This window comes from Anas acuta, chromosome 3 (assembly GCF_963932015.1).
Source record: "Anas acuta chromosome 3, bAnaAcu1.1, whole genome shotgun sequence".
NCBI classification, from domain to species: Eukaryota; Metazoa; Chordata; class Aves; order Anseriformes; family Anatidae; genus Anas; species Anas acuta.
Window position 1 is genome coordinate 42864713 of NC_088981.1, and position 62484 is coordinate 42927196.

The window sequence follows — 62484 nt, forward strand, 5'->3', positions numbered from 1 at the left end:
TGGAGGAATGGAGTCAAGTAAAGGTTAAGTGCATTGCTTCTGATCAGAAAGGAACTTAATGTCAGAGCCAAGATTAAAGTTTCAGCTCTCCAAGGTCTAAAATAAGGATGCAGTCCTACAAAGGCACTGATAGCACAGCTTGCAAGCATCTGTCCTTCACCCAAGTACTGACAGAAGAGAGCCATGGATATGCTGTCTATGAGCGATCGGTCCCTGAGAACTGCAGATGTCTCTCCTATATTCAGCTCCCACTTGCTGATGTTGTCTCATTGCTCAGCATGCCTTTTTGTTCATATTAAGAAAGTAAATTTTTGTTCTATTGGTATAATCCACATGAGTTATACCAAGGTGATTAGCACACTGAGCCTCATTACAGTCTGACTGTTTGTTTGTTTTTTATATACCACACCATAAAACTCACACCTAGCATATAATTGTGTGACTATCACCCTCATTTGTGCTCAGGCTTTAATGAGCAATCATCAAAATGACTACAACTTTTAAACAGTGATGAAACTTTAAACTGGAAGTGGAGGAAAATGACAGTGGAAAATTACTAGAAAGCAAAGCAAAAAAAAATAGTAGTGTTCAAAATAGGGATAGCAAAAGAAGAAAGAATGAATTGATAGTTTGGTCAAATATGTGTATGTGTACAAAGGCAACTTGCCTTGATGTGTGGGCCACTCCCCAGACTGCAATGATTTTACTGTATTTATAATATAACTTCACTTCTGCTCTATGCTGCTTGTTTATAGATTCATTTCGGGCTTAGTATGCCCTCTTTTCCTTCCTGCAGTTTTTGTCCTGGAAAAAAACGCAGAACCTGATTATTTTTCTGGGATTTCTAGAAATCAGGCAGCCCCTGGCAGATGGCTGGTGGTACACAAGCAGACTGACTGGGTATCTCAGGAAATTCATGGCATTCCCAGCAAGGGGAAGCCATCTGAGGCCACTGGATCTGACCAAAACAGCTGCCTGGATACCAAGAGATACCCATCCCTTGCTCTACACTTGATCTCTACATTCACAGCAAATCTGAAGCAGCTGGGGTGCGTCTGATATCTGGCATATGTGCTGCATAAATAGAAATCTCTCTCTAGGATTTCTAGAACAGAAGTCTGAAAGTGCTAGATACATCTGCAGCAGGTATTCTAGTGGTTGCTAATTTAAAGAAAAAAAATCATGATTTGTCGTCTTCTTGAGACTTGCAGTAAAAAACCTTCTGAAAAGGTTTGCAGACATGGCACCTACGTGGTGATGTTGGCCAGAAGATGTTTCGCCATTTTAAGGTACAGTTATTAAAATCCTCAGATGTGTATTTTTCCTCTTAACTGGTTTACAAAACTGTGGCACGTCTGAGCCTTTTTCATTATTTCCTCTTGTGGTGATAACAGGTGAACAGTGTGTGTGTGTGTATACACTCACACGCAGTGTACTTTATATATATACCACAACTCATTTTCCAGTGTGGAGTTTCTCTTCCAGCTTGGCTATGCTCTTGCTTCTTAACTGATCTGTGCAAGAAACTCTTGAAGGCTTTGTTTTACAGAGCTTCACAACAGAGCATCCATTTGCTAGCAACAACGTTATGAAGTTCAACACAACTTGGTGATCACAACCAGATCTATGTTTATTGAACACTGATATAATTTGCTCCCAATTCCACAAAGAAATACTTCTCAAGACCTTCTGCTCCTTAAGTCTTTTTTTTTTTTTTTTTTTACAGCCTGAAAAATGTGCATGGATTTCTGTGTTTGTCTGAAGCATTAGTGACATCCAGTGGTTACCAATGCAAATGCTAAAAATGCTTAACCCCAATTGTTGAGGGACACCTAAACTTCTTCCATCTCCTTCTCTAACAGATAGCAATTAGAAAAGGAGAAAAGCAGAAAAATTGTGTTTCCTGGCTCTTCTCAGTACATTTGTACTGTGGACTTGATTAAACCTCACAGAACTTGCAACACAAAATTGTATTGTTTCATTTGTGGTATCTGTAAGAAATGACGCTGCTCCTTTAAGAAACCAGGTGGCTGAAATCATGCCATATACCACCAAAACACGGTTACAGACCACAGTACAAAACAACCAAACAATCAAATGTGAGACCACAGAGAAATATAAGCTGCATACGCACAAGGGTTTCACTAGGTAGTCTTCCATGGATGTATGTGCATGACAGGTGAGAGAAGCTGAAATAAGAACACAAAACAAAAGGAGCAACAGTGATCTTCTGGACAGTCATGAATAATGTCATCCTGATGAAAAGCCTCAAAGGCACTTTGGGGCAGAGCTCTGGCTAAAGGAGGTTTGGATCTATAAACAAATACATTACACTGTTGTTTGAATTCTCTCCTTTGAAGTAGATAGGCTTTTGGACTTTGTTGTAAATTAGGATGTTCTCAAAGAAATAAGTACCTCTACCATCTGTTTCCCCTCCCAATGGAAATAGGTTGATAGTCTCTGAGTTTGGGGTAAGAGTCTGCTGAATCAGCCATAGGCAGTTATCTCAGCTCCAGTGTTGCCACTTCTGTGCTGCCTGGTATATCATTAAGCTCCAAGTAGCCAGCTGAGATGTCAGCAGCCCAGAATAAATTTTCAGATGATCTCCAAATAATTATGTCCCATTTTGAAAGCTTCGCTCACTGTCATGGTGAAGCTTGTCAGAAGGAGAAGGTAGAAACCCACTGCCTTTTTCAGGTATTATTTGGGTCACCGAGGCAGGATGTCTTAAGTTAAGCAGCCCCTCTCTGTTATGATTTCTGTTTGGGTAAGGCAACTCAAGCATGAGAGGGCTGAAGCCTCCTTCTTCACTGTCTTTCCTACTGCCTCTCTCCCTCCTCATCTGTCTGTACTGGACATGTCTTTGATGTAAAGTACTAGCCTATACTTAACACATCAGGGAACAGGGGCTATTCTGCAATGTTTTAACAAGATACATGTTCAAAACATGGTTTTGGCTGGTCCATTTTCATACACCAGTTCTACATATTACACACGTTCACTATCAATCTTACAGCACGTATCATACTTATAAAAATCATATTTTAATATACTCTCAAAACAATGGTGTTACTGCAATTTTACACCTGGCTTCCAAGACCCATCCCTTGAGAAATTAGCAAACTTCTTTACCTTGTCCATTTAGGCCCAAGTTTTTTTTTTTGTTTGGTTTTGTTCTTAAGTTGCATATTAATACTAAGCATTATTACAGCCTCACTGACCAGGCTAGAATTATTTATGTCTTTGGGGTGAGGCATTGACGTGTTGTAATGGCTGAGAGTTATCACAGAAATCCATAGCTTTCACTCATTAACTTCAGTGCTCAGGACTGGAACCAGGGACATAAACTCTTCTCCCTGTATTAGTGTAATCAGTTTCATTCCCACGTCTTGTGCCCCAAAAGAAAACAAATAAAAGGCAGTTAGTGAAACATCAATATTAGAAAAATACCATTTTTCTGCTGTGAACTTCCATTTCTTAATTGGAGTTCATTGTTTTTAACATCTACTGAAAGCCGCCAACACAGATTTTTTCTTTCACAGTTCTGCCAGAGCCAAGTGACACATTGATGGAGATGTCATTTTAGACATGCAAGGCACTCAAACCAATACATCAATGCTAGCATGGTAGTTTGTCTAATATTATCTACATTTCCTAAAGGTTCTTGGTACCTGGAGTGTCTACCACAAATTAATTGTAGTATCTCTGTCCCTGCATGATGCATGCTGTCACACTTTTCTCCTTTATCAGAAATTGTATGCAATGCCTTGAGCTTTTTAAAATGATAAGAACAGAGAGAAATCTTAAGAATGTGGTGGGAGGTAAAAGCAGATACTTTCCTTCCCAACTTAACTAATGCATATTGGAGGAATGGAAGTATTTCCAAGATAAGTGGATTAGTCATTGGCAGTCTTCAAAAAATGATGACACAATTATACTAAATATGATTTGTCATATCATTATGCAGCCTTCAAAATGTTCTTTATTTGAGAATGAGAAGGGATGCTGGAATTTTTAAAACTCAGCACCCACACAAAAGCTAAATGTAGTTTTTCTACTCTCTGGCCCCTACATCATCCCTGTTCATATAGTAGCAATAATACTGAGATGGACTTTCAGATGCTTTCTCTTCATTCATCCGATGAGTTCATTAATCATACATCATCCCAAAACTGCAGATTAAATAGTGATAACAGCTTTCACAAGATATTTTAAGTGTTGTATCTTTGTCTCTGGGAAAGGAAGATGGGAAAAAAACTTAAAAACCATGCTTTGCTAGTCCTGGAAATTTTGGAATGACAGTGATGCGAGTCAGGAAAGGAAAAGGTTGAGGGGTTTAATAGTAGAAATGAAATAAATAATACTAGCACAGAAATAATGGAAGTAAAGATAGCTTCATACAACTTTGAAATGGCTCATTCCCTCACTTATCTTCTGTCATGGGGATACTCTGCTCTGTGCATAGCTGTACCAGATGAAGATGACTGCTTATTTCTGATTTTACTGTCAACTTACTGAATGTGTTATCTTGCAGTTTCCATTGGCAAATTATTACATTACCCAGAAATCATGGTTATTTTACAATTACATAAATAAATTCATTGGGTGTAAAGAGGTCATCAATAAATAAGTGGAAACATACTCTTTTTTCTTCAAAGAACTTTGTAAGAAGAACTTTCTCAACAAAAATATAAATGGTACATGTAGGTCTTCTTATTGCAAGGTTTGTCTTAGCGAACAAAAGTGATGTTAAAAAAGTACATGTAACTCATTTTTAAAGCATACACATTTAATATTGCTTAGAATTTTAGTTTCCAACATTCAGCTCATTAAATTAAAAGGATAGCAGAGCATTAACATGGTTTTATTACTATACCACTATGAAGACATTTTAATATCACAACATAAGAAACAACTTTTTGATCAGATATAGTCATAACTACTGGGAGGAAAAAAAAGCGGGGGGGGGGGGGGGTTTGGGGGGGAGTGTGGATTTATGTGATGGGTATATCTTTCATGCTTTTCAGCTTACAACACATTTGAGCTAGAAGCCATGTCTGCCAACGTCTGAGATCTCCAAGAGGGCTGGGCTGTGAAATAACAGGCTCAAAGAACTTTTCAAAGAGACAGGATGAGAGTGACCATTTCACTGGAGATGGAGAGCCTGTCTCACAGGCAAGGACAGTCAGCATGCAATGAGCCAGCCAGAGGGTGTACACGACCAGTCATTACTGGACTGCTCAGGTCTTCATCCTTCTGATAACTTATGAAATCCTAACTCACACACCAGCTCACGGGAGCAAATCACTCAACAAGTTAGACTCTGGTGTATGGTTTTGACCTGCTAAAACCTATGAAGTGCAGCAGGTCTACAGGGCTTCAGCCCACCCTACCAAAATCTATGCCTGTAGCATCAGGAGAGTTGCTTCCACCTACCTGTGCAGGTGCAGGGAGCACTATAGCAGGTACACTGCTAAAATTGCTCAATACAGCTTTGAACTGAGCTCACTAAGGCAAGGTTAAACCCATAAAACACATGTGTGAGGAAGGAGGTCATTTTTGTCTTCCATACTGAGGTGGCATACAGAAGCACAAATGACAGCAGGGTGACTTTTTAGAGCCAACGTTGCCTTTACTAATGTGCAAGAAACCTCAAATCAAAGATTTTGAAAGACAGATGTTAACAGAGGGTTTGCTGGCGAGCAGAAGGATGGAGGAGGTGAATTATGCTCTGATTCTTGATACTCCGCAATACATGGGCACAAAGTGAAACACACTGACACATTATGGAAAAGCTGTTTATGCTGTTAGAGCAGTCAGGCAATGGCACAAATTGCCCAGAGGGGAGCTGGGTCCTTGTCCCTGGAGATACTTAAAACCCCAAAGAGACATAGCACAGGACAGCTGCCTCTGGGTAACCCTGCAGAAGGCAGGGACCTGGCTCAAAACGCTCCCAGGAGCTGTTTTCCAGCTGTGTTTCCACAGTTTGTGCATGGCTTTAGGTGCATGAGTCCCTTGTGTGTACTAGGCAACTACTGTAGGTCAGAACCCTTCCACACCACTCTTCCCACACGACAGCCTCCCCCGGCCGCCATTTTATGCTCGCCGGGCCTCCCCGCCCGCAGTGCGGCGCGGAGCGCTCCAGGGGGCGCTGCAGCGCCCGGCCCGGCCCGCTCATGGCGCACGCCCCGGCCCGCCCCGTCCGGGCCGCGGGGGGGGCGGAGGTGTCGCGCTGGCAGCGGCGGCTCCTGGGCCTGGCCGCCCGGCTGCGGCAGGGAGCCGCTGCCCGTCATGGAGGCGAAGAAGATGAACCTGCCGCGGGGCCCCGACAACCTCTGCTTCGACAAGGATGAGTTCATGAAGGTGGCCGGGGGCAGCGAGGGGGGCTCCCGTGGGGTGAGGGGGGTGTGCGGTGGGGTCAGCTCTTCTGTATGGCACGCTGAATTTGGAGCGCTCGGTGTGTGCATAAAGTTTTTGCTTACATCCGTCTCCCTGTCCTGTTTGGTTTCCAGCCGGATTTTGACGTTGATCACTTCGTGTCGGAGTGCAGGAAACGTGTGCAGCTGGAGGAGCTCAGAGAGGATCTGGAGCTCTATTACAAACTCCTGAAAACGGCCATGGTGGAGCTCATAAATAAGGACTATGCAGATTTTGTTAATCTCTCAACAAATCTAGTAAGTGTTACAAACTGGTACTGTCAGGCTCAGGCTTAATACATCTTATTGTGATTTTTATTTTTCATATGAGAAGTATATGGCTTCTCTTTTGGTTTTGTTAGGTTTAAGAAGGCTTAAACTCTGACCCCTTACATTGAGAGAAACTGAAAGACCATTCCTACAGAATTCACCAGCAATACAGAATTGCTGTTGGCCCGTAATAAATGTTTTAGATGTATTAAATACATCTAAAAATCCTAAAAATAATTCATTAGGAAGATAGATTCAAGGCAGACACTTCTTGTTTTTATATGCTAACACTAAGTTAAAGGGAATAAGTTATTAAAATATTAATAGGAAAGATGCAAATAAGGCCATTCGGAGAGATATTTTTAGGACTCTTCAAACTTACTATATAGCTGTGTATTCTTAGAAAATCCAGCCCACTTTGCTGAGAATTTTAATCGCTTTCATATTAAAATTTGTTGTCCACTGTGTCTCCTGCTCTTTTATTCCAATTTATAACATTATACAGGTTCAAAGTTTATCTTTTCTAGAAAGGGGAAAAAAAAAACATAAATTAAGGTTTTCTTTCATTGTTGGCTTTATATGCCAAAAACGGTCTGATACCTTTACGCCTAAGTTGGAAGTAACATATTTATGCATTGCACTTAAAATAGGAGGCCATAACAGGAGATGTCTCATCGCAGTTCTCTTTAAGTATCTTTAAAATGATAGACTTTGTCAGTAATTTACATATGAATTTACCAAAAGAGTTACAATCTTTTTTGTTGTAATTTCTCTAGGTTGGCATGGACAAGGCCCTTAACCAGCTTTCTGTACCTTTGGGACAGTTAAGGGAAGAAGTTATGGTATGCTCAAAACAGTCATTATACACGGCTTGGTAATCTTTAATTCACTTTCATATAATATATAAATGTTTTACTTATGCTAACAATTATAATTGTTTTCTCTCTAAAAATTCTATTCTTAGGTAACATGAGAGGCATTGTTTTCTAGCAGTTGTAGTAGGCTTATGTTTTTTGTAGTGCCTCTCGATCCAGAGGTAAAGATCAAGTTTTAAGTGTGATCAACAAATGGACTCTTGCAAGATAACTCTATGCAGATATTGTAATTATTTTAATATCTGAGTAACTTGGAGATGGGAGTAAATAAGTCAGATTAAAGGCAGTCCCACTGGAGACTTTTACCTTGGCCCTCTGGTTGAACCATGAAAGATCACCCACTTCAAGTCAGTCTAATTCTTGTTCTTAATAAGTCTCACCGTGACTTAGCATTTAGTGAAGGGCAAATTTCCATCATCTTGGCAGCTGATTCAAGTGGATATTTGCTGCATGAATGTTCCATCAAATATCTTAGCCTTGATGTCTAAAACTGAGAATAGGTTCACATATATAACATGAAATAGGTTCACCTAGAGAGCTATTTATTGTATAGAAATTGCTACTTAAATCTGACTTTTAACTTCAGTTTGAAGACATAAAATCATACTGGTTTTATTACTTTGTTCTGGGTGAAAGGTGGGTTGTACTCTATAAGTTATGGAGAAAACACTTTGCTTGAAATAATGATACCTGTCGTGGCAGTACTTTAGGAGCAGGTTATACTAAGATTATACTTAAGTTACTTAGTCTTATTTCTGTCTTTTTCTTTTTGAGAGTAGTTGACATAGTATAACTTTTATTTATCCTATATTCTTATTGATGTCTCCTGTTTCAGGAATTTAGAATTCAGATTTTTGTTTTTTAAAACATGTTCTTCATAGTGGGAATCCAGCTTTTCATACCGACTTTCTCTTTCACAGAGTCTTAAATCATGTGTCAGTGAAGGAATTCGGGCGGTGGATGACCGGCTGTCTAAACAAGAAGATATTAGAAGAAAAAAGGTACAACAAATTATTACCTTGAAAAGATCTTCACTGGGTCAAATTCTGGTTTTGACATTAACCCCAGGGAAATAGAGTTTATAAAGTTCTATGCTGTCCACATGCATATTCCACAGAATTTTGCACTTCTAAAAATAAGAGGGTTTGGTTGACTGACTTCATTTTTACAGTCTTAATGATACAAGTCTTTTTCTTACTTTTTTTTTTTTTACTTTATTTTCCAAAAACATTTATGTTCAGTTGGCTTTTTTTTAGTTACAATTGTTCTTATTTCTGCTTGTAGTATTATATAAACGTGTATATTGCAAATATAAACATATGGCTATTTAAATTTTGTATGCAGGAGAATTAATATTTGTGGTTTTGCTTAGCTTGGAAAAATTCAGGGGTTTCATAGGCTTATGTGAGCAATACTTTAACTGAGACATGATTCAAAAATTAAGGTGGAGGGAGAGAACTTGGAACAGGAAGAAAAAATTACACCCAAAAAAAAAGTCCAAAAGATTTTCAGGGTTGTTATATAATGTAATGGGATTGGGGTCAGACATAAAAAATCTTTCTTTAATTACAGATGTGTGTCCTGAGACTTATTCATGTTATTCAGTCAGTTGAGAAAATTGAGAAAATTCTACATTCCCAAGGCACTAATGAATTGTCCTCTTTAGAGGGAAACAGGTAAAAACAAACAAAACAAAAAAAAAAAACAACCAAGTAAACACTTTCTTTTTAATATCAGTGGGACTAATTTAATTTCATGATATTGGAGATAAACTTGCAAACATTAGGATATATCTTCAGACATTTAACTCTGATAGAATATGTGATTTATTTTAGTATTTTTTCAACTTTAGTCCTCTGTAAATTTGTCATTCTGAATTACTCGTAGTGCTGAAGTGTGCATCAATTTGTATTTTTTTTCCTAGGAAGTCTCTAATCCTGTCATGTCCAAACTGCTCTCTAGTCCTCTAGTCCTGCAAATGCACGTCTTTTTCAATATTGTTTGGAAGTAAAATGTGGAATAGCTTTTCTTGCTTTCACTTCTTATGTATAACTGAAAGGACTGCTGCAAGAATAGTCTAAGGCAGGCAAGCCACACAAGTAATACTTCTGAAAAGTTCTGAAAAGACAGGACTGTGACAAATTCCAGTCAGACTGCTGAGTTTTGATTTTCAACAGCTTAATGGAAAACATCCTCTCCCTCTACCTTTGAGAGAGGGAAAAAGTATCTTGGCTAGTTTTGGTACCAGTGTACCAGCCAGGCACATGGAATAGTTAACTGGGATGCAAGTGCAACTTAAAGGTGGAGGAAAATGACAATTTCGTAAGCTTGTTTAAATGTGAGACATGCTCTGGGGCTCTTCTACTCTGTACACTGGATCACATGGTAGTGAGTGGGGGGAAGTGAACAGACAAATCAGTTCACACCTAGAGTGATGAAGCACATGCAAATATTTTCTGTCACGGTGAGAGACTTTGCAGAATCATGTTTGGAAGTAAGGTTGTATGTACGTGACTCAAAATTTAGGCCAAGTTTTGGGACCATACAGACCTGAGAAGCATAGGACTGCTTCTCTAGAGATAGCTGTGTTTAGTTTTATTTTATGATGGAAAGGGGAAATAAACAAATCTGGATTGTGAAGAGCACTTAATGCAGTTTCTTGAGTTCTGTTAAGACCGACTTTTCTGTGACAATAAGCAGCATTCCATGTAGAAAGCAATGCTTCATAGTGCTGGTGCCGGATGTCTTGTTCCTCAGCTTCTGCTTCACTCATTTCATATCATAGTAGATTCAAAACAACTCTAATTTTGTAGTCTGTTCCAGATTATTATTGTGTGACTGCAGTAGTACCTATCTGAATTCCAAGTATTTGTATTAAACAACAAAAATTGGGGGAAAACGTTATCTATCTATTGCAACTGAAAGTGAGTATATTTGCAAGGATCTAACTGTTCTCATTATCTCTCTTCCAGCCCACTCGTAACTGGACAGGTTTTAGAGAGAATTGCCACAGAATTTAATCAACTACAATTTCATGCAGTACAAAGCAAAGGAATGCCCCTTTTGGACAAAGTGAGACCAGTAGGTATTGTATTATAGCCAGCTTAACACTGGTAGGATCAAGCAAAAATATCTAAATAGAAAGACAAATTTCTTTTTCCACAGAGTTCTACTGAATTGATTTACAGGAGAAATGACTTTCAAGAGGCTGTTTTATCAGTAGAATGGAAGTGTTATTTCTTCTGAGAGTTTATGCTTTGCTTACTAACGTCTTTAGGGTAAATTATTTGAAATGGTAGTAAAAAAAACATAACAAATGCTTTTGTTAGTCTATTATGTCTTGCAGTTTGTCTGCATACTGATAGCGAGGCCTAGTTCCGGAGATTTATGTTGGTTTTGTTAACGGCAGTGTACAGATCAAAATACAAGTGAAATGTCTTAGAAGTGGTTGACTGGAATAAATTGAAGCTTGTCTTTTATTGATATTTAGTGCCTAATTCTTGGTATCTGTGCTAGTAGGCTAGTGTCCCTGATAGCCCGTTTTTAATAGCTGTCAAATGTAAAAGATGACTTGGTGTTTGTTTATTTTTTTGCCTTTTTTCCCTAACCATTCACTGGAGAGAGGGAATGAAAAGTAGTGCTTAAAAAGTATGTCATATGGAAATGGGGTAATGTTTTAAGCAGATGAGCATGAAAGCTGTCATCCTTAATGGCTTTTGAGCTAATGAGATGCTTCATAGTTTTTCACTATGTATAAATGCCTGTTGGTGATACAAACTTGTTTTATCTCAAGGCTTTAAGGATACCGTGTTGATTCATGGACTGTTCACAAGACTATTCTGGCAACCAAATTAATAACAGGGGTAAATGTGAGCAGCAGAGTAGTATTTATGGTGGGAGGACCTTTGTTCCTTTGTTGTGTGGCTGGCTTTACAATACTTACCAGGACTTCTGTTTTGTACCTATTGTTGCTGTACTGGTTTTGGCTGGAGCAGAGTTCATTTTCTTCACAGTAGCCCATATGGTGCTATGCTTTGAATTTGTGATGAAAAATTTGATAACGTGCTGATGTCGTAGCTGTCATGAGATCATGACAGCTGACTAGTCATGCAATTGGGTTTCCATGACTAGTCAGCAATTGGGTTACTGGTTTTGCATGTTCAGAGCAGATTCTGTGGTTATTGAAAAAATTAGTTTATAGATGGATGGCTGCAATATAGCATGCAAAATGCCAGAGAGAAAATTTGACTTGTTAAATGGGTAGTTCAACTATGATTAAATTATCATGCATCATTGAACTCGCTTTAAATACAGAGCTGCAAGGGACCATCCTGGGCCAGGCGTATTATCTGCAGCTAGTGTGACAATGAATTGGATATAGTGGAAGAGATGTTACAGATCAGGAAATATGGTTAGCAGGCAGGAGGATGTGTGTTGACTGAAGCAACTGTTAGGCAGAAGCCAGAAGGAGTCTAATGGCATGTCGTTTGTCACCAGTGTAATTCAGTGTCTTTGGTTTGCAGTTGCTTGTCAAGCTGTGCCAGGAACACACCGCAGTTTTAGTTTCTGACACTTAGGAATAAATGTCACAGTTGTCATCCCTGGTAACACATTGAAAAGGTTTTGTGCATTATCAAACACAGTGGTTCAGTTGAATAAGGAACAATTACTGACCCATTTCTTCAGTATGAAGGAGACCTTGCATAACTTAGCATGTCTCTTTCAATATACAGAGGAAAATAAGTGCCTTTTTACATAACTTTTAACTTTGGTAACCCATTAAGCTGTGTTCATGATCATTTAATGTTGACAGTTATCAAAAATTGTGTACATTTTAAATGAAATTTGAAAGCCAAATGAGGTATTTCTGGAAAAAATGTACTTCAGCATTAATGGCAAGGCTTTGCTTTTAATTTTTTTTTTAAACTACTATATTTTGTTTCTCTTCATAGCGTATAGCTGGAATAACAGCTACATTGCAGCAGTCTCTTGAAGGGCTGCTCTTGGAAGGCCTTCAGACTTCAAATGTTGACATCATACGTCACTGTCTTCGCACTTATGCAACAATTGACAAAACAAGAGATGCAGAGGCGTTAGTTGGTCAAGTACTTGTGAAACCTTATATAGATGAGGTAAGATAAAATCAAGAATCCTGAGAAAATGATCTGACTTGCAAGAATACTTGTTTTTTGTTTTTTGTTTTTTTTTTTTGTTATTTTCCAGCTTTGGATAGGAGCTTCAGAGTGCTTCTGTGGAGAGAGAAAGAGAACTGATCCCTAACAGTGTCAGTTTGTTGTTCCTATTTAAGAAAGAAGGTGGAGGAATTCTTTTCTCCTGTTACCAGTTTTTAGTTATATCCCATTGTCTACATTTTGCTTGGGTCAGGGGGGAAATCCAAATAGCAAACCTTAAGCAAGCACATGGCTGCAATAAAATACAGTTTACTGTGGAGCTGGGTGCATTGGATCAGGTCAGAGGTGTGCCTTTCTCATCTACTGGCTCAATACCAGGCAAAAGCAGTACAAACAGTTCTTAACTGCTGTTCCTTTTTTTCTGTAGAAGCAGTATCTGCTGTTCCCAGCTGTACCAGGACAGTAGCAAGAGCAAGAACAAGGATTTGTTTGGGAAGTGTTTGCTGTTCTGTAGTGGAAAAAAAATGTGTCAGGTGGCCAGTTCTCAATTCATGAGAAACTTATTTGTAGGACATCAGTTTGCAATAGTGAGTTGGACCAATTGCAGAGTACTGATTACATTTTCTGAAATTAGAGGACTTTATGCTAATTTTCTTGACTATGCAGCTTTTGCTGTGCCTGTAAAAAGTTTCATCAGCAGTACCTTCTGGTACTGCTTTGTTCTTACTGCTTCCTCTGGCCTTAGCTGAATAATCTATGCTATTTTTTTTTCTTTCTGTTGTAGTTGATGTTAATGTAATCCTTCTAAAAAAGAAGGAAAGGTTAATGAGTAACCTGCCACAATAATGGGTCAGCAAGTCAGTCAGTTGTGCCCAATTTTTCTTGTCTGTCAGCACACCTGCAGTTGCCACTAAAAACATTTTTAAGCATCTATGATTATATCATGGCAGCTCTAGTTTGAAGCTTCAGTGAAAATACAAAAATGAATTTTAAGATTTGATATTTTGCTGTGTTTAAACAAACCTGATAAAAAGAGTTTGTTATGGTTTTAATAGATATGCTGAAGTGGTGTTTCCATAGCAACAAGCCTACTTTTCCCCATTTTTAAGAGTGGAGGTGGCAATAAATGTTAATAAATTTTTCATCAATGTGTTGGGAATTATGTCTGTGTTAGGTATTGACTGTGTATCATTTCAGAGGATATTTGTTCCGTGCTGTGAATCAGTGCCCTTTTTACAGCATAAGCTCTAACACTGACTGCCCTGTTGCAGGCAGTTTCCCCGCCTTTCACTAGGCTGTCAGTGTTTCACAAAACCATTAAATTCACTGGTCTTACAGAGTAGGTTAAACTGGGCCCACAGCAGGTCTGTGAAGTTGTTGAACAAGAACTAGCATTATGATCCTCTCAGCAGTATTACGACGATGAATGGTCCACGGCTTTCACTGTTGTGTCTATGGGGAGGAAAGGCCATGAAGTATGAGAGCTGCCTTGGTGATTGCAAATAACCACTTGCTTGACCTGGGGTATGTTAATAGAAGGCAGAACAGATCTCCTTTCTCTCATCATTGCCTCTGAAATAGATAGCACTTTTCAGCAGCTTTGAGTCACAAGTTACATTATTGCTGCATACTTCCTTTTGCTGTCCACATTTTATTTTATTGCTGTTACTCTTTAAATGGAGATATTTTTAACTGTTCTCTTTGCTCTATAAACCTCTAAATGAGGTGTGATGTCAGACGATCTTTTATTTTTCCAGTTCCTGAATATTTAAAATGTATTTTCTCTACTCATCTTCCACAAAAAATGCAACCACTCATAGTATAGAGTCAACATTTCTTATTAAGACCCATAAAAGCAATGTGAACATTGTCCTAAAAGTGTTGATTATGTTCCTTTAGGCAATAACAATTGCCTTTTCTTACACTGGTGTGACTTTCTAAATATAAATGGAGAAGTGAACTTAAAAATAATAATAAAAATAATCAAATACCTTATTATTTTTATTTAGAGGCTGTTTTCCACATAGTTTTTCCAACCTAGGCAAGTGAAAAGTTAGTCTGTGTAACCTCTGGTGAAGGAGTTGTTCTTCTGAATCAAGATGGGGAAAAGAAATTACCTTTTTTTTCCACTCAGTAATGCCTTCTGCAGCCAAGAGATGGAACCTTTCCTTTCCCAGTGGAAGAATAGTCTGTCTCATAAAAGCAGGGCTATATGTCATTGTCAGTAGGATGTTCCTTTTCTTCTGTAAGAAAGGAAACATTTAATTTTTTTCTGTTTTTACCTTGTGTGCATACAGATTTATAAAACAAAGACAGCTGCTGGCTTTTGGATGGTAGAAGAAGTAGAATGGTGGATCCAGACCTTTCCACTTAAGAACAAACTTCCCCCTTGGGTGCTTTCTAATACTGTAGCAACAGCAGTGGGGACTGGTCGTGCCCTCTCAATTTTACCACTATCTGTTCTATCCCCACTTCTGCACCATTCTGCTTGTTTATGTAGTGAGAGGCAAAAAATAGAATAACAAGAAATATAAACTATTGTCCTTTTCCCATATTACCCACATAGGCTGCCTTCTCTTTTCTCAGTGGTTATCCCTTTTCCCTGGGCTTGAAGTACTGTCCTGTGAAACCACTTTGACAGCTGCTTTAAAGGCTTAACTTTGTGATGGAAGATTCTTGGCTCTTGGCTTCCCTGCATTTGGGAGTGGACCAACCTAACTCTACATTAAAAAAAAAAAAAAAAAAAAAGGACATTATTCTAAGGCTTGATTAGCTTTTGCCAGTCACACATTCACCATCACAGACTAGTTGACGTGATAGTGATATGTACAGTGGGTGGGGAGCCAGGCACGTTGGCTAACAACTAAAAGCTAGAGGCTCATTTATATTCTTGTGGCTAGTCTTGCTGATTAGAGTTATGCATTAAGGAAAGCAATAATTTAAGCTGGCACGTTCCGCTTGGAAACTAGGAAGGTAATCTACCAAATATTGCAATATTTGAGGTTATGATATGAGAAGTTTTGAGTGAGTAGACTTCTGAATTTTACATTGTGGTATTTCATACTCGCTTTTCTGACATTTAATATTGAACTCTTCCTGGCAGGTGATTGTGGAAGAGTATGTTCAAGCTCATCCTAATGGCCTTCAGGCAATGTACAACAAACTATTGGAGTTTGTTCCTCACCACTGCCGTCTCTTGCGTGAAGTTACAGGGGGAGCTATTTCAAGGTGAATACCTTAGGGTTTCTTACAGTTGCACTAAAGTTACAGTAAATGCAATATATACTTTTGAAATATCTTTCATAGTTACTTACCATACATAAATGACTTACCTGGTCTTTCCTGAAGATTCATATTCAAGTTTGATTTCTGCCTCATGTCTGTGTTTTTCAAAACAGTGAACCCATTTCTTGATGTTGGGGCCCAGACCTTCAGAGAAGGGAAGGAGAGAATCCTGTATTTCAGTAGTAGAATGGAGTACTGTTTACAATACAATGTGCCAGATGCCTTGTTGGTTTTTGTGCTCTTTTTTTTTTTTTTTTTTAAATCAAGGAAACATGATTGGATGCTTCATCCAAGGAAAGGGGCATAACAAAACTATTAGAAAAAAAAAACAAGTTTTAAAGTAACTGGGTTGTTAGCATACATCAAAAAGTGGGGAAGATCCTCAGAGATTTGACTCACTGTATTAATGGAACTACAAGTTTAATTGATTTGTATACTACTTCCACTGTTTTCTTAAAAAAAAAAAAAAGTGCTTAATTCCTTACGCAGTTAATTTGCCTGTTTCAAAATTTAAATAATCTATGTCTACTGAATTGTATCCATTTATCTGCTTATAGACTGGTTAGTGTAATGGACTGCTGTATTTAGCAGAACTATGGATGTATCCCCTGGGGACTGCAGAATTACTCTTCTAATTATTTGTCCATTGCTGAGCTTGTTATTACTCTAAGTTTTACTAACACTTCAGTTCTTTTAATCCCTCACCAAGTTCTAATCTTAAAAGTAGAAAGTTTTGACTTTAGAGTACTGAACTGGAATTAAATGTTTGTGTGTCTTCTGCTCTCAATTTATAAATTTTCATAATCAGAGTAGCCTTTAATCTTTTGCTTCAAAGCACAATATTGTGCATAAGTACAACATGGAACAATTAAGACAGAGTTCTTTCATGCCATCATATTAGTCACGTTACTTCTATTTGTTATCTCCAAAGTTTGGAGCTGTTTACAAGTAGGAGTTCTCAGCAGAAAAGTACTTGCTTTCCAGACACGCTTGCAAAATATGTAGCTGATAAAATTTTAAAACACTTCCAGAATTCTAAAAAATATTTTGTTGAGACCATGGGATCAGATATGAAACCTGAAAGGAGAACAATTAAAGAGAATCAGCATGCCTATATTAAAAAAATAAAAAATAATGTAATTACATTTTGTCTGATGCAGTACATGTCTTTCTAGTTATCTCTACCTCCAAATAGAAGCCTGGTGGTGAAATATAACCATGGAATAATTAAACTTTTATTTCAGTGAGAAAGCAGACATTGTTCCTGGATACGATTTCCTAGTGAATTCAGTGTGGCCAGAAATAGTACGTGGTTTAGAAGAAAAACTGCCATCGCTGTTTAACCCTGGAAATCCAGATGTGTTTCATGAGGTAATTACCTTTTTTCCATTTGCTATTCTTGTGACACACACAAGAATTGAATGAGCCATGTTCTCCAGGCTTTTTCGCTGCTGCTCTTGTATAAATTCATGTTCTTCCATAGCCGGGAAGCTATCTTACAACACTTGATCTTTTCATAGGCATTAATTCTCTCCTTGTCTTTGTCAGTGCCCTCATTCTGGCTGGGGTAGAGTTAATTTTCTTCCAGCTAGCTGGCATTGTGCTGTGTTTTGGATTTAGCATGCAAATAATGCTTGTAGTTGTAGAGCAATGCTTATGCTAAGCCAGAGACTTCTCAGGTTCTCACACTGCCCTGCCAGCGGGGTGCAGCACTTTATTTATTTATTATTGTTTATTATCATGATATTTTTACTTCATTTGCTGTTGTATTGAACTGTCTTTATCTCAACCCATGAGTTTTACCTTTTTTCTGATTTTTACCTTTTTTCTGATTTTTACCTTTTTTCTGATTCCCCCATCCCACTGGGGGGAGCAAGCAAACAGCTGTGTGGTGCTGAGCTGCCTGCCAGCTTAAACCACAGCAGTCAGGAAGGCTCATGCAGAAGTTACTGGAAGCTGTTTAGTCTTGTGAATTTGGCCTTAAATGTTTGCTTTAGGAGTAGATGGCCTATCTCAGCTGTAGAATTGTAACATATATGAAGGTGGGAGAGTATGACAATATTTTGGCAAGACTGGGACTTCTGTATAGGAAGGTTTATCGTTCATTTTAATTAAATGTCTGGGTTCCGACTTGCCCTAATGCTTCTCAGTTTCCCATAAAGCTTCTATCATCCTTCAGGTTTCACCTAATGCCCTGCGTAGTGCAAAGTATGAGCTGTGCTGCGTGGTTTACGCAAGAATGTATTTTCTCTTCAGAAGAGCTGGTTTTAGTGCTTTAAATTAATTCTTAATAGCCTGTTATTTTATGCTAGGCTGATACTGACCAGTGATGCTGCTACATTTATTAAAAAAAAAAAAAAATCCCAATGACTTTCAGTTACTTCATGTAGTCAGTCCAAAGTTCTTTCTAGACAGCTTTTGTCCGCTTAATGATCTCGAGTCTGAGTCAGAATCACAGTATTTTATGTAAAAATCAATAAGAAGTTGAAATGCCAAGTGTAATGCCAAGCTATTACATCCATGGAAAAAAAGAGTAGGAGCAGTTACAAATTAAGAAGAGGAAAAAATTGTAAACGTTTGCTGTCCTGATGCTAATCTAAGTAATGCAATGCAGACTTTAGACAGTGGTCTTCTAGCTCTGTTTTGTAGGTTGATGGAAATGCAGAAGTCTTTTTCTCCATGTTTGTTTGCTTATTTTGCATTTGTATGTAGTTTTAATGCTGAAAAGTAGTACTTGTTACAAGGTCCTTTTATGTAGAGAGGATTGAAAAATATTTTTTCAAATCATCCTGTGAAAATCAGGCTAACAGCCTTAAGCATGTATGTTAAAATAACTATTTACTTCTGCAGTTTTTAAATTGTTTCAGGTTATTGTGTCCTTATTTCTGACTCAGATTTGTAGGTTTACAGGCATTTCAAAATAATACTCCTATCTCTAAACATTGATTTGAGACTGTTAAGTTTAAATGCCTGTATTCAAAAATTGCTGCATTTTGTTTCAGACTCTCACAGTTTCTGTTAAATAACTTCTGTGCAGTCAACAATCCAATCCTGGAAGCTGAAATGGGAAGCAGCCTTGCTGTTAGTTCCCTCTCTTAGATATAATGTTATAAATAACTAGATAAATGCCTGAGTTGCCTTCCATTTTGAAGGTGATAGGTTTTTTCGGAGTGTTTTGTTTCTATCTATGGCTAGAGATAGAAGGCAGCTGAGCATTAATGGCTTGTTTGCCTTTTAGAGTATTGGGCTTATTATCTAAGAAAGCAGGCTGAAAGAGCACTGATGTCTCATTCTCCCTGCATTTGACTCCCACAGCTCTTACGGTTCCGCTGTGTTACAGATAAAACCACGCTGGGATGGGTGTAGTTACCTAAAAGATTTCCTGTGCAATTTCCAGAATACCATCTCCCCACACTGCAACTGCCACATCACGAGAAAAACGTGCTGTAATGGTACACTGAACTGAAAGTCACAAATGTACTGGGATATGCAATACAAAAATGTACTGAGATAAGCAACGCAAAAGCATGCCCGTGTCAGTGCATGGCCTGTGGTCCCAGGGTTGTTTCTGAGAGCAGAACCTGTAAGCAGCGCCTCAGGGACTTCTGAGGATGTTTTAGTGCTTCATCAGAGAATCTGAGTACGTTGCTTGCCTATGGGTTGTGGTAAGAGTCTTGCTGCTGCAGCCCTGCTGCTGCTCTTAGCACCACACCATCAGAAGCACTGAGACAGTGGCTTACTGAACATGCAGAGATTTCAGTGAGACATGTAGGATTTCTTTTATGGCTGCTGTTTTGGGGTTAGGAGTGTCCCTTTTTTTTTTTTGTATGGAAGCCATTTGAACATAGTCGAACTTTTTCATTGCAGAGGCAGATTTTAACTGTAGCTATGTTTTTACTCCTTGATTTACATAATCTTTTTCTATGTACTGTTAATACAGTCTGTTTTGTGTGAAATAACATTTTCATGTACCATTTTGCCTCTCGTTTCTTGCTCAAGGCTTTGGTGGCTTTCTGCATTGAATATGTTAATTTATTATGTTTATTTCAGGCTGTTAATAAGTTACTGAGAGTAAGCCCAAAGTGCATTTCGGGATTGATGCATTTTTTCTTTGTTTGCAACTGGCTTAATACTATTTGTAAATATCTTAATAAACTAACCCTTCCAGTTGTTTGAAGTTTTACTGCAAATATTTGGTATTTGCAATACATATTGTTAGGGAAACAGTTCTAGAAATTCCGGTAGTACAGTTTCTATATAATAGAAGGGAAATACCATACTTCCCTTCTCATGTGTGTTTGGTGATGTCTGTTTCTGGATTTCGTTCCTGATCCTTTCCATTTGTTGTATCCCTTTATCTCTAATTTCCTGGGACTGACTTCAGTGCTGTGCGCCATTGTTGTTCTACTCCGGTGATTCAGCTCAGAAATACCAATACATCTGTCTGATCAGCTCTGTTTTCCAGACAATTTTACGCTTTTTAGAAGTGCTGTGTGCTGTTTTTTCTTATTATAGAGTAACACCTACTAGATCATTGGTTTTAGTTTCACAGCAGTCCAGGATTTTAGCCTTACAAGATTAGTTGATGGCAGCAGTGTCAGCCCATTCTGAGTCTTGAGCTTAACTGTAGTCTAATGCAAGAGATCTATTGAAACCGTTGTGACTTTCATTGCTTAATGGGGCCTTGGAAGTGATCAAAATGCTCATTCTCTTTCTGCAGAAGTACACTACCAGTATGGATTTTGTACGGAAATTTGAACGACAGTGTGGCTCACAGGCCAGCGTGAAACGATTAAGATCTCATCCGTCCTACCACAGCTTTAACAACAAATGGAATTTGCCTGTTTATTTTCAAATAAGGTTGGTATGCATTTTTAGTCATCAATTCTTTCAAAAGTAGAGTTGTCACAGCAAAATGATACAGCTTGTGGTCAGATCTCCTCGTTACGTTACAAAGTTCCCTTTGTCAACAAAATCATAGAAGTCGAACTATGAGAATATAATTACGGAGCCAAGTCATTGCTTTATGCATCTTCCAACACTTTAGCAAAATCATAGAGTACATATTGCAGGGTAGCTGGCTGTCATTACACTGAATTTTTCATATGCTGCTTATGAACAGACCTAGGTAAGTCTTGAGTCTGATTTCAAGTTCTGTTTTTCAAGTGCCGTTTCTCCCTGGAGCTAAACTGTATGTTGAGTGATACTGTTTGTGCAAATCCAGAGGAATAATTACAGTGAGGGAAAAATATATTCTTCTACAAAATAAAAAAATAAAGGGCTGACAGCTTCTAGCTTTTCCACATCAAGCTATGCTTCGGACTTGTTAATTTCTGTCCCAAAGGACAGTTCTGAAGTTCTAGATCTTCCAGGGTTGTCTTCTCAAAGATGGCCCAGCAATTTTCTTTATGTAAGAAGCTATGTCCTAAGCTCTAGCTTACTTTTCCAGCTGGTGTGATGTACCTGCAGCATTATGTTGTAAAGATCTTGTGGGAAGAGAGCAGAGAGAACCAAGAAAGCTCCATTTTAATTCTAGTGAAGATAAAATTTTGCAGAAAGGAACCATATTTGTAGGAGGTCTAGCCTATGCATCTGATTTTAGGGCTGGTTAACAGGTCTCCGGGCAAGAAAGCTGCTTGTTGGTAAAGTCTGTTTGTTGTTAAATGTTCTGTGTGTCTCTCTTGGTCCAAAGTCTTCTGAGAGTCTCTGGACAGCTTCATACACTGTTACATGAGCAGAGTTTATTGCCTTGAGGGTACTGCAGCAGTGTTAGTTGTGAATCCAGTCGAAACAGAAGCAGCTAATAGTTTCCATCCCCAGTTTTGTTTCACATGTCTTTTAGTTCCTGTACGTACAACGAGGATGATTACTTGGTTTTGTGGATTGCTTTTGTTTATAGTCCAGTATACTAAGTAAGTTTTTAATATTCTGCCTTTAGTTTTGAACATGCCAGCCCAAGTACTGTATTAAGTGTCTGCAGTGTGTTGTACTTGGACTGTGTATACCCTCTGGTCTTTGCATTGTACTTCAGTAGGGTTCAATAACATTTTCTGTGCTAGCAAAACCAGTTACAGGATGTTCTTTCCCTTGCTTCTCAGTATCCTGCTCATTTATTTGTTCCACCACAGCTGTTGCTGGGGCTAAACTACATGTTGGATCTCTGAAATGAGGCAGCAAAGGGAAGAATTCTCAAAAAAGAGGGAAGAAATTGAGGTTTATTTTTAATGTGGATCACTTTTGTGACTACGTTTATAGCATGATTCTATAAATGGTAATTACTGTACAGCCGTAGACATATTTATGCAGTTTGTTTAATCCAGGAAAAAAGTACAGTAATGCCAAATCCTGGAATCCTGTGAGGGCTGGAGCTAATACAGATCAGTGGCAGGAGTGTGGGTCTGGAAGCAGGCAGTGTCTTCGTGTTTTGGTGATCCAGTGCTTTTTATAAAATGATGGTTCTGGCTTCCTCTGACATCCTCTTCTGGTTTTTTGCTTGCACAACTGTTCCTGCAGCTATGCAGTGAGCCAATATGAAGTACTGTTACCTTGGGCAAAAAAGGCTGACTTTCAACTCTAATCAATTTCTCCAAACCACTTCACTGTACAAATATTGATGCTGCCCCAAGGGAAAGGGCAGGAGCACTCAATACAGTAGTGGTGCTGACTGTGCAGACTCTAAGGGTCTGTGGAACTGTAGCAATTATAAACCTCTTAACAACAGAAAGACATCATTAATAGGTCCCTGAATCTGCCCTTTTGTTTGAAAGTGCAACTTTTGTAATGCGTAACCACTTGATCAAACGTTGATGCTGCTGCTCATAAGATGGAAGTGAAGCTTCAGCATCTTCTCTCTGTTCAAAAATATTTTTTTTCCCATTGGATACTTTGGTGTCTGGCTAATACAAAGAAAAATAAATATTTTTCTTTTAAGATTATTATAAATCTGAATAGTTTGCTGTTTCAGTAAATGGTTAGATAACAGCAGCTGCTTCATCTTTTACCCTATCATTCCTTTATACCTGAATCATCTGACAACATTTGGAATTGCCCATGAATTCTTCAGTGCACAAATGTGAAAATAATGCTATATATTCATTATGTATAGCAGCAAAGCTTTTTCTTTGAAATGTGTAACTATCCTCAAATCATACAGGATTTTTATTGAAGTGTTATCTTACACTGTGACATTTACAGTTAAGGTTGCTGTTTTTGTTTTTTTTCCAATTGCAGAAATTGCTCAGAGCAAACAGACCTCACTTAAACCTGTACAAATGATTCTTTAAGGAATAGATGGATGTAGATGCATTTCTTTTGTAGCAATGCAGGCACAAGCACCCCCAGTATCTCCGTTCCTTGCCGTCTGTTTCATTTATGTCATTACAGCTGATAGTGGAACTGTAATGAGCCTACATGGTAGATATTTTTTGCCCATCTAATAACTATTCAGCAAAATTTGTATAATTCTTAAAAATCTGATTTGATTCTCTAATACTCTTCACCGTAAGACCTGAAGACACTCCTTTCTCAATGAAGGTGTTGTACAGGCAGGAATGAGGGTTTGAAACCATTTCACAAATATTTCTAAAATATGTGCTATATCTTGGTAGCAATTGAAAAAGATAAGTCACATCACTTGCTTTTTATTCCAACCCCTGGTGTGTCAATCACAGATTGCTACTTAAAATACTGTAAGCACACATCTAGTCCATTAGTAGTTTGAACAAGAAAAGCTAGGTGGGTCCCTGCTCTGATCTGGAAATTACAGTTGAGAGGTTTTAAGATGAGCCTTGCAGGTTCGTAATTGGTAACCTTGGTAGGTGTATGGATTACTCTGCACATAAAAGCAAAAAAGGAAAAATGACAAAAACTTATTATGGAGGACTGTAAAATACAGTTTTATTTCAGCATTAGAGGTAAGAACTTGGTGAAAGGATACATTTCTACAACTCCTGCACAATAAGAGTACTTACCTAATACTTCTTTAAATATGGATAAGTACTGTAATGTACTGTAACATTAATTTTGCTGTTACACCTCAAAAAATCAAGGGCTGGAATTTATTTTTATATTTTTTGTTTTTTTTCATTTCATTGGTTTCATTGGTTTGTTCAGTTTTTTTTAAAGGTGGGATAGGGGGTGTCAGGGCATCCCGTGAGGAACTATTGATTTTTCAGGTGCAGAATTGTTTGCAGAACCTTATGCCACTGTTCATTAACAAACATGTAGAAAGCTAAAGGCTCCCACTGTCACATAGCATGCTTAAAGGTCAGCTAAAGGAAGTATGAAACAATGTGTTCACTTACAGTGTGAAAACAGTACCGATTAGAGGAAATAAAAAGCAGCAACAAAACCATTTCTAATAAAATCTAAGGACTTGACACTGAGCTATGGCTTTGATAATGCTTGTAATCGTGATTTTCATAATTTCCCAACGTATAAGTTTCATATCTGCCTGTAAAATGTCAAACATTGTCTTTGCAGGATTAAAAAAAAAAACGAACAAGATCTTTTAGTGTATGTGCACTGATAGCATAGATACTGAACATTGAAAAGCATTTAGGCATCAATTTAAGCAATCATTGATTTATAACATTCAAAACTTCTGTTTTTCAGATTTAGAGAAATAGCAGGGGCCTTTGAAGCATCGCTTTCAGATTCACTAGAGGAAGCACCAGGTAAACTTTAATTGCAAAAATTAATTATTTCCCTATTAAGAAGGAAGCACTGTTTTAAGTAGCAGTGGTTATTATCTGTTTATTATTATTTACTAATGGGCATCCTGAGGGTTCACATGAGCTTTCTGTTTTCTTATGAACTCATTAAACAGTGGAATACATTTTTGTAGGGAAGGCAATATAAGACTACTGTTCAATGATCACTTACTAAATACCCCTTTTTAGCAGCAACAATTAACATATTTGTGGAACTGTTCCCTCAGTGCAAGAAGGAAGTATTGGCATCCTGTAAGTGACAACAAAAAACAATGCTGTGTTATCTGGGCAAACTTTTCTTTATTTTTATAGACATCTTCCCCACTACATAGCCCTATCTATTGGCAGCATTCAGGGTTGCTATAGTTCATTTGTGTTGGTATCTGCTCAAAAAACGTACGTTGATCTATGAGCAGATGAGGAGGTAAGCATAGGAAGGATTACAGTGGAAGGACAAATCTGGTGTATTTGTTAGAAGTACACTGTAATTAGAAAAGTTGTTACTTCAGTTACTGGAGTAAATGCCTGTGAAGAAGGTAGCTAGGAGTAACTTGTGTATGTGTATTTTTACTTCTGACTTTTAGATTATAGAACTGAAGAGCAAGGAGGAAAAAATAATGGTGATGAAATGCATAAATCCTACAATTTCCAGGCATTTACCTGAATCTTGCAGACACATTCCTTAGCTTTATGCCATATAATATTAGTGCATGAACTGCTTTATAAGTATTTGGTTTAAATGTGGATATTCCTACTGTGTTTTCAATAAATACTGAAGACTTCTTTTTAAATCTCAGATACTGCAATTATTAACATCAGTGATGTTCCATCTTTCACAGTGTGCTTAGGAACTTGACCTTTGTTGCCTGATTGTTTTCAGAGGGCAGCTCATATTGCCTTTTGGCCACTCACATGGTCTGGACGAGTCTTCTGAAGTGCTGGTCAGATCAGATGTTTTTACCACTGTTAGCACACCGTCTGTGGAAACTTAGTCTGCAAATTTTGGCACGTTACTCCATGTTCATTAGTGAGGTAAGAAAACTATGTACTTAAAGGTTTTGGTGATTAGTTATGTCCATCAGTAAGAGACCTCTTGAAACAAAATGTGTAACTTCTTTCTAATTACTATTTTTCTGAACTTAAAAATGCTGAACAAGATCACTCAACGAGTTCCTGAGTTTGTTTTATATAAAGTATCACTGCAAAACATATCATTGGGCACAAATATCAGTATTGCTCAAGTATTACTGTCTGATGGTTGCCAAGATTGTACTATGTGTAAGATTGCTTCTGCCACAGACAGAAGTAGCCATAATCTTGTGTTTTGTACAGTTGGTATCAATATGTTTTCATATTGATACTGTGAACTAGGTTGTGAAACTGAGCCAGGTGAAAACTAACCTTGCAAAAAAATAAGGTGTTGAGTTAATACAAATCAGTTGCTCCATGGTCAACTGACTCAACATCGTAAGTCACGCTTCTGAGCAGAAGATCTTGTGCTTTGCCCATTCCTAGCCATACAAGTTTCTCTCCCCACCTTTCTTGTGTTACAGAATGACAGCATGATAGAATAATTTGGGTTGAAAAGGAGGTCTAGAGGTCATGTGGTCCAAATTCCTGCTTGAAACAGGGCCAGTTTAGATAAGGTAATGGAAGACCTTTTCAGGTTGAATTTTGAATATCCAAAGGCAAAAATTTCAGTCTCTTGGGGAACCCTTTTACAATGATTGACCACCCTGGTAATTAAATATCTTTCCTTTTGATATAAATCCCTTTGTTGCACTTCATATCCATTGCCTCTTACTGTCACTGTATCTCAAGGGAAAGTCTGATTCCACCTTCTCTATACATTCCACTTACGTAGCTGACGACAGCAGTAAGATCTCCCTTTATCTTTCTCTGGAGACTGAATAGCACAGTTCTCTCAGCTAAATTGTCTTAGTAAAAGTGCTCATTAAAACAGTCGCTGAGTGAGGCATGTGATTTACAGCTGAGGGCTTGAGGAGGTGGGAGAAAGGAGATGATTGACAGCAGTGAGTCATGTTTTCTGAGACCAAAAAAAGACCTTGAGTAGCCTTGTTGCAAGCACGATAGAAGGGGAGGAAGGGGGAGACTCAAACTGCTCTATTTGGTGACTGTTGGCATAGAAGGTGCTCAAAACTCTTGTACACAGATCTCTGAGCGTTGCTCCTTGTAGTGTTGTAGCAGGACAGGTTGACTGAAACAATCTATTGTTTCTGCAGTTGGTTGTCTCTGCAATGGAAAGTTAATTGGCACAATCCACAGCTGGTTTTCTGTTCTGGCATATGAAAATTGTTTATTTCTGCAAAGCAAATAATAATCAAATTTTTGATCTAGCACATTCTGTTTATTTGAACACCACACAGGTGGTAATTACTCCAGGATGGTATTGTCCTGTGGCATAGTAATAAGAGCTCTAAATTACTGAGCTATTTTGTGCACCAAAAACTGTCTTAAAAATACTGCTTTTAATGCAATTTACTAATGTCAGTATCCCTTGCAAGTGTTACATTCTAATGCCAAAATCTTAGGAAAACTTTATGCTGTTTCTGTATATACAACTTTAACTGCTTTTGCTATTGCTAGGACTCACATCTCAGTTTGATGTTTCAGGTTTCTGTAAGGCCCATTTCCAGTGAGAATGCAAAGGAAAGCAAAAAATCAGTGCCAGCTGGCAGAAAGGAATCTTCCATAAGCCTCAACCCTAACGAGGACCAAGGGAATGGGTCTTCTCCAGAAAGTCAGCCTTTGCTTTCTATATCCAGTACTCAGCTGGTGTATATTGCTGCAGATCTGGACAAACTCCAGGAACAGGTTTGTGCTTGAGACTTTACTTACAGAAGTCTTTGTCAGTCTGTGTGCCAGTGCTATTTGGCATTTTGTTAATGACATTATGACCAAAAAACCACAATGCATTTGTTTAAATATTTTTTTTAATTCTAAAACTGGAGTAGTTTGATAGGAAAAAATACTACCTGAAATACAGGGTCTATTCTCTGTGTAGTTTAAGTGGCAAATTACAGAGAAACCACTTCAGGTATTTAAACTTTTAATCAGTAGCTGCTGGACTTTACCACTAGAGCATGTTGTTTCTACTCACTTCCACTGTAAAATGCAACTGTCCACAGATTTACTTTTGCTAGTAATCTCTCTGATGTCTCAAAGTGTGGTACAGTATTCAGCTTTAATGTTATTCTCTTTTATATATTTACTGTTTTTAATCTTTCAGCCTCAAAAAGGTTTTATAATCAAGATTATTGTTCTATCATCATGTTTTACTAATGAACCAGAATCTTTGAAAGAGCTGTATGGTATTTATTTACTTTCAGTGGGGACTCTTTCATGTTTTTCAGCCAATGAGGCTGGAATTCCTGTATCTTGTGAAGTTGCGTCTGGGTTGGTACTATTTTGTTAATTATAAGTTATTTCCCTGAGGATAACTGTAAGGTAGAAAATTGAATGATAGACCTTAAATCCAATTAATATTGTATTTTCCTGATATTAGGTTTTGATAAACACAATTAAAAATTCAGAAAAGACCGAAGGTGTCTTTTAAAGCACTTGTAACTTGCAGAATGTAGAAGAGCCATTTAAATATATTTATAACAGGACTCTTGTTTGTTTGTTTGTTTGTTTGTTTAGATTCCTGACATCATAGAAATGGTTAAACCAAAACTTGAAATGATTGGCTTCAAGAACATGTCTTGTATTGCAGGTAAACCTGAGAGGCTGAATTCAGTCTCTTTCCCCATTCTCCCAAGTCCCTCTACTAACCAAACAAAATCAGCTTTTACGTGAAGTTTTTTATAATTTAAGTGAGAAACTTGAAATCACTCATGTTTTATTGCCTAATGATGCCTGCTTCCAATGTTAACCATTTTGTGAAAGAGCAACTACCTTGAAGTCTAGAAAACATTTGATTAAAATTCAGTGAGTCCGAAGTGCTTTTTTGGGGAAGTAACTTGTCCAATAATTAGGATGCTTCTACAGGAAGAGAGGGACCCACTTAAATCTAAATCAAGATTACGGGTAAATGGATAGATGTCTAAGTCCATAAGAGTGGTAGCTGCTTGTGTAAATCCCCAACTCAGTAGATGATCTTTTGTCAATCACAGCTTTGTGTCAAGCGTTTTTCAGTCAGTCCATGGGGAATTGAGGTACTGTGAGAGAGAATTTCACAGCCTCAGTTTCTTTGGTAGGTTTGAGCCTTTTGATTCAAGCCCCCTGCTGCATCGATAATACTGAGAAGAGAAAAAAAGTGAACCTGGAGAATGTCAAGTTACCCTTTTTTAATTGTCTTCCCTGTATCTGTTTTTTCTGGCTGAGAAATGGTTGACATGAAATGGTTCACATTCGTGGAGATACTTTATAAATGGTTGGTGTGTATTTATTTAGCAAGCATCCTGTATTCAGCACCAGCAGCCATCTAGGACAGGGAATGAGATTGGGATGATGCTGGATTCACATAATTTGTAATGTGATTGGGCAGGGTAGCTCAGTCTAAACTTCAGCTTTTTTACTTGAATAGAAGCCTTGGAAGACTCAAAGACTTCTTTATCAGCCTGCATGCCTACCTTGAATAACAGAATTATCCAGGATCTGAGTGAGTCCTCTTTCACTTACCTGAAGAGTGCACTGGAAATTCCAAGATTATATAGGAGAACCAATAAGGTTAGTGCTGGTTGCAGAAGAAAAAATAAATCTCAGAAGGGCCTGTACTAAGAATCTTAACTGGGCAGTACATTTACGATTTCAGGGCTGTTCATACCTGCTTGAGAGTCAAGAAACGTATTAAATACTGAGATGACTTAGTCATTACTGTTTACCTCTTTGAAAAGAAAGAATTGTATTTTCAAAATTTTAGGTAGGGTAACAATGATGAGAGCACAGGTTGAGACGGAAGGAAGGGCAAGACAAAACTGTTGTACAAAACCAGAATGGTTAATAAGAATAAATTGATTTCCCTCATCTCATAGCATGTATGGTAAGATGTGCTGCTGTTGGGTGGCAGGCTGGTAGGGTTTGTTTTTTTTTGTTTTTTTGTTTTTCTGTTTTTGGAAGATGGGTTGATCACAGCAGGGAGTGACACTTCAACGTGCTATGTCAAGAATTTTTTTCGTGGTGAGCTAGCTTCCTAGATTTCATTCAGGAATGCCACACACAGAAGGAACAAGATAAGAATGGTTAAAAAAAAATAAAATGTTTTGGTGAAAAAAAACAAGAAAAAGTAATTAATAAATATGGTTCCAAAACCATGTTCAGACCTTAGCCTGTTTTGTTGCTGTGCCTTGTCCTTGCCAATTCGCACAGTTGTTATGGTAGCTGGTTTAGTCTCATATAAAAAAAAAAAATGGCAGTATAAGAAAGTTTAAGTAACAGGTATTTCAGATGTCAGAGATTGTGTACCCTGGGTATGATCTGTTCCCCTGCAATGCAGGAGGTCTGTCCAAGCTATTGCATGGATCACCCCTGGAGAGATGAAGCAGTCTGCTTCCAAGACCATCTCAGAAGAAAGTAGAGAAGGGATATTAGAGCTATCCCAAAAGCTTTCTTCTGAAAAACACAGTGAGGGGGTGGGGTGGTATAAGAATAGAAGGAGCAGTGGTTTCAGTTTAGTGAAGTATGATATGAAATAGCAGCTATTTTAATGAAGATGAGGTAGGCTGTTGTGTATACAGAGCGTGTTCAACTTTCTGAAGTCAGCATGAGCAGCAAGTAGGCAAAAATAGGGGTGGCTGGCACATGCATCTCTCCAAAAGCTTTGGTCATCTTGGACCTTGTTTCATAGTATTTTACATAGTATAATGCTGCTGAATGATTTTGTCAAGGTTTCTTCCATGTGTATGAAGATCTCTTTATTGATTAGTTGTGAATAATCTATTTCTTGGCTTACATGCAGGCTCAGCATTTCACATATGTGCTATAAATGGTGTCCATGTTTTCAGTAAATAAATTACAGATTCTTTTTTCCACCATGTTTCCCTGCCTTCTCCCAGGAAGTGCCAACTAAAGCTTCACCTTATGTTGACAGTGCTCTTAAGCCCTTCTACAGACTACAAAATGAATACAGAGATATATTGAAACAGCCCATGATTCATCAGTGGTTGGAAGGCGCCCTCTCTGAAAGCACACAAAAGTAAGAGAGCCGTACACAACATTCTTTGTACTATTTAAAAACTTCATTGTCGGTTGAATGGGCACAGGAGAAAAGAGAAAACACACTACAAGTTAACACAGCTGTAAAGATAACGGGAATATGCCCCCTTTTTGACCTGGTACATTCGTTCAGATTTCTATTAGTGTTTTGTACTCAACAGATGAAAAGCAGGGCTGGGAACTCGAGACCTGACCTCTGCTCAAATGTACACAAACTGACATTGCGGATAGAGCATATGGAAATTGTTTCGCTCTAGTAATGCAATAGTAAACTAAAACCTTGCATTTTGTCTCAGAAATTACTTAAGTCCTTAACCTCATATTATTGTCAGTAAATCATGGTCAAATTCTCAAGAAATTTGAGTTTGACTTTCCTTTGACAATTTTATTGTATACAATGATAATGCAAATTTTAGTGCTTAAAAAAATTAAAAAAGCTGAAAAGCCAGTTGTTCCCAGCTTTATAAGGCAGTCATAGCACAGTGCTTTCCTTCATTCTGGTTTCCTGGCTAGCATCTTGAGGACTTCTGAGCGTGAATATCCATCTGCATTAAGTTCTTTAATGAAATTTGTTTGTCCGTCTACTTTCCTTTCAACTTCATACTGCTGTGAGATGTTGTCTTCTGTGAGTTCAACCATTTCAGTGTGTACAAAAAGAAAGTAATAATTGCTTTTGTTTGGATGTTCTGCCTGATAATTTCATTGGATACGTGCTACTTCTGGCACTGTGGAAAATGAGAAGGAGGCTTCAACACTGAATTGTAATCTTTAGGTTGGCCTCTGTAATTAATGGTGGAAATATCAGGCTTCTTCTCAAAAACACTCCTCTCAGCATTCCTCATAATTTTTCTGAGGGCCAGTGATGTGCATGCAGTAGGCTTTTCTGTAAAAGTGTAATTTTTTTCTCATTAATCTTCCTTTATTTAGGTATTATGAAACTGTTTCTGATGTGTTAAATTCTGTTAAGAAAATGGAAGAGAGCCTGAAAAGGCTGAAGCAAGCCAGAAAAACTGCAGCTTCAAATCCTGTTGGTACGAATGGAGGTATGAGTGATGATGACAAAATCCGACTGCAGCTGGCCCTAGATGTCGAGTATTTTGGAGAGCAAGTAAGTTAAAAGAGAAGTTTGCTTACTGCTATTAGGGAAGGGAGTGAGATACAGGAGGAAATGGGAGCTCAACTTATTTTTTTGGTCTTAAAAACTTTGTGCTTTGTTGGTTGTTTTTTATATCTGTGTAATTCAGGTGACTTGAAACCTTAATGATCATAGAATCTCCTTGAGCAATGCATGCTTTCTGTGCTTTTGTATACAAGTGAAAAAGGTATTTCTCACTATTCAGAATTCAAGTACTGTTTAGTACTCAGAAGCACAAAGAAATACTGAGTGGACAGACCAAAGGACAGGGTATTTTCTTAGCTCTGATGGAAAATTCTTTATGGCCTTGCTTTTGTTTGCCTTCTGCTGGGTAATTCCTGCCTTCACTCACTTGCATAATCAAAGGTTTATTCCCAAGAGCTTGGAAGGGGTCAGATTTCTTTCTTGTTGTGCTATGTAACAGTAAGTTCCTTTTGATGCTGAATACAAAAACTAAAACAACAAAGTAGAAACAAGTAAAAGAACAAAATATTCCAGGAAATGGGTGTAGTAGCTTTATCAAATTGTATAAGCATGCTGATTAGTAGTCATTATTTCCATGTGTAAGTTTCAGAAAAAAGTAGACTACTAATTGCACATCCATGTCATTAGTTACCAAGCACTTGTTACCAGTCTTGGTTATGAGCAGATGCTGTCTGTACAGTAAAACAGGTAGGTAAATTCTTCCTGTGTGTAAGGAGATGAATCTCTTATTTCTGAGGCTTACCACAAAGGAGGAAGATTTGGGTGGAAGCATGGAAATCTTATTTACTAGCAGGAGATACTATTTGGCAGTTTTTAACTCGGAGCTTGAGTTGGGTTTGTTCTTCTATTCCTATCCAATGATGTGCATTAACATAATGTGAATTTAAGTTAAACTGGGATAGATTATTCATAATCATTTAGGAGCTGATTTGGTACAGGTGGACATTACCAAGAGTTCCAGCAGTAAACATCTTTAAGGATCACTTTATTATGGTTTCATTTAGATTTCAGTGTACTTTTGTTTTTCTCATGGGTCGTATTTTTCTAACTGCCAAAGCAAGAGATTCCCTAGGTAAGAAATGACTTGTAGCAAACTCTGTTGTTGTCCTCATCCCACAGGAAATTCAAGGCTAGAACAATGGGCTCTTGCAGCTTATTGAAATGCTTTTGTTACTGTGCTGTTGGCTGTTATTGGATGTATCCACGTTTGCCTTAAAGGCTTTCCTCAAATCCCAAATGAGGATTCTGGGCAAAATTCCATTTGAAATCAATGCATTAAATGCATAGTTACAGCCAAGGTTCCCTTTCTGACTGTTTCATTGGAAACAACTTACAACTGACTTAGCTTAAAAGTTGCCTAGAAGATGGTTAATTATTTTACTGCGAGACGCTCTGTTGAATGGAAAGACTTAACTGAGCAAAGCTGGATACAGCTTTTTTTTTGTAGTGTGCACTATATGCAGTTATATTTCTTTGCTCATCAATGCAGGACAAAACATATGCTTTACTAATTGTTTTAAGGAGAACAATCCATAAGCTTTTGTTCTAAATAAAATTAACGTTTCTCTTGTCTTTCTAGATACGGAAGATGGGACTGGATACAAGCAACATAAAAAGCTTTTCAGCCCTTACAGAGCTTGTCCTGACTGCCAAGGATCAGGCTACAGTGGAACAATCCTAGATACTTCTGAAGCGTGTGATTGAAGATAAACACTGTCCATAAAAAAAAAAAAAAGACTTCACTGTTCTTTATTTTACCAAATAAGTTGCAATGAAGTGCTTCCTGTTGTATCTTAAGCAACAAATAGGTGCATCAACTGTCAAGATACGCTCGTTTCACCGAAAGATTGAGAGTTTACCATAGTTTTCCATTATATGGAAAGCAGTCAGAAATTCTTAACTTTTTACTATAGAATAAAAGTGGAAGGAAATATTTTTTTTCTTGTTTTATTTTAAATCTTATCTTGTAAATGAATGAACTTACATGATGAAAATAGTATGTAATAAATTGTCTTCTTATCTTTGATGTCCTATATGTTTTCGAGTCAAATATATTTATTGCTATCTGTCTAAAGCTTTCAAAGGGACAGCTGTTATGGAATAAAGACAATGCTCACAGGAATAGAGTCTGCTATTTATTGCTACTGCTCTGTACTTACCACCTTTCCCTCATCACGGGACATGGTTAGCTCTTGTTAGGGTTTCATAAAAACGTAATGTTTTTATGTTAAAGATCATTTTTTTTCCATGGACCTTGTTGATTAGAAGTGCTACATTTAAAAAAAAAAAAAAAAAGCCCCTAAAGTACTTTACACTTCAAAAATAATTTATAATATCAGCACCTAACTTTCTTGCTGTTACTTTCTGGCTACCTGCTTTCTTTCTAGGTAGAACTTAATTTGCTAAGCTAGAATGTATTCAGTGTTGGTGTAATTGTGATTCATCTTATATTGTATATTAGAATTCAGAGCTATATTTTGCCTAAATACATGCAGAATTTCTCAGACTTCACACCTAGCTACCTCAGAACAAGGTGCATCTTTATGTAGCAGGAAATCTAAAAGTTTTACCATGATTTTAAATGGTAGGAGGACTACCAGAGGGCTATCTGGAACCTAGAGTGACTTGCCTATTGAAACTTTATGTGAGGGATAGGTAAGTCTGGGATGAGTAGAAGGATTTGAGAATTTCAGCATAATTGTTAGCTATGCTCAGTGATAAGCCCTGTTGTTTTGATGACACGTTAAAGAGTCTGTTATCTTTCGTTTTCTTTCTCCAAATCTCCCATTTTAGATCACAATTTTAGGTGCTAGTTCACCAGACTGCTGATGAGCAGTTGACTGCAGCTGAGGGCTGGGTGAATGACACCTGGGATACCTGGAGCGTGTGTTACTGTGCCTCTGGCAGAGGAATGCAGTGGGAGACCATAAGTGTTTCCTACATCTCAGTGGGGTTTTTGCATCCGGATTCTGATGGGGCAAACAGAGGGCTGGACAATATGTGGCAATAAGAGAAAAGTTACCAAGAAATGGCAGACCTAGAAGCTGATGTGCTTTGGTGGTGGTTAGGATACAGTTATGTTATATACAATGTGAAAATTGCCAGGAGAAAGCATGTCCTAATATGTTTCAGTTTATAAAGAGAATGAGAGCCTTTTTAAATGGTTAGCCTGGCAACTTTCCTCAAGAGTCTGAAAGTCTGTCTTGAGTTCTTTTTGGCTTCTACATTGCTACCTGTACTCATGTTTCTGCAGCTGGAACTTGGGCATCAAGAAAACTGGTAACTACACGGGGAAAAAAAAATGTTTGTTAGGACTTCATTAGCTCTACAGAGTGAAGAATAAAATAAAATAAGCATTTTAGACATAAAATTGATGTCGGAAACAAGTCTCAACAGAATATATGCTGTTGGGGAAGCAAAGGGATTTAATTGTGGGTTGTTTTCTTCTTTTACCATTTGAATGGTACATACACATAGAGCTTATCCTTTTCATACTGTAATGCTCCAGAACTTTCCGCTTCTTGCTCTGTCCTGCTTAGTTCTAGTTCCCTATCATGTCCTTTCTTCCTCGCTCTGCTTTTCCAGGGTGGCAGGGGGCAGTATTTTGTTTTTCTCCATGTAACACTGACGAGCCTGTGGAATTCTCCAGCCATGTGTGGTCCTTACCTGTGAAGATTTGTTATTTTGTCCCAGAGCCTACTGGCAGCATGGCCAGGGGCCCCTTTTATTTGTCCTCCATCTCCATGGTAAAAATGGAAACTTTTGTGGTCTGAAATTCCATTTGTGGCTGATGCTACACACTGACTTCAAGGAATAAACGGAATAACTTTTAATATAGCTTATATAAGCACTTGGAAGCTGTCTCTTTCATGCTTACAGCTATACTGGTGGCTGTATTGTGTGATAATTGGCAACTTACTGTCTTATAAAACATAAATCTGACAGTACATTTCAAAAGCTGGAATGAGATCTGACTTAGACATAAACCCAAGTGAACTGTGGCAAAGCAATTTGGAGGTGGTTTTATTTGCAGTTTTCCTATTCTGCGTATTGATAGCTAATTGCTGCTGTATAAAATACAAGCACAGTATTCATGGGTTAGAGCATCTGGAATACATACATACAGTACAATATTCATGCATTTATCCAATTGCAGCATTTGTAATCCTAGTATTCTTAAGAAAGATATTCCTCAGTCTTTTCCATTAAGATAGAAGAAGGTCATCTACCTACATTATCAACAGCAAGGCACTGGCTTTGCTGGGTTTGGATTAGATAGAAATCCAGGCCACTGTGGATGATGGTGAGCTACTGTGCTCTGCAGAATACACCTGGCACCGTACCCCAAAGACGTTTGCAGTTACTGTCTGAATGCCATCAGCACCAGAGACAATCTAGAAATGTGAGGTCAAAGTCCGTGTTCCAGTGTAATCAAAGGAAAAGCTCGTGCAGGCTTTCCTTAGTACCAAAAATTCACTTCCAATTCCTCTCTTCCTCATTCACGTTCAGGAATCAAGACTAATAATTAATCTGCTCTTCCAGTTTTTCAAACCTTTATGACACTAAGAGTTGCACTGAACTGCTGAAGCCATTTTATTCACATGTATCAGCACAACAGCCATTATAATAGATCAGCGCCATTAATAGTGGGGGATTTTTTGGTTCTTAATTCTTTTAAGAACATATGGTTTGGATGTGTTAAGGTTTACAGATTTGGGCTCTAACCAGTAATGTTCTTTTTCACTACAAAGCTGTAATAAATGCCTCTCAGGTTAGAAGATATTCTAAGTAATGGAATTGTATTGGCATAGTAAGCCTTATTATTTTCTAAAAAAATCCAGAGATAATTCTGTCACATTATGAGAATTCATACATTGCAGTTCATTAATGCTACCAAACCACATTTTTAGCTTTTCCATGGAGTTAAGAAATAAACATACCCATCTGGGCTGCAGAAAGAAGAAACTTCCTATAAATGTGTTTTTGCTTCTAAGGCAAAATCTTGTCTCAGTGGGACAAGCAAAGCCTGCCCATGATGTTGGCAGCATTTTAAAGGAAAATAGTGCTGATCAAGCTAGAAATTTCTGTGCATAATTATAAAACTTTCTCTGTAAAAAGTGAAAGGGAATGTCTCTTGTGAAACTGACCAAAGTAAAAGTGACCTCTCAAGAACAGAAGAGTTTCCTTTTTCTACCTTTCTGTAGTAAATGCTGCTTGCGCTCATAATTTTTTTATTATTATTATTATTTTTAAGTCAGTGGCTTGCTGACTACTGTTTTGTACCCATTGTATTGAAAAGATTGCTGGGGCAGAAGGGAGACAAGATGGGAAGAAGGAAAGAAGAGAAGCTGGGAGAGGAGTGTGAGTCACCACCCCATGTGAAACAGATGACCGAAATTGGAATGTTGCAAATTTTTAGCTTTCAAAAAGCTGTATTTCAAACACTACCTGCTTCATCTCAAAGCTAACTAGAACACTCCACATGATCATAAAAATAGCTGATGAATAAGAAAAAGGTGATGGGAAATATGTATCGTTTTTTTCTTCTCCACACCTTCCCCCCTTCCCTCTGCCCCAGTTCTTGGTGCTTGCATTTAAACACTCTGCAGTGGGTTTGTTATTCTGCCAAGGAAAAGCATTGCCCTTGACTTCTCTTCAAAAACAGCTAAAAGGAATGGCTTGTTCAGTGTTACTTCGAGTGGTCCCGAATCTTCCTTCTGTGCTGTGGGGTCTTCTGGTGGATCTGCTTCATCGTTTGTCAGTTTGAAAAAGGCATTATTTATGATCTGTAAAGGAAAAGGTAAAAGTAATCGGAGTCATGATAGTGAGAGCTTAAGTAAATGAAAAAGCACATGAAGTAATCAGTTGAGTTAGATCAGCTGTAGCCAACCCAGGATAGACTCCATGGATGTTCAAATAAACCCTTGATGCACTTGTTCCATAACATGAAAAGACTCTACAGCAGCTTGTACACTTGGGCTGTATGAAATCCCAGTACCCATTATCCTGACAAAGCTTCAAACGCAGGACATCTTCCAAAAAGAAAAAAAGTCAAAGGCACTGAAATTACACTTTTAGAACATAATTTGCTGTCTTTTAATGGAAGATAGCCCTCCCCTTTAAGATCCCCTCTTTCTTTCCCTTGGGACCTGAATGGTTGAACCTGTCTTCAGGTGAGACAATGTGCCATGCTTGGTTCTGTTTTTGCAATTTCTGGGAGCAGTCCCACAATGGTCAAGGGAACAGCCCAATAACTGCCAGAGAAGCTGTGGATGCCCCGTCCCTGGAGATGTTCAAGGCCAGGTTGGATGGGGCCTTGGCCAACCTGATCTAGTGGGTGGTATCCCTGCCCATGGCTGATCTTTAAGGTCCCTTCCAACCCACGTTGTTCTATGATTCTGTGTACTGCAGCCTGTATCATTCAGTCTAGTTTTGTTGCTTTGAGTTGTTCAAGCTGTTGGTATGGAGGCTAATTTGTGTGCACAGAATCTAGTGTGCCCAGACCTCAAACCTGGTGCTTGTGTCGCATCCTCTGCTGTAATGATGAAATGTAAATGCTGTAGAGCAAACCTGTTCTGCTGTGAGATTAATTGAAAGAGGATTCAGTACCATTCAGTCATCTTGAACGTCTGCTGCTGATCAAGTATCCCTCATTGCTTGTACTGTTTTGTTTTAGGTCAAATTTTACAGTTAGACTAAAGCTGAACAGAAAGCATTTTTTGCTTAACACCAGTGATATATACCATACCTTCCTAACAGTTAGATTGGTGTCACTTATTTTACTGAGATCTGCCCCTTTCCCCAGCAATGCAGGCAGTTTCATATCTGCAAGAAGTTCCTGTAGATCAGAGCTGTCTTCTATTTTTAACTCTGGCAAAGTTAATTTAATATCTCTGAAAAAGATGGAGAGAGAGAGAGAGAGAGATGAGAGCATGTCCTCTGATATCAAAGCATGGTGTTTAGGTGGTCTTTGGGCAGCCAGTGGACATCTCTTCTACTAATACTGTGTCATCCCTGTGTTTCTGTGAATCTCTGCACTAGTTGTTACACCCTCCCTGACAGGATCCGACCCCTGCAGGAAAGCAGGGAGCAGTCAGGGCTGCACTGTGCACCCACTCCCACTGATTCCTATGGGAGGACACATGTGTGTCCAAGCTGTACCTTGGGGACAGATCCTGGAGCCAGGCCACAGACTGCAAAGGGAGCTTGGACTCTACTTTGTCCAGGTCGTTGCCATTGATGGGCTGCAGCAGCACCAGAAGAGCATTCTTGCTGACAGGGACTTCAATCACAGAAAAAGTCTCGCTGGCGTCAGTCTTGTACTTGAACGTCCCAGTTACCAACAGCATGGGGACCGAGATTGCTGTGTTCGAATCGACCCAGAACTCCTGAGGCTCTTTTAGCCGGGAGGCTTTCTTAGCTTTCACTGAAAAACAGACCAAGAAAGAAGTTGAATCTTCCCTTTCATCCTTCCTCCCCTCTGTCCCTTAACTGATATATTGTTTGTTTGAAAACAACACACTACATTAGATAAGGGCAGTATGTGTAAAATCACATTTAGCTACTGTAAAAATACGTATCCTCTCTTTAATATGCCTTCTGGTAGCATCAGGCAAAGGCAGTGCAGATTTACAGAACAGAGTCTGAAAAACCATCAGGACTGTGACCTGCTATGTTTCTACCAGCTATGTGACCAGGAAATGCCACAAATTTGGTAGAAATTTCTGCTTGCTCAGTTACCTGCTCCCTCCCAAGCTGCCAAGGTGGTTCCTGGGTGGCTGATGGGTCTGATGTGGAGGGTCTGGATTTCCTTGCCATCCTATGAGCAACTGTGATGACCACGTGCTAGGATTGCTTGTTTGGGACCATATCTGGCAGGGCCAGCTGCAGGAGTGCCCTCACACAGCTGGAGCTGGCTGCTGAGGCAGCCAGGGGGCTGGTGCAAGGGAAGGTGGTACAAGCTCACCCTGGGGTCTTACCTTTGGCCATCTTGAGAACCAAAGCAACGGGGAAAGTAGCAAACACAACACCAAAGGGTTGATTGAGCCTAGGAGGTCAAGAGGGACATACCTGAACACTTGCTAAACCTTGATGTAAATTTCTTACCCAGTTCACAAGTATGGGAAGCCTTGCTCTCACCTCCTGCTGCTTCTGTGCAGCTTTGCATTTCAACATGTTATCTGCTCATTGCCATAGATCAGTGCTGCTGCCCAGTTAGGCAGATAATCCTGTTGACATTAAAGAAACTACTGCCATCAGTGAGAAGGGCAAAGATCAGTAGTCTTGAAATTGCTGTTTTGTGGAAAGGGGAATTAGGAAAACAGATTTATACATTCTGGTAAAGAAAGGAATGCCTTCATTAAAGTAATATCAGTATAAAATAGGAGCTGGCATAGCTGTACTGCTAAATAGTCTATTCTCCAATAAATCCAGGGAAATGCTGGATCCTAATACATTTAGTATATAATAAGGTGTGCATAGGAACACTTGTCTCCTAAATAACCTTGTATGAAAAGCACATTTAGGCACTTCCACTTAGTGTAAATCCAACAAAAAGCAGCAGCGGGTAGGAGATGTGAAAGGTATAAGCAAAATAAAATAAAATAAAATAAAATAAAATAAAATAAAATAAAATAAAATAAAATAAAATAAAATAAATAAAGAGTTGTTCACTGTTTTTTCTTATCTCATAAGAATGAGGGATGGAAGCTGAAAGCAGAAAGGAGATACTTTGCTTGTGTAACCTGCAGAACTTACAGGACAGCAGATGTCAATAGGGTAACAGAATAAAACAAAAGGAAAAAAAAAAAAAAAAGCATTCAGAGAGTTAAATGTATCAAGCTGGGATAATAACTTTTTAAATAGTCTTGGGAAGGACATAAGAAATGTCACAGATAGAGGAAGCAGCGTCTAACTGCCTGCAAGGCAGCAGGTGAGGCAGTAGGCTCCTTACTGGTGGCTCCCATCATTTCTGTGAAGCAGCACTGCCCTCTGGCAGGGTGGACATGTGAGGGCACAGACCTTGGATTAGCTCCAGGCAGTTTTTATGTTCCTGTTAAGTAAAACGAGCTCCCATAAAGAGTTGACTCAAAGTGCCAGGAAGCTAATTGCCTCTGGAACATTAAACATGAATTTGGATGCAGAAAGTTTGCTATCTGAAGCAAGAGTGCTGCACGTCACAATTTAGTTGTATGCAGATTTGTTAAATGCTGCCAGTAGGGAGAAAAACAAAACAAATCTGATCTGGCAAATAAACCGGACTGTTTCTTCAGCAGTACCATTTAAATTATTTACTAATTTACAATAGTGCATTTGGATCTGATCACACAAAATTTCAAAGCTCTGGTATTGACTTTGGGGCTGAGTCTATTAATACTGGGACAGCCATGAACCACAGCAAATCAACCCCACTGGGTTTGCAATGGCTCCCCATGGCCATCTGCTGCTGAGGGTCTGGATGCCTCTGCCCTCAAACATGCAACTAGGTGTGTAATCCCCTGAAAAGGCTCCAAGAGAAGTTAGAAGTCTTGATATGACTATTCACATCTGGTTTTACAACAGTGTTGTTCTTAGGACATGGGAGAGACCTGTTCATAGAATCTTAGCATATCCTGAGCTGGAAGAGACCCTCGAGGATCACTGAGTCCAACTCCAGGCCCCACACAGGACCACCCAAAAATCAACTCATGTGTCTGAGACCATTGTCCAGACACTTCTTGAACTCCAGCACGCTCCGCGCCATGACCACTGCCCTGGGGACCTGTCCCAGTGCCCGACCACCTCTGGGTGCAGACCCTTTCCCTAACCCCCAGCCTGACCCTCCCCTGCCCCAGCTCCATGCCATTCCCTCGGGTCCTGTCGCTGTCCCCAGAGAGCAGAGCTCAGCGCCTGCCCCTCCGCTCCCCTTGTGAGGGAGCTGCAGGCCGCCATGAGGCCTCCCCGCAGCCTGCTCTGCTCGGGGCTGAGCAAACCAAGGGACCTCAGGGGCTCCTCAGGCATCATCCCCTCTAGGCCTTTCACCGTCTTTGTAGCCCTCCCTTGGGCACTCTCTGACAGTTTTATGTCCTTTTTATACTGTGGTGCCCCAAACTGCACACAGTGCTCATGGTGAAGCCACACCAGCACAGAGCAGAGCAGGACAATCACTTCCCTCAACCAGCCTGGCAATGCCATACCTGATGCACCCCAGGGTACAGCTGGCCCTTCGGGCTGCCAGGGCACACCATTGATTTATGTTCAACTTGCTTTTGACCAGAACCTCCAGATCCCTTTCTGTGGGGCTGCTCTCCAGCCTCTCATCCCCCAGTATGGGTTGCTCCATCCCAGGTGCAGAATCCAGCATTTGTTCCTGTTAAACTTCGTATTGTTAGTAATTGTCCAGCTCTCAAGCTTGTCAAGACTTCTCTTCAAGGCCTCTCCACCCCCAACAAAGTCAACAGCTCCTCACAATTTAGTATCATCTGTGAACGTACTCAAAACACCTTCTAGTCCTACATCCAAGTCATTTATGAAAACCTTGAAGAGAACTGGCCCTAAAATAGAGCCCAGCAGAACCTCATAAGTGACTGGCCACCAGCCTGATGTAACCTCATTTACTATAACTCTCTGAGTCCAAACCATCAGCCAATTGCTCACCCATTGCATTATGTTTTTGTCTAGCTGAATGCTGGACATTTTGTTTAGAAAGATACTATGAGAAACCGTATTGAATGGTTCACTGAAATCCAAAAAGATTACATTGACTGGCTTCCCTTGGTCAACTAGATAAGTGACCTTGTCATAAAATGAAATTAAGTGTGATAAGCAGGACCTTTGCCTTGTGAACCAACGTTGCCTATGACCAATGACTGCATTATGGAGTATCTTCTGACAGCACCCACGAGAAGCAAAGAAAACTGGAAATCCAGTTTGCAAGTGGGAAGATAAAGGCACAAAAGCATTTAATGCACATCTGAGCTCCACCCTTTATCAGTAGAAACCCATTTAGAAACTTAAATCTCACTGCAAATTTATTGAAATACAGTCACCAGTATACAAACTGCCCTAAGGTGTGCCATCTCCGGTATTACATTCAGGCACTAGGATGCTGAAAAGCAAGTACACTCTGGTGTACTGGTTCTGGTGCAGTAGTATTTCTGGGAACAACCCTAGGTAATTAAAGGATTGCTTTACTTCCAGTTTCCACTCTTCCAGACTGGAAGAGTCTGGAAACTCTTCCAGTTTCACTAACTGGTAGCTTACTTTCTGACCTAGGAATTGCCTCCAGACTATGGAAAAGTATTGCTTATGCTTGCTTTAAATCTACATCCTGATGATTTTTGCCAGAAACCCCTCATGACTTTTAGTTCTTTTGTGGTAAGAAATCAAGTATGGTACTCTATTATTCATCTCACCACACCTTTCCTAACCCATAGTTTCCTGGTCAAGGAAACTTTCCCTGGGGCCATCTCCCTCCACCTCCTCTCCATTGCCCTTGCTGGCTTGTGGCTGAGTGAGGGGAGGCAGCATGCAGGCAGGACCCTGGGAATGGGACACTGCATGGGGCTGTGCTCCAGGTTCTCATCTGAGCTGTTCCCCCTTGCTGTTTGACCTTGCCTCCTTCCCAGGAGCAGGGCTGCTACCTGTCCACCCAGCCTGCCTCCACCACAAGTGCTTGCTCACCCTTACCTGCCAAGCGGACATCCACTGCAAACAGCAGATCGGTGGATGGGTCAAGGTCTGTCAGTAAGCATTTGCTTCGGCCCTCGCTTTTGGCCTCCACAAAGGTGTTTATTTGCTTTGTTGCCTCACTTGGGTTTGTAAAGTCCACAGCTCGGGTGTAGAAAGCATCAGCTGAGGGGAACAAATCATGCACGAACTGTTCAGATAAGGGTATGCCAGGGGCAGTGAAGAGGCAGAGTGTCTTGGAAAAGAGCAGCTCCTCATCCCTGTTTTTGATGAGGCTTTCAATAGTCCTCAGGCTTGCAAGAACCTTGTGCCCATCCACCCTAGAGGTGCAGTCAGGATCTCCAGAGGGGGGAACAAATCCCAGCAAACCCTGCAAATCAGCGGCCGTCTGGTTGGATGCACCCAGGTAGAAAGACACCAAGGAGCCATAGAGACTGGTTGGGGACAGGAGGACATTTTGGCCTCGATGTGCTTCCCTCAGCTCACTGTAAAACCGCACACCCAGGACATACACAAAGTCCTTCAGGTAGCTCAGTTTCTGCCTCCCACGGCCACTCAGGTTCGGGGTGTCCAGCTTGACTTTGTCCTTCAGGTCATCTTCATAAGCAGGTGTGGTTTGGGACTCGATGGAGGCAGGGACAAATGTTTTCCTTCCCTCTTGGGCCAGGTTTTCCATATCCTCACAGGTACTCTTGTTGAAAGAAAACAAACTGAAAGGATGGACATAGACCCGGTCACAAGCCACCACAGTGAGGCAGAGGAGCAAGCAGAGAAGGTCTGCTGTGAGGTTCATGTTGGAAACCACTTCCACAGTGTCTGCTGAAAGAAAAAGTGGAGAGGAAGGAAGACCGATCAGCCTGTTGTAAATACTGTTTCTTGTATTCATATGGTGAGGTGCTCATACTGCATTGGAGTTACAAGGACAGTAATTGCTATGTGTAGTGCCAGTTGGGCTGCCTGCTCCCTGAAAAGGACGGGATGAAATGGCCAACAGTTTCATGGCAGCAGGTGGGGATGTGCCAAGCATGGATTTGACTGCATTACCAACTGTGATATCCTGAAGATTGAGCGCTGGAAGCAACATGGTAGTGCTGTGCAATGAGTTAGGCTTGCGAGCTAGACTGTGCTAGTTCTGGCAAAACATTATAATAATGCAGCTATATTGCTCCCGGGACCTAGTCAGAGCTATCTCTGCAAATTGCTGCACTAAATCTTGCTGACACATGGACGAGTTAAGCGATTTGCCTGCTGTTACAGGGGAAGTGGGTTTGGAAACCAGGTCTCTTAAGGTCCCACTGCTGAACTCTCCTACTTTGTATGTCTAGTCAGCATAATATCTGGCACTAACGAAGCATTTTGTGTTTCCATAGCCCAGTGCAAACATTCTTTCTAGCTTCTAGGCAAACACACTCAGGGCTCCCTTACAAAAATGTGCTAACACGGAAACCAAGAGCTTATTTTCATAGCACCTTCATTATTTGAATACAGAGTTAGAAGGGATAAACTCTGGTTTTCTCTTCTGTGCGAACCGTTCTCCTGTGGTAAAAGACCTCCTGCTGCTCTTGTTTTTCTTGACTAGAAATAGAGAAATTTCTTGAACATTGATATTGCCAGTGTTTCGGAACAAAGGACCTGGTGCATATGGGAATGCAAAAGGCATAGACACACATACATGCATGTACTTATGAACATCCACATGTATACGCAAACACACTGACAAACTGTGTTTATAATTCTCACTTTTCCTGTATCCAGTTTTTGATAACTAATAGCTCTGTTGTGCCTTCCTTGGATTTGTAATCTACATCTTTGGATTTGCATATCTGAAATCCAAATGAGTCAGAAATTACACTTCTGTATGAATAATGCTTATCATTTGCCAAAAATGCTGTTAATCAGAGCTGTATTTTTACACTAATAGCTGTATCTTGTTAGTTGCAACTCTGTTCACCCTTTTTATCTGCCTCACAGCAGCCACTGCTGGCAGCAAGCTCCCCAGCCCCACTGGTGCCCAAAACTTGCTTCTCCCCTCAGCCACCATGCCGACCTTCATGGGCAGAAAGAGCAAGAAGAGAGTCCTCACTGCTAACACTTACACCAGGCCCGGTCAGTGGTGAAGCAAACGTGATTTAGTTCCCTAAAGAAGTCAGCTCAGAGCCTTTCAGAAAAGCAGGAAAACTTGAGCTGAAAAATTGGCATTCAGAGCAGATCCATTGAGTGTGCTTACTAGCCTCTGTCCGTGCCGGTGTCCCCCCGTGGATGATGTCTCCTCTGGGGCAGGCTCCTTGTGGCGCCTTCTTGCTTCGGGAGCTGTACGTGGTGATGTTTGGGGCATTTATGCCTTTCCCAGAGGAGGGGCCTTTCTAAAAGTCTCCAGTGGCATTGCACAAAGCTACTTTACATCACGGGCTGGGAGGCCAAAAAAAGTGAGTTCAGACCAGATAGGGCCTGATAAAACTGGAGCATGATTTATCACTGGGTGCACAGAAAACTCCAGAGATCAATACACAACCTTTAACCTGACCCAGAGCATTTGTGCAGCCTGCAGTTACACATTTACTGGGATGGACACAGGTACTTCATTATGCAGGAGAACTGATTATAGGACCTGAAAATAACTCTTCTCATTTTGTGCTGGACTCGAGGAAATGCAGGTTTCCTTGTGCCTGCATTTGGTGCACAGTCAGACCAGATTTTTTCCTGTTGGGTAAGTTGCCTTTAAGCTCTGACTTGTGGCTTGTGTACCCATCAGTGGGTGGCATGTCAATTTTTACCATTTTTTACCCTCTTGACCTGTCCAGAAGATCAAGAGTTTGCTTGTTTTACTCTTCAAAGCAAAATGTGGTGGAGAAGATGAAAACTAGATGGATTAGGTCACCAATCCGGCTGACAGAGAATTCACCCCTTCTACTCTCAACTTCCCAAGTCCTATTTAGAACGAGCAGTGGGATTCAAAGATCTTTCTGCTGCTTTTGGAGTGGTCCTTCAGCTTTGGCATGCCCCTTCTTCCTCTTTAAGCAAACAAATAACCAGTTAAACCGGGGATGATGCAGTTGATCTGTGCTGTGGTGCCCAGTTACATGGGGGCTTCAAGGAGTGAGCCAGGAGCCAAGGCAGAACAATGTTGTGGGTGCACCTGGGCTGTTGGAGCTGGCGGAGCTGAGGGTGCTGGTAGAGACAGTCAAGCCCTGCCGGGATGAGCACACTGACAGAGGGATGGAAATATATCTCTGCAGCACTGCTTTTCATTTGAACAATTTGACTACTTTAGCTGTAATGAGTCCTGCGCATAGGCCCGTACGACATGCTATCATGTAATGAGGCCCAAGCAAACAGCTTGAAATATTTAAGGTGTTTTCTCCTCTTGCTGCTGGAGCATCTCAATTTGAGAAGCATCTGGCAGCAGAACAATCCCTGAGCATCTGCACCATCTCCAGACGGCTATGAAATGCATGGAGCCTGGCCATGGATCCAGGCAATAGGAGAAGCAGGCACTCTGTGGCTCCTGCAGTGCACCGTGGTCTCCTCTTGATGTCTGCAGGCACGAGCCCCAAATCTCTGGCCACAGGGGATGCTGCCCTATGGAAGAGTGGGGGCAGGAGGCAGCTGAGCAGAAACTCCCACTGGCAGTAGAGCCTTTGATTTCACTCCTTGTTTATGCCCCAGTTCAAAGCTCAGACAAACCTCACCTAATTATGCTCATTCAATTAATATTTCCCTACTAAGATGCATTATGCACTAGAGTATTTCTTAGACCTTTGTCATTTATCTTTTCAGTTTCTAATAAAGGAGGAGATTTTGAGCTATGAAGAACATACACTGCCACACCTGGGAACATATTTTGCCCTATTATGACTTAATTACACTCAGTTTTACATTCTACTTCTGAGCCATTTTAAGGTAGAGTGCACAAGCGTTATTCCAATTACTATATGTGGACTTTTTTTTTTTTTTTTCTGTTGGGTTGCCATGGTTTTAGGAATGAACATATGCTTGAGGATAGATCTAGACTTCAGCAAAAGGAGAATCTCTATCGTGCTTTTCAGCTGTGGTGTCCGCAGATTTTTTTCCCCAAAGAGAGCTGTGCCAGAAAAATTGCACTGGGAAAAAAATAGGTGAAAAACTTTCCAACAGCTAGGAAATCAAGAAAGTAAAAGCAAGATCCTTCCCAAAAGCATTGCCTGTACAAAGAAAGCCCAAGGCCTGCACCCATTGCCTAACAAATCTCATTTTGCAATTGCCACAATAAAGGTATAAATAAACACAGACCTCTCAAAGCCTCTGTCCAAGGAAGAGGTTCCCGTCCTTTTGCTCCACTCCTCCTGATCTCAGGAGAGGACTCCTGTCTCCCTTTTATACCCACCCTTACATAAGCTGGCCTGAGCTCCCTCCCCCCCTGTGCTGCCCTCATTTCTCTTCAAAACCTGCCTCTGTTTTTCCTGTTTGTTATTCATGGTCACAGCTGCCTTCTCCAGACACGGAGAACAGAAAACCCTCTCCCGCTGGTACTGTGGTCCCTGCTCCACGTGCAGCCTTGCTTCTCACCCATCTTGTGGCATTGAAATGAAATCCCATTGCCAGCCAGCCTTTCTCTTCTGCTATGCAAGTCAGGAAGCAATGTGCCACCCCATGAAAACTTCTGGGTGGTGTTGCTGCCCCTGCTTCCTTATGTAAATGCTGGCAATTCTGCTTTGGAAATTTTAACCCTAGTAGGGGAACACTGATCTTAAAACCAAGAGTGAATAATTAGGTGTTGAATAGAAAAACACGTTTTTTTCCAAGCTCAAATTTCAATTGATTGGCAAGCCAGCCATACTAGAAGGATGTCTCCCTGTCTCCTGTGAGGTTAGGATGGGATTTATGGAGAAAGAAGTCACCATGAATAGATGATAATGGGTTGTGCTGCTCACAGACTTGGCCCACAGGCAGTGCTGAGATCTTTGTAGAGATCTTTGTAGGTGGAGCTTGCACTTCTGACCTCTGCAGACTGTAAATCTGTATTGGGTTAACTCAGACAGCCCGCACATAGTTATGTGTCATTTGGTACTAAATTTGAGGGTTTCTTTCTTTGAGACTAAAAGCACCCTGAATGGGAAGCAGGCCACAAACCATCTGCACAACCTGTGGGTTTAAGATGGTAACTGCAAATCTCTACACCCCATCAACATTCATAATGCTTCCCTCTCTCTTTTCCTTTGGTAATGGAAGACCACATGAGGTCTGGACAAGGCACCAAGAGGAGAGAACAAACCGCAAGAAGGACAGGAAAAAAGGGAAAAAGAGGAAGCCTGTGTGGGAGGACCTGACAAAAAGGAGACAAAAAAAATATTGCTTTATCAGCAGGTGCAGTGGTTGCTGCAGGGATAGCAGGCAGTCATCATGCTGGAAGGAAGAGCGTTTGTGAGACACCTGGGAAAAATCTCTGCAGAACAGCCAAGTGCCTGGGGAGACCAAGGCACTTTGGGTTGGAAGAGTGACCACTGGGATGGGGAGAGTAAACGTAAAATGATGGAGGCGAGCCCCAAGTCCTTACTCGCTGTTTTGCCACAATCAGCAGGATCCCAGTAAAATTGCCATGCAGAAAACGTAGCTAAAAGGAAGTGCACTTCCTCGTATATAAACTGCAGAAGGCACTGCCATAAGATGCTGTGGAGACTGAAAGTGTTAACTGGTACAGAAAGAGACTAAATGAAATCACTGAGGACACAGCCATCAGAGGCTGCGGAACACAAAGGTCCAGGTACAACAGCTAACTTGGGAAATCCCCGCACAGCCGTCTGTCTTGGGTTTAGTTTGATCCATGTAACAGCTCACATGCTTCTCTCCAAGGGCTTGTCTACAGCTTGTGACGGAAATAGAGATGTCTGAGCGTAACTTGGCCAGTTTAACTTGGCTCACCCTGCATCGCCGACGGGAAATATTGTTTTAGTATCCCTATGTCAGTGAAGCATCACACCTAGCAAACCTGACCCCAGCCACGGCGCTGCTGGGCACTGCTCCATTGCACAGCACATGCAGGAGCCCGCTGTTGACTCTTCAAAATCAATAAGCCTTGGACAATTTGATCAATTTTCAAAAATAGTGGGTAGGCTCCAAATATTAGTTAGCCACTTTTCACGTTTTGTTTTGTTTTCTTTGCTTAGTCAAAGTACCTGTAATAACTGGTGGCAGAGTCACGGCACCAGGGGCTTAAATCTGTCTGTCTCCTGCCAGACCTTTGGGCTCTGCTCTCCCTTCTGCTGCACACAAAGTACTCGGTGGCTTTTTCCAGAGTAAACACGTAGGGAAGAGAGAGGGGGTAGAGATCTGCTGATGGGTCAGGCAGGTTCCTGCACGGTAGTAAACCAATTTTTCCCAGTTCTGTGGGAACTGTGGCAAGTTGCCGTGGGCCTGATTTTATTTGTTTGTTTTTCCTATCTCTGGTGGGGAAAGGCTGTGCAAAGTAAATTTTTTTTTTTTTTTTGGACTATTTTAATGAAACTTTGATAAGGAATAGCTTTGTATGTGATTTTTATTTTCTCTCTGTTTTCTCTGTACACCTGATTCCTGCCCTTGTTGGCTGGAAACACTCTTCTGTGAAAGCAGCTGGGGATGTACTCAGTGCTTGCCCAATTTTTTGTGTAAAGAGGATTGCAAAAATGCTTCTCAATAATAGCATTCAAAGTACAGATGACGAAAGAGAGATTATCCCGCTTGTGCTGCAGGGTCTCACAGCGAGGAGCAGCACGGCTGCTACAAAACTCAAGGACCATGTGCGTACAGTTTAACCCCAATGCCGATTTTTCAGTACAGAAAGTGAACCAAACCCGTGCTTGACTTGGTGATTAGCCAGCATAACCACTGTGGTCCTCCCACCTTGGCCTTCACCTGCCTCTGCCCCGTACTCATCCCTGTGCTGGGACAGAGGGACGCAGCGTGCCAGCCCGGACGGTGCCAAAATACACAGGGTGAGTGGGAGGCTGGAGGCTGACTCAGGTAGCTGACCAGAAATGATGCGTGGGGCATGATGCTCCCTCCTCGCAGGGGCAGAGGTTCCCTGCAGGAGTGTCACCAGCTCCTTCTGCTCCTCAAGGAACGGTCCCCTTGATGTCTTTGTGCTGGTGACCATCCACCTGCAGAGCTCACCAAACGGTGCAATACCTGCAAACGATCTGGGTCCTTCCCTGCAGCAGGTGCTGTGAGGAGGGGAGACAATCCCAGACTGAAGCAGCCAGGACAGCACAAGGCTGTCCTAAGAGGAAAAGAGGATACAAAGATGTGACATGATTCACCTTCAGCCACACAGCAGGCTAGAAGCACCTCAAGGACAAGAATCCAAGTTTCTTGCCTCTCAGCCTCGTGCATTACCTACTTGATCACGCTGTACCTGAATACCTCAAATGACATCCACGAGGCAGAAGAGCAGTGACGGCAATGCCTGCACGGTGTGATCCCTGCCTCAAAGAGCTGGAGCAAGCTTTGTTGTGAGATTGATGCACTTTGTGAGATGCTCCTGCTGAATGCTTTTGTGTCAAGGAGGGGTTTTGCACCTTCCCAATGTTTCTCAGCTGGGTCAGCCACTGAAGTCTTCAGGCTGTTCCCTGCGGTGAGTGAGGAAAGCAGCCAGGCGACTGCTGTCTGGGAGATGCTACAACACTAGGTCCAGAAGGCTCTGCCACCAAGCATCCTCCTCCCCTGAGTGTTGTGAGATTGCCACCACAAAGTTCAGTGAAGCTTTACTCCCTGGGGATCCTCTTGGTGAGACCTGGAGAGGTTAATCCTTGGTGGCCCCACTGGGATATTGAAATTCTCATTGCGTCCCCAGGGCACCATTCAGGGCAGTTATTTCCTAGCCTGGAAAAATCAGTGAAATTAAAAGCAACACCACAGAAAGACCTTTGGAAGCTGGGGTATCCTCACCCCAGCCTCCCTCAGCCACCTCTACCCAGTCTCCTGCTCCTCTGCCCACACTTTCTTACCCCAGGTGGGCAGGTAGCAGCAGGACTCAGCTATTTTGGCTGCAATTCAGTGTTCCTCTGAGAAGAATATTTGCAGCAGTTTCCCCGTTCTCCCTTTCTCACTGGAGGAGTGGTTTTAATCATACATGGTAGATGCAGTTTGTTAGTGGGAAATGGACTGGCTAATTCCCTACTGTGGTGGTGTAGGGACTCTTATTTCCAGGAGTTGTAGCTGCCAAAAGGAATCTCCTACCCACAGAGACAGACAAATGGGGGCAAAAATGCAACTCTCTTGGGCTAGCAACCACAGTATCCTCCCCTCCAAATACAGTCCATGCTATAAAAAAAGGCAGAAGCCTCTTGAGACCTGACATAAGGAGGTGGTGTTTGGTCTGGCTTGGATTTGAAGGCTACACAAGTGCTACTAGCCAAGCTGTGGGGCACGTTGGCCTGCCTCCCACTCTCAGATCCCACAGACAGATGAAGAGAGGTGGAAAGCAGTGGGGCAGACAGGGGCAGGCAGCTTTACAGTAAGGCTGCCCGGGCCGCTGGAGCCCCGCAGAGCCTCGCAGGGCTAGACTGCAGATACATCAGCTCCAGCAGGGCTAGCTCCAGCCAAGGCAACAGGACTACGTGCAGAGCTCAAGCCTGCAGAAGGAAAACAGCAAAGGCAGGAGCTAACCCAGCAGCCTGCAGAAGCTCTCGCCTTCCTCTCCTGAGCCGAAGCTGCCTCCATGTGGCGAAGCTGCCTCCAAGTCCTCGCAGCACCTGGCTGCCTCCACCCTGGCCAGGGGCACTGGGAGATGCTCTCGCCTTCCTTCGCTTCGTGCAGCCCATAGTTCTGAAAATAACGGGAAAAAAAGATTAAATTTATACCCACCGGTGGCTTTTTGCAGGAAATAATAAAAGAGCTTGTGACTGAAGTTTCTGAGGTTTCAGAATTTCCTGCTCACTTCTTTCTACTGGGTGGTTTTTAAGCAAACACTGAAATGTTTGCTGCAGTTTAGGATTCATTTTATTTTTATCTTGCCTTATTTTTCCACCTTTTCTATGTTAATGGTAAAATTACATTTTAGCTTACTAAAATGTAATTAGCTTACTAAGGGAGAAAGCTGAAGAATAGGAAATTCAGCTCGGGGTCCTCCTAGTGAGAAAAGAATTAAGCCTGCCTCCCAGTCAGGCTGCTGAAACACATGCTGATGAAAGCCTCTGTAAACCATAATCCCCCCTCTAACACCCAACACCCCCCCCCCCCCCCCCCCAATAAAATAATAATAACAAACAAAAAAAAACAGTGGTAACAGTGGAAACAGTGGGAGCTCTTATAACCATTCTCCCAGGAAAATCTGAGCTCCCGTAGGGCTTTCCTCTGACTCATGGGGTTTGAAGAGATGCTGTAGCTTGGCTCCTCTCCCACACTGCCACTTGGTGTTTCACAGTCCAAAGAAAAAGGATAAAACTAATCTTAAAAGCACCCTTTTGTTTGTAAAACGACCCCTTTCCAAAGTAGCGAATTAATGAAGCAGCGTTGGCTCAGCTCTGACAAAAGCCTGGAAGAGCAGCTCAGAAAGCTGTGCCTGTTTGTCTTAGTAAAGCACTCAGATGGCTGTCTAACAATGACATTTCAGCTGCCAGCACAGATAACGCTGTCATTACTCACCAAAGCACAAAAAAAGATGTGTTTCATGTTTTTTTTTCTGGGCGTGCAACAGAGGGGAGTAGCGATGCTGGGCAGAAAGAGGACGGACATGGTCAGGGAAGGCAGAGATGATGCCTGGCCCTGGGATGCCGTGAGCATCAGGGACCCCCAGGCACCGTGGGCTACAATAGGGAACAAGTCAGCCCCAGGGGATGTCTGCTCTGTGTCAGCATTTCATAGCCAGGCAGCGGGCAGTGGTGGCAGGGCTGCACACAGCGTGAGCATGGCTGAGTCCTAAAACAGCATTTGGGACAGGCACCTCTTCAGGACAAGGCCCTTTTGCTCTTACACAGCATGGAGAAAACAGCCGGGCTGTGGCCTCTCACCTCTTGCTGCTGTGCAAAATGATAATGAGCACCCACTGTAATTTTGACTTCCTCCTCTGGATGAGATCTCGATATCTTGCAATTCCTCCAAGGTACATTTTTTCTTGACTAAGCCCAGAGCAGGATTTCCAAAGGGCACTCATTGATGTCCCTCCCCTTGATTTCCTGTAGCCTTTTTCTCATTGCTCTGCAGCAGTTTTCACTGGGATGGCTGTGACATTTAGTAGGGCAGTCTAGTCCTCAGGCCTGGCTTGCAGTCCCAGCACAACCCCTAAAACCCTGCACGACCTTCCTGACCTCCCCTCCCTTTGCTCTCTTCTCCCTCTGGAAATGAGAGAGAAGAATGCTCCATCCCCTCTCCAGAGGGCAGGCCAGAGAGAGCCTGTAGGGCCTTACTGCTGAAAGCTGAAGGAAAAGTCCTAAAAAAAAAATAGCCCCAAGCTGGGCTCAGTTTGTCTGGTCTCAGCTGTAGGTGGAGCATTGTAATGTCCCAAGTTAGCAAAGACGCGTGCAGGAGCATATGCAAACTCTGCCAGGCTGCAAGCCACCAGGCAGAAGTCCACGCTCTGCATTGAGCCAAAGGAATGGAAAGTATAAGAAATAGTGTGGTTTCATGTGACTGTGGCTGTGACATTTGGATTCAAATCAATGCACAAGTTCAGAGGGCGCCAAGCAGTTTAAAATGAGACTAATCTCAGAGGCAGAACAAAGATGTTTTATATAACTTCATACAAAGTCAGAGGAAGAAGGAAGGTCGGAGAGCTACCCAGTTTCACAGATGGCACCTCAGTCTACATAATATTTATCCATAAATTGTTGCAAATGTAAGGAGAGCTATAAAAGGACTAAGGCAAAACCAGTCATGCCTCTCAAACCCCTAGAGAAGAAGCACAAAATGAAATCATCTAGCCTAAAAGAGTCCCTTAGAGAAAAACAGATGACAGTGAAGGGGCTTAGCTAGCAGTCAACAGCACTGGAAAACTTGGGACCAGTCAGGTCAAAGGCTATGGATAAGCCCTGCGATGTTAAACTCATGACAGGGCATGAGGTTTACCCATGACAGGGTTATGAAAGACTTAATCAGGTTGCTGTCATTTGTACGACCAACTTTAAATCCTGAATGACCAGGGTCCACCTGGTGTTGATGGGGAAGGAATTACGTAAGTGTGACTAAGAAAAGCACACGCCAGATGTTAAAAAGCGGGGGCTGAGAGTCAGAGCTGTAGCATGAAGCTATGCAGGATGCCAGGGAGAAGTGGACCTAATAGTTTCCTACAGCAGGCCTTTTGGGTTCCCTTTATGTCTCCTTCTACTCCTTGAATTACAGCTTGAGAGAGAGAAAATGGGAGTCTCTGGCAGTTAAGACCACAGAAAAACAAACTAGACCCTCTGCCTCCTCAATGAAAAGGAGACAATTCAAGGACGTCTGACCTGATAGCAATGATGGTGGGAAAGGAAATGACAGAAATGCCTGCTCCAGCACCATGGCTGTGCCACAAGAAGATGGTGAGAAAAGTCTCATCAGCCCAAAGCTCTGAAGAACAGGAACAAAGGTATCAGCTCTGGGGCAAAAGAAAAGCAAAACACCTCTCCAGACTCCACTCCTAGCCATGGGCTGGTGGGATTTCACAGAGCACTTGCCTATGGGCTCCAAGAGCTGCCGATATCCTCGCTGCCAGTGATCCTCATCTATAGCTAGTGGTGTAAATGATATCTGTGGGCAGAAGCAGTTGAGCTGGTACTCACAGTCTCTGCAGGCTTTAGAGCCAAGGCTCAGGGTAACCGATAAAGCTCCAGGTGTTCCAGGAGTAGACATTTAGTGATGGTGCTTGGGGAAGAAAACAGCGTTCAGCTTTAGCATACATTGCTGGCCTATGCATCTCTGATGTTGCTACACTGCCAGTTTGAAAGCCTGCCTCGTCCCGTGGCTCGTAGAGAGATATCTGCAGACCACATGAGCTTAATGGTTTCCAGAGCTGGCCTGTCAGGGTTTAATTGCATTTGCTCTGACAGCTCTCTCTCAGCTGGCAGTGCCTTTACACCTGTGCAGGCACCCACTTTGCAGGGCAAGGACAGCCCTGCTGGGAGAGGGCCGGGGGGCTGGAAACTTGCTGTCCCCCTGACAGTGCAACCCTGGAGAAAGGACTTCATTGCTCAGGGCTGTCACAAGCCCTGCTCTTACATTGCTTCAGTGTCACAGTATGTTCATTGCAATAGCTTGTCAAGTTAAAGTGTACAAAGCCCAGTGTCAAAGCCTCTTATCATCCGTGTTTGCCTACCTTCCCTGTGTTAACACCTACTCTGCTTTTTCTCAGTGCACCAGCATGTCTAAGGACCAAAGCCCTTCTACACTGGCTGTTTGTCTGACTGTATCCTGAGGTATCTGAACATTTTGGTGCCTGTCCCCAGTGGAATACCACACAAATAATTGCTTTGCTTGGCATCCCTGCAGTTATCCCCAGCAAAGAGGCCAGGACCAAATAGGTGTAATTGTCCTTTTATTTGTATCAGGGTAACCCCTTTGTGTCAAGCCTCCCAGCCATACCCACCTTTCAAAAACACAGAGGTCAAACCACTTCTACAGCATTTCCCCTTTCTCTCTTATCTCCCCATTGCCTTATACCTAATATGTATATTGTTCCTGCAGGGCAGGAAATATCTTGAAATTCCATATCTACACAGCAACGAGCACAATGCAGTGTAATAGTCCCTACTATATATAAATCTAATACATATAATTTTCCCTATCCCGAAACCAATGAATGAAGGGACTGGGCCAGAGATGCTATCAATTTATTTAGTTCACTCTTTTCCTAACATAATTTCGTGATTTATTGCAGCATCCTATCCTATATAGGATGCAAATATTCTTGTGCATGAGACCAAGACCCATGTTTCACTTTCCTCCCACCTATTACAGGTCCTCAGGTCCTCCTATCCTCAGGTCCCTGAGGATCTGCAGACAGCACCAAGCAGCAGCAATAACAAGAGTTGTCTCAGGGAAGAAAAGCACTTCTCACTGGTTTCAAAAGGAAATTTCATGGTAAAAGAGCAAAACTGCTAGAAGTCCTTTTTCTTGTAAAACTCTTGAGTGTGGCTAGCTAGATACAAAGTTTTGTATATAACTGAGAACTGAAATATTTTGTTAGCATTTTCTGCTCACTCCTCTTTTTCCCAACTGCTTTCTCCAGGCTCCGTCTCTTCAGGCCACTTTCAGCCAGGTTTGATACCAGGGCTGAGACCTCAGAGATGTGAACTTTCCTGCAGTGTCAGGACTTGAGCACAGTGAGGAGAGGGGAAAGTTGTCCCTGCCCTCTGAGGGAAAGGCTGCAGTGTGAAACATCCCTTATTAACATACCAGAGCATTCACTTAGGACAGAAACTTTATGAATTCCCCTACAGCACAAAGAGCACCCATCAGAGCTCAGCCCACACATTTCTGAGTGCAGCTGAACTCTGAAAAGCGGGAACTCCCTGAGGTGATATGCGGTCACTCCCCTTGGGCTCTAGCAGGTGTGGAGGCTGTGTATCCAAGATGCTGAATGTCTCCTTCCCTGGCTTTCACATTAGTCTGGAGTGTGAGAACATGCCTTGCCCCACATAGAGATGTTAGGGATGAAGTGCATTCCTGTTTTTTTACCACTGGCTGAATGTGGGATGTTGGGTACATCACATCTCTGAGGCTCACATTGGCACTTATGACCTTCTCCTGCCTTAGTCCCTTAGCTGGGATCCATCTCACATGACTATACGCATTTAATAGCTGAGCATCTACCCTCAGCTAGTCCACGAGGCTTCACCTAAAGGGAAATGAAAGACGTGGTCATCTCCAGAGAGATCTTATGGATGAGGACACAGTGAATCACTTCCTGGAGGCACTGCTCTTCTGTACTGACTGTAGAGAAAGCTGAGGTGAGTAGTTTGGAGTCTGTTCTGCAGACCTAAAGTTCGGTCAGATGACTGCCACGTTTGGAGCACAAGGCCTGCCTCTTCTCACACGTCTGGACAGCATCCATACATTTGGACAATGGGAACTTGGTCTCAGGAGGGAGCCTGCAGACATCAACAATGGGTGCAATTATGGGGAATAAACATGGGAATATATGCTGTGAAAAAGAAAGCTTTCCTCACAGCGCTGCTGTGACAAATAGCAGAACAGAAAGGAATTAATTCTGTTTCACCTAATTGCTCTCCATTAATCATCCCTTGGCAGCAAGCTCGAGTGGTCGACCAAAGGGCCAATTAAAGCAAAGGGAGGCTGACTGGTGTTTGTACTCAGGGCTGTGTTTTGTGTTACAGGAACTGTAATTTGTTCCCAGGGCAGCATCTCTTGCCATTCCACGCATGGAGGAGTACCCATGCCTGTCTGGCTCTGAACCCTGCCGTTATTTCTTCAGAGCATCCATGGTGCATGGACTGACCTCCTCTCCAGGACAGCTTTTTGCTGTCTAATGTGAGATGTGATGTGGCAGGTAGACGCTGGGCAGCAGAAGAAACACAACAAGAGATGAGCAAGGTCATGAAACCCAGAACTCAGTGTCAAGTATGTGTGTATTTGGGTTTAAAATCCTTTATTACAACACACACAGAAATCCTACAAGGCACAGTGTGTTAAAACCCTTTCCCCAGGTAAAATACCCTGTCACTTGCCCTGCCCTGAGCTGTCCCCACAAGATGCTAACACCCCAAACCTGGGGCCAGCCCTGGGCTACCCCTCAGCAGAGCAGCCCTAGCCCTTACACCTCATCCCTGGTGTCCCTTGACAGGGACAGCACCTGGCCGCTGGGACAGCCCCACCATCGTCATGCCGGGCTTTTCATGTGTGGGACAAAAAGGGCGAGCCTGCCGCGGTTACAAAGGCTACACCCCGTCCTGCAGCTTGCGTTTCGCTCCGTTGGCTCCCCATACCTTGAAGTCAGCGGCCAGGGGTGGCGGGGAGAGGTGCCAAGCCCCACGCAGGCCCGTCACCGCTGGGTGGGCACAGCAGCCCTGCCCCGGGGAGGACCTGGCACCACCTCGCCACTCCTGGCCCAGCAGCTGGCGTGGCCGAGCCGGCCGCCTTCCCTCCCTGTTTGCTTTCAGGGTGTTCATCGCACTGCTCCCGCGCTGCTCGGAGCTGCTCGCACTCCTCTCTCCCTCTACCCTTGTCCCGTTAAGCCTCATCTCCTCGTGTTTCTCCCTGGTGGGAGCCATGCCCTACCTACTCCGGGACTCGAAGCCCAGGCCGCCACCACTGCCGCGGGAGGCGCGTGCCACCCACAGCTCGGGGAAAGCCTACAAGGAGCTAAAGCAGGAGTGCCTGCGCAGGGGCAGCCTCTTCGAGGACCCTGACTTCCCTGCCAGTGACGCCTCCCTCTTCTTCAGCGAAAAGCCACCCGTTCCCTTCATCTGGAAGAGGCCTGGGGTGAGTACACGACGTCCTCACACCCCACCATCTGGTGGGAGTGCTCCCATGTACAGCAGGGAAACCCAATGATTGTTTGGGGTGCTTTGCGCTTTGTTTGGGGTCCTTGGCAAAGAGGAGGGTTGGAAGGTTTCACCCCATGGAGCTGCGTGTTGCTGGCTTACATCTGGTGACGGGGAGTGGAAAGGTAGGGGCATTGTAAGAGAAGCTAAAATCTGATAACTATTGCAAGTATTTCTGAAACACCCATTTTTTTTTTTTTTTTTGAACTGTCCTGTAAAATCCTATACCTTTTCCATATTTTCTTGTCCTTTTGAAGGCCTTTGGCTTAATCATTTTAGAATATCGTATGTAGATTTTCTTCTTTTCTGCCTGCTGTAGCTTATTGTGCATATGTTTACGTACATGCACAAAGAATTTCTAATTGGGCATCTCTCTTACATTATTGCCAAACAAAAGCAACGTTAAGATGAAAATAAGATGGCATGCAAGGGATTAAGGGTAAAATACATTATGATGACATGACTATTTGAAAACCAACTGCCATTAATGGAGGAAATTCATAATTAAAGTTAAACTTAAAACAACCAAAACTTCTAACTTTTAGAGCATGAGACATGCTTGCTTCCATCACAAAACACTGAGAGGCTGTGAGTACATGCCATGATCGCTGAGCCATTCAGCAGTAGCCAAGGGCTCGATGAGTATCTCTTAATGCATCTTGCGTAACAGACATTAATAACACGGGGATAGCCCGAAGCTTCGCCAGTCACATGCTCTCAGATCACGAAACCAACATTGCTCCTGGTTCCTTCTCCCCAGTTAGCTTTAACTAGTAGCCAGGAAATTTGTGGCTACTTTTCATTTCTTTGTTAATGATTGACATTTATTCTCTTTTTCTTCATGGTCTGAAAGCTTCAGAATTAGCAGAAAATGTCCCTTTGCCAATAGTGGTACCAAGAGAGAAAAAGAACAAAATGGGCTTAAAATGGGTTTACGTTTTGGCTTCACTTAATCCACAATGAGAGACATTCAGATGCTTTAGTGTCTGATAGCTAATGCAGTGTCACTACAGAGCATTATTAGGGCTATTACTCCTAGACAAGTTTCAGCTATGAAAAAGCCCCAAAGGCAAGTGCAGACCCTCAGGCACTGCTGCCCACCTTGTCTGGAAGTACCCCAAAGGCTAGGTATGCTTTCAGGCTCCCCCAAAAAGCAGGCTGGAGGTTTGGGGTTGCTTTGCTCAAAGACGTGACTTCTGTGTCCTTATGAGTGGTAGTAAGGGACATAGGAGAGTAGACTTTCTGTTATACGCAGACTCTCATCGTCAGGATGTTTGTAAGCTGAAGTGGAAATATTTCTACTAGGAGTAAGCTACCTGAAACAGGCTCTGCCTTTACACTCCAGTGGCCGCCATACAAAAAGGTGAACTTCTGTGAGCAGCACAACAAGAAATAAAGCTCAGGGGAGGCTGTAAGGATGCAAAATCAGAAAGTTTCAACTCCTCAGCATTTAAACTAAATCAATTTAATGTCTATTAGCTATCAGTGTGTTTACACTGCCCCTGTGTGTGTGGGTATTGGTGTTCAGACTGCTTCTCGTGGTGGCTGTTTTTTACTGCCTTCCTACCAGTGTTTTACAGTGGTTCAGCTCAAGTGTAGCACAGTATATGCAGGTAATTGCAGGCCCAAATAATGTTAGTCCTCAGATTTACACCTTGTTACAGTTTATTCTTTAGTAATGAGAGTAGAGAAGGCTGTCTCATTATTTTCACATGTATATGTATACCTGCAGGCACAAAATTTTGTACACAGAATAAACAAGACCCTCTAGCTAGCCCAGATCTGTACATCTCCCACTGCAATCAGTGAGCTGCACTGATTTGCACCTGGTGAATGTCTAGATTTCTACATAAATCTTAAGTGTCCTAAGATTCAGAAAGATATTTAGTGATTTTGTTTACCAATCCCTTATCTTTACAAATGAAATCCTTGAAATTACACCTTATAAAAAAAATTAGAATAATTTGAAAAATAGATGACCATTTTCTCATTCTATCTTCCCTTCCCTTCCCTTCCCTTCCCTTCCCTTCCCTTCCCTTCCCTTCCCTTCCCTTCCCTTCCCTTCCCTTCCCTTCCCTTCCCTTCCCTTCCCTTCCCTTCCCTTCCCTTCCCTTCCCTTCCCTTCCCTTCCCTTCCCTTCCCTTCCCTTCCCTTCCCTTCCCTTCCCTTCCCTTCCCTTCCCTTCCCTTCCCTTCCCTTCCCTGTCCTGTCCTGTCCTGTCCTGTCAATTTAAATCTAAATTAAACTGTTGGGCTAGTATATCTGTCATTTATTTCTAGTAGCTCAGTATCTGGGAAAGCAAGAGACATATATGTTGAAGATTTAAAAAATAACAATAATAAAAAGGGGGGGAAGACAAATATGTTTTACAATGCCAATTGAATCTGTGGTCTACAGGAGGAATTAAGAAGGAAATTCTCCTAATATGAACAGCCGCTGGCAACCAGTATGACAGGAACTATATGCTGGAACCAGAGAGATAAATACAATCACAAAAATAGGGCCACCATAAACAGCCTCAGCCTCAGCTTTTCTTAGATCTCTAAGAGGGAGATCTTTTCTTAGACCTCCCTCTACCAATGTATGCCAGAGGCTCAAGGGATGCAATTTGTTTCCCTTTGACTCGAAAGAAACATAGCTTCAAAGCAGCAGCAGGAGAGTTGCAGGCACCTCCTTTAATCTCCCTGAGAAATTCATCACCCTAATTCTAGGCAATACCCTTCTGTAGGTGAATCTTTGAATGTGCTGTGTGTGGATGCAAGATCTAGTCCTGGGTTTTGTCTTTTTGCATACTGAAAGCACTGATATGTGTTATTACACCATCCAGTCTGAAAATCCCTTTAAGTTTAATATTATTCTTGCAAGTGTAGCTCTTGGTTTTCTTTTGTGTAGCAGAGAATGTAACACGGGTCCATTCAAAGTCCTTTAAATTCCTTTTCATTGTTTTTTTGTTTGTTTGTTTGTTTGTTTTTTTAAATTTGTGTTTGCTTTAAACACAGAAGATTGAAAATATTTTCTCATCTGTCAGTTGTAGAGCTGCGTAACAGGCACCGAGCCACGAAACTCTCACAGCACTCAGCAGCATTTGTGTCCATGTCGGTGGAGAGGCTTTTTATCTCAACCCTCGCTAGCATGCAGTTTCTTGGTAACACTAAGCGCCGTGAGAATCGTGTTCTCCAGGAGCAACAGCACTAAAATAAGGCACATTATTAAAGATCAGCTGCCTTATCAGCCGTCGTACTGGTGTTTAAAGGCAATGAGCTGTGCTCTTTATCGCTCGCATCCTGTCACACATGGCTGGGTGTGTTTAACAAGCAGGCGGGCCAGCTGATGAGGGGGTGACGTTTGGTTTCCCCTTGCCAGGTGCGCTGGGGACATGGCACGGCCTCACCACCAGCTCCTC

At 41.5% G+C, this 62484-nt stretch overlaps 3 protein-coding genes across 11 annotated transcripts in view; 2 read left to right on the forward strand and 1 right to left on the reverse strand.

Annotated features, from left to right (window-relative positions):
- The first annotated feature begins 6189 nt into the window (after positions 1-6189).
- COG2 (component of oligomeric golgi complex 2) lies at positions 6190-34104 on the forward strand. Of its 3 annotated transcripts, XM_068676814.1 has the most exons (18): positions 6190-6363; positions 6513-6674; positions 7463-7528; positions 8482-8562; positions 9134-9237; positions 10534-10642; positions 12514-12693; positions 15797-15921; positions 17223-17349; positions 20699-20838; positions 24592-24653; positions 25570-25721; positions 27324-27524; positions 28353-28425; positions 29239-29381; positions 30707-30846; positions 31794-31974; positions 33566-34104. In XM_068676814.1, exons 1-18 carry the CDS (start codon positions 6292-6294, stop codon positions 33665-33667), a joined length of 2220 nt encoding a protein of 739 aa, XP_068532915.1. In that variant the 5' UTR covers positions 6190-6291; the 3' UTR covers positions 33668-34104. The 3 variants fall into 3 exon arrangements, with proteins under 3 accessions (XP_068532915.1, XP_068532918.1, XP_068532916.1); XM_068676817.1 differs by lacking the exon at positions 6190-6363 and having other exon boundaries at positions 6600-6674; positions 8482-8561; positions 9132-9237; XM_068676815.1 differs by lacking the exons at positions 6190-6363; positions 6513-6674 and having other exon boundaries at positions 7486-7560.
- A 1879-nt stretch (positions 34105-35983) lies between these two features.
- AGT (angiotensinogen) lies at positions 35984-48041 on the reverse strand. Of its 7 annotated transcripts, none has more exons than XM_068676818.1 (5): positions 47923-48041; positions 43654-44472; positions 39148-39412; positions 38735-38879; positions 35984-37772 (listed from the first exon to the last, which is right to left on the reverse strand). In XM_068676818.1, the coding sequence occupies exons 2-5, from the start codon at positions 44444-44446 to the stop codon at positions 37581-37583; spliced, it is 1395 nt and encodes a 464-aa protein (XP_068532919.1). In that variant the 5' UTR covers positions 44447-44472; positions 47923-48041; the 3' UTR covers positions 35984-37580. The 7 variants fall into 7 exon arrangements, with proteins under 7 accessions (XP_068532919.1, XP_068532920.1, XP_068532925.1 ...); XM_068676819.1 differs by having other exon boundaries at positions 43654-44469; positions 47923-48001; XM_068676824.1 differs by lacking the exon at positions 47923-48041 and adding an exon at positions 45885-46026.
- Positions 48042-58526: 10485 nt separating this feature from the next.
- CAPN9 (calpain 9) overlaps positions 58527-62484 on the forward strand; it is a 31495-nt gene continuing 27537 nt past the window's right edge. The window contains exon 1 of the mRNA XM_068676825.1: positions 58527-59019. Within this exon, the coding sequence (XP_068532926.1) occupies positions 58807-59019 (213 nt within the window). The 5' untranslated portion in view covers positions 58527-58806. The remainder of the gene's footprint in view (positions 59020-62484) is intronic.

Coding starts and splice junctions, on each gene's coding strand:
- COG2 (XM_068676814.1), top strand. CDS start 6,292: ATGGAGGCGAAGAAGATGAACCTGCCGCGGGGCCCCGACAACCTCTGC. Junction 20,839..24,591: donor CCTGTTTATTTTCAAATAAG/GTTGGTATGCAT, acceptor TCTGTTTTTCAG/ATTTAGAGAAATAGCAGGGG. Junction 28,426..29,238: donor GAACATGTCTTGTATTGCAG/GTAAACCTGAGA, acceptor TTACTTGAATAG/AAGCCTTGGAAGACTCAAAG.
- AGT (XM_068676818.1), bottom strand. CDS start 44,446: ATGAACCTCACAGCAGACCTTCTCTGCTTGCTCCTCTGCCTCACTGTG. Junction 38,880..39,147: donor CTCCAGGATCTGTCCCCAAG/GTACAGCTTGGA, acceptor CATCTTTTTCAG/AGATATTAAATTAACTTTGC. Junction 37,773..38,734: donor CCAATCTAACTGTTAGGAAG/GTATGGTATATA, acceptor TTTCCTTTACAG/ATCATAAATAATGCCTTTTT.